This window comes from Amblyomma mixtum, chromosome 2, assembly GCF_055824585.1.
Source record: "Amblyomma mixtum isolate Tamu chromosome 2, ASM5582458v1, whole genome shotgun sequence".
In the NCBI taxonomy this organism is placed as follows: Eukaryota; Metazoa; Arthropoda; class Arachnida; order Ixodida; family Ixodidae; genus Amblyomma; species Amblyomma mixtum.
The window spans coordinates 224,541,960-224,614,048 of record NC_143013.1 but is presented as its reverse complement, the minus strand read 5'-3'; the positions used below and the strand labels follow the sequence as shown (position 1 = coordinate 224,614,048).

Below are 72,089 nucleotides of genomic sequence, written 5' to 3'. Positions count from 1 at the left end.
GGTCCCGTAGATTGGCCAGCCAGCACAAGGAATGGTGGTCTGTGACGACTTTGAAATGGCGGCCATAGAGGTAGGGTCGAAACTTTATCGTGGCCCACACAACTGCGAGGCACTTCTTTTCCGAGGTAGAGTAGTTAATTTCGGCGCAATACAGAACGCGACTCGCATATGCAATCACGCGTTCCACGCCATATCGGTGCTGGACTAAGACAGCACCCAGGCCGATGTTGCTGGCGCCTGTGCGGATCTCGGTGGCAGCCTCCTCATCAAAGTGAGCAAGAATAGGGCTGGTGTGCAGGCGTCGGCGTAGCTGTGTGAAATTGTTCGGTAGTCCACCCGAACGGGGTATCGTCACGTGTCAAACGGGTCACGGGTTCGGCAATTTGGGAGAAGGCGGCGATAAAGCGACGGTAGCAGGCCGCCGGCGCTGAACAGAGGCCGAAGGGCAACACCTCAAATTCATATAGACCATCGGGAGTAATGAAGGCCATTTTTTCTCAGTTTTATTCATCAACCTCAATCTGCCAGTACCCGTTCTTTAAATCAATAGAGGAAAAATATTTGGCCTGGTAAAGGCTGTCGAGCGAGTCGTCTATGCGGGGCAGTGGGTATACGTCCTTTTTAGTTATGATGTTCAACTCCCTGTAATCGACGCAAAAGCGCAGCGTTCCATCTTTCTTCTTAACCAAAACAACCGGCGACGACCACGGACTCTGAGATGGTTGAATAATACCGTCATTGAGCATCTCCTTCACTAGTGTTTGGATGGCCTCGCGTTGTTTAGGCGAAATACGGTACGGCTCTTAGCGTATGGGACGGGCATCTTCACTCGTGATGATGCGGTGTTTCGTAATGGCTGTCTGTTGAACTTTCGAAGAAGACGCAAAGCAGGCTGTGTATTGGTGTAGTAAGGTACGGAGGGCGCGGCGTTGAACGTGTGACAGCCCTGAGCTGATGTCAATGTGATCGAGAGACATGGTCGGAGATTCCACGGCTGTGCACGCAAAACACTCAGCGCCATCAGCTAATCTTTTGTCTGCTAAATATTGTAACCCCTCCTCTCACACAATGTTCCATGTGTGGAACCTGTGAGGTATTTGTATAAATAAATAAATAAATAATAGGTCGGCGAACGCGATCGCTGTGGCGCGGAAGAGGTGCTGAAGTTCGTGTGTGAAATTGGTAACCAGTAGTTGGGCAACCATTTCGTATGTGGACGAGGTTTCAGGCCATACAAATGCCGTGTGTCAGCAACATTGAAATATTGCCCTCGGCGACTGCTGTCCCGTCACGGAGCCCATCGCAGTCGACAGTGACGAAAGCGCCGGGATCAAAACACTCTTGGAGGAAACGCGAAGGGCGGAGCGACATGGGCAAGTGTGAGAAGTGTCATCGGCGTTGTCTATAGAAAAAATAACTGTGCGCTGGCGGAGATCGATGATGGCCCCATTCTCACGGATGAAGTCAACACCCATGATCAGGTCACGAGAACAATCACGGAGAACCAGGCAGCTGACAACGAACGTGGAGTTGCGGATCTGGACCATGATCTGGACCATGTGAGACAGGCCCATGAGACTTGCCATGCGGAGAAAGTAATTAAGAGGAATCTTGGGGTTCACTATAGGGATTGCGACGGCCTACCGTCCTTTGAAAACTACTCGCTATATTGCAACAGGGCGAGCGACGCCACACCAAGAAGAAAGCAACAAGACCATTTTTCTGTCTTCTTTCGTGCTCTTGCATTATGACAAATTATAACCAACTGGACCAGCTTTTTTCCCTGTTTTGAAAACTACTCGAAAAGGGGCAACCACCTTACCGGAAAGATAACAGAACGTATTAAAATTTATTCTTCCTAAAAGTACTGCATCGACATACTCTTTATCATCCTCACAAAAAAAGATGCCCAGGCTTAGCTAGGTTAAGCCAAGAATGCGTTGCATATTGCGCGGTCTTTTTGCGCGAGGTATTGCTTGGCGGCACTCGATTTTCTCGGCAGCTTTTCCTCCGTGACGTCACGCGCCGACGCAGCGCCCCTAGCGGGAGGAGCGGGAGTCAGGTGGTGGCTACGGCCGCGCGCGACCGCGCGAGTTGGGGCCCAGCTTTTCCTCCGGCTTTCGTCACGTCACGTCACGTGGTTTGGTGGCTGCCCGGCCGCGCCCAAGGGCTGAACTGAGTGACTGAAATATGCAACGCATAAAAGGAAATATTGTCTCTAAACGAAAACCTTGCCTGTCCTCAAACTCCCCTCTTTAAGCTTTTCCCAATTATGGTATTGGGATTCCTTTATTTCTTTTAATTGAGGTTTGAGCTTAACCTTAACCTAAGCTTATTATCGTAGCCAGACGTGCCGACGACTCAGCAAAACAAAACCGTGAGCAATCAGCGTTCGCACGTCTACGTGGTTTAATTACATTTAAACCTTACCATTTTCTTTGTTTTGGTGCGCCAACAAACTTGTATATACCATGTGAACACAACAACTAAAGCGAAGCTTGTGAATTTCGGTCAGTAAAGTGCTCAACCTGCAAACGTGTTTTGTACCACAAACACATCAAATTACAGCGCTGCCTGCTAAGGAAATACAGGCTCAATATTGTCTAGATGTCTTGCTAAACCCACGTTCACATTAAACTTTCCTCCTTCATTTTTTTAGTTTCTGTCAGTATCAGTACATGTGGAGCAGCACCTTGTACATTTTACATTGAATCTTCCATGCCATATCTAGCAGCAGATCACCTTTCTTGTGCGCAAAGTGTTTTCAGTGCGCTTTCTGCAATTGCCTTGAGAGGTAACACAGAAGTATTCGCATTCTTAAACAATCTGCAAGTGCTTGTTTCGCCGGCATAGATCCTGACGACAATTGTGTACAGCCTGTCAGAAAACGAGCACTGACAAGAAGTTGAACTCTTTCCATTTCTCTTTGTTGCAGAGTTCGAAGTTCAATTTTGAAATCTTCTTGAGATAACTTCCGGTTTCATCACTCTTACAATAATAACTCATAATCACTGTGGAGTGCAAGGATAACTTCTAGAGCAGACTGCACGGTGCTTGTCAGTGCATATCTGCCTAGGCCATGTCCAGTTTATTCCTTCTGGCTTGTGGCAAGCCTTGATGGTAGTACAAAGCGGCGATCCGCTGTTGTCCCTGGAGAAAACCGGCAGCCTACGGACACCATCGAAGCTAAAACAATGAAGTGTGACAGCTCAGACCAGTGGTTCCTTTTTGGTAAGCGGGAACTGGCGCGTTCAAAGTGCCCATGAAACATACGAACGCCCCCCCCCCCCCCCCCCCCCCCCCATTGCGTGGTGTGAGAATTTTCTCAAGTCTTAAAGGTGCCCCCTTTCATGAGGTTCATTTGACCACTTTCTTGCTCGGCACACACTAAAGAAGACCAGTGCCGCCTAAGGAAGAAAAAGAAATGGCTTTATGTTTTGCACAGTTGTTCAACGATTTCAGAAAAAAGTTAACAGCGCTAGCGACACCAGTTTAGAATCAGTTACTACGTCTCTTTCTTGGTTACCCTTTCTTCAACACTATTTACTTCTTAACACATCTTAATTGTTATCCAATATATTTTTTTTATTACACAAGCTAAATAACCACAAAGATGGTGGTATTGCTCAGCTGATCAATACTAATTCCACTAGATTTAAAAATCGTAATAACCTTCATTTTCCAAAAGTAAGTCAAGAGCGTAGTAAATCGGCAATCATATTTTCACGATTATCTTTTTATACCCCCCCTCCCTCGTCACACAACCAGGGTCTGTAGCAGTTCACTTGATGACCATCGAAGTTTTCGATGGCCATTCGGACACACTCTTCTCATGCGGCCCCAGTTTCAACGACCATTACATAGTGCGAATGCGATCCGACAGATGGTGTAGGGGTAGAACGCTGTTCAAAATTAAGAAATAAAATAGTTATGCAACACAGGGATTATTGAAGTACATACTTTTTCAGACAATGTTTGTTCGGAGAAATCTGTTCCAATGCTTCAGAATTCGACACAAAACGAGACACCCTTGGCGAGGCCACGTTGGGCAGCGATGCGCACTCCGTTTCAGAAGCTTTCCCGTTTAAGCCGGCAGGGCCGCTGCAGTGGCTCAGTGATAATGGCGCTTGGCTGCTGACCCGAAAGAAGCGGGTTGGATCCCAGCCGCGGCGGTCGAATTTCAATGAAGAGAGAATTCTAGAGGCCTGTGAACTGTCCGATGTGCACGTTAAAGAACGCCAGGTGGTCGAACTTTCTGGAGCTACACACATTAATTGTGTGTGTTAGTGCTGGTGCGGATTGCGATGTGAGCAACTGAGTCTTCAAAGCAGAAATGTGGCTCCCTGCGGGTGATGCAGAGGCCGTACACAGAACATGTTTGGTGCGTTCGGGTTCTGGCAGAATACGCGGTCGTATACATGGGGTGACTTCGAGCTCGGCATTTGACGAGCTTTCCAAATCTGGCTGCGTAACATTGACAGTGGCGAAGCCACCTTCTTCATGCCACCCTGCCAAATGACTCTCATCCGTCACCCACCGACCAGGCCAGCTGCTCGACGCTTGCTATCAGCCGCCACTTTCGGACTACCCACAGTTGCTGTTAGCACAACCAAACCGTCTATCATGGGCCCTGTGTGCACCAGCCGCTGTGCTCAGATTAGGATGTTCGCTCTCCCTCTGTAGACTAACCTTTAGGTCCCTTGTGCATTTTGTTGGGCGCTGAACCCTTATAAAAATGGTCTATAGACTTTCTATAGACTTTTTATAGACTCTATAGACATCCTATAGACTTTTACTTTTGTCTATAGACAGTCTATAGAAAGTCTATAGACTAAAGTCTATAGCTGTCTCAATTTCCTTTTGTCCATAGACTATCTATAGACTCTCTATAGACTAAAGTCTATAGCAGCCTCAATTTCCTTTAGTCTATAGACGGTCTATAGATTCTCTATAGACTTCAGTCTATAACTACCTCAATTTCCTTTTGTCTATAGACGGTCTATAGACTATCTATACACTAAGGTCTATAGCTGTCTCAATTTCCTTTCGTCTATAGACGGTCTATAGACTCCCTATAGACTAAGGTCTATAGCTGTCTCAATTTCCTTTCGTCTATAGACGGTCTATAGACTCCCTATAGACTTAGGTCTATAACTACCTCAATTTCCTTTCGTCTATAGACAGCCTATAGACTCGCTATAGCCTAAGGTCTATAGCTGCCTCAATTTCCTTTTGTCTATAGACTCTCTATAGACTAAAGTCTATAATTGCTTCAATTTCCTTTTGTCTATAGACGGTCTATAGACTCGATATAGGCTAAGGTCTATAGCTGTCACAATCTCCTTTTGTCTATAGACGGTCTATAGACTCTCTATAGACCAAGGTCTGTAGTTGCCTCAATTTCTTTTTGTCTATAGACGTTCTATAGACTAAAGTCTATAGCTGGCTCAATTTTCTTTCGTCTATAGATGGTCTACAGACTGTCTATTGACTAAGGTCTATAGCCTCAATTTGCTTTCGTCTGTAGACGGTCTATAGACTCTCTATAGACTACGGTCTATAGCTGCTTCAATTTCCTTTCGTCTATAGTCGGTCTATAGACTCTCTATAGACTACAGTCTACAAATACCTCAATTTCCTTTCGTCTATGCACTGTACACTAGAGATAGTCTGCTGTCTATAGACCAGTCTATAACAATCCTAATTTTATCTAACAATGTTCGATACACTGACTTTCGACTAAGTATAGAACAATGCCAATTTATTTTTGCACTGCATGCTGCGGGGACCTGCATCTGGTGACCGCAACTATGTCGGGAGTCCTCCACCTCCTTCGCTATTACGGAAATTAATAAAGTATTGCGTGAGGACATTACAACACCCACCTGTATATTTTCAGGAGCCTTGACAAGCTCCTTTTCGTTATATCGTGACGTATATTGTCAATACAGTTAAATATTTAATGCTAACAAGTAAGCCGCGGAAAGGCAGCCGTTCTTGAAGTAAAGGCGCCGCAAACTGTACTACATCGAATGAATACGCTGTCCCTTAAAGGAATCGCTCGACACAGTTCCATTCCATCTTTCGATCGTTACTGTCCAACGCGCTGAAATCAGACACATTTCATCAACGCTTCTACATTTCTCTTTAAAACGTCCTGAAAATAAAGGGGGAAAGACGGGTGCGAGAATTCAAGGAAGCGCCCATCGCTTAGAAACACCTCAGAATAGTCTCAAAGAGCCTGGTCCTCTGTGCGATTAACATCTCCCATTTAAACCTTTGCAGTTTGTATTCACGTGAATAAGTTCACCGACGCAACAATCAGAAAGCCAGTATTTTTTCGTTCCTACCCTTGCACCTGTTGCTTCGGAGCCGATGACACGCTGATGTCGAGCATATCAGTTTTCTAAACACGAACACACGCAAAAAAGACGTTATGCTATGCAACATTATAATTATTATTTGAGAATTGTACCACATACTATTCGGTGGGAGATGCGGCGCGTATACAGTCAAGCAGTTAGATTTCGGTTCTCTTTTCACGAAAACAATAAGGTTTTTAGAGGGTATGCGAAGAATTCACGCTTATAAACCAGTTCCCTTCTGTGGTCTTGGATATCAGATCAAGCTCCACACGGAAAGAGTGCGAGCGATAAAGATACGACCGTGAAATGGGTTTCTGTTTCACGTTTTACCGTTTTACCACGAGACGGCGGAAAATCATTCGGGCTGCAAACAACCCTGTGCGTGGCTGCATCGGTGGAGTCGGCGTTTTTTTCGCGGATTACGTTTTCTTCAAAATCCAGCTGCATCGTCCGCTTACGGTAAGTCTATACGTTTATATTTTATTCATTTGGTCTCCTAAACCACTCTAAGCAGAGCTGTGTGTGCAGAACAGATTATGTGCGCAGTGACAAACGTCCTATCTTCGTTTCTAAGCCGGAAGCCATCGGGTTCTCGACTAATGCCGCTTATCTCTGTGCCGCTGTCTTTACTAACGCGCGGAAAGGCAGTCTGTGCGATGCCCTTGATGATAAGCCGCTCCTCGCGACCTGTCTACTAGACTTTTCGTGTTTCAAGGTAGACGCGCGGCCAGAAATGTCGTTTAGCCTGTGAATGACGGCCGAAATGGAACTGTGCGGTAGTTAGCGCCGTGTGAGCTCAATTTACTTTCCACCTCCGAAAACGTACTTACATACACTCTCGTTCTGTGGTGGATTACATTTATTTTCTAATATTTGTGTTATCGCTTGTCTGGACCTTGGAGTGCTGTTCTTTTTGAGGTGTGCATTTCCTTCCTACGTATATGGACGCTCGCTCGGTGCGCGTCGTGGGCGCCGACGTTTCAGCAAAGGTGTCTTGTAACGCTACAGACTGGAGCGCGAGACGTTTGTCAAAGTTGTAGTTAAGCAGCGCTGAAGGAATTCTTTTAGTGTGATGGTATAAAATTCATTGCCCGCGCGATTGGCCGGCGTGCTCAAACACCGCGAAGAACCCACGAGCTCCATCCCGTCTCCCCGTCGTTGCACACGTACGGATTCCTCCATGTCTGTCATCAGAGCCGTTGGCCGCCCCCGCTCGCCTGCGGGCACTTCATTTTGAAAGCTGGGTAAAGGTCGGCTCGACAAGAGGTGGCTTACATTTCTTTCCGAGTGGTTCGTTCATGAATCCCGCTCACGCGTGCACAGATTTCTCTAATACCATTTGCGCGAGAGGCAGAGTATGTGTTTCTGATTTCAGACTGCTAACTTACGAAAGCGCCGATGTAATTCGCCGCTTATTTGCGCCTAAAATTAAATTAAGCTCTCGTGTTACTATAGCTGCACCTCTTGAAAGCGTTAATTGCTTCATTTAAATACTTCGTACTTTGAGCGCGTTCAATGCTTTCGTTGATTTTTCTAGCAGCGTTGGGTTAGGCTACCTCCATGCAAGAAACACACCTCTTTACGGCGCTGTTGGGGCTGCACTTGAAGGGAAGACTAATTGAATTTCAGACGGTATTTTATCGTGACAGTAATTTGTTGTCTTAAACTCGCGACTGCTTTTGAAACGGCGCAGCTGCAGCCTCTGTGTGCAGTATGGCTTTTCTGAATAATGAGCGCGGCATGGCAGCATTGCAACCCGCTTGTTTCTAAGAGCACGCGCAGATGTATGAGTATGCTGTTCCATCTTTGTGCTTCAAGTTATAGGCGCAAATCTGTGGTGAACTGGTCGCTTCTGCCTGCCGGTTTTGTATAGCTTGTGCCCGTTTCAGTACCGACTTACGTACACCCGGCCAAATCTTTAACTGGCTCTGGTGTTGCATCGATAAATGAACCTTGTAAAAAGGTACCTTTTGGCTACACTGCTGGCATATTCATGTTGTAATTTGACACGTGAGATGGCATTTCATAGCTTCTTTTTGTTAATATAACGTTTGAGTGGAGTACTTGCGTGTTTCGATCAAAGTTATCAGAAATATTCATCGTCTGCTGCTACGAACAGCCGAAGCGAGCGGAATACGCACCAATGGTTCTGGTGGCGCATTTGCACTTACTCTAGGTAAACGACTTGTCCGCCATGAAAGGAGTGGTAGTTTACCCAGAGGATGAGGCCATATGGACCAGATTCATTGCTGCGTCTGCCGCTTGTTTCAGCTGTTGTAGTGGCAGACGAATATTTCTGATAACGTTGATCTAAACACGCAAGTGCTGCACTCAAACAATATATGAACAAAAAGGAACCACGAAATGACATTTCACTCGTCAAATTACAGCATGAATATGCCAGCAGTGTAGATAAAAGGCACCTTTTTTACAAGGTGCATTTAGCGATGCAACACCAGAGCCAGTTAAAAATTTGGCCGGGTATACCAGGCTTCACGCAGGGTATTTTGGAGCGCTTCTTCTATAGCGGTTATAAGAATAAATGCTGCAATATTCTTCTTTTTGGATCCCTGTGTAAGGTGCGCTGAATCTGTATTTTATGGAGGTGGCATTCTTAACACCTCCTTGCGAGTCAATGCAGATATGTGGCACAATTGTTCAATGTCTTCTGTTACAAATAATGTAAAAAGATTGCCATACAGAAATCAGTATCAGTACTGGATTCAGAGTAGAGTGCTCCAGGGATTACGGGTCTTTGTTACAATGTTTTATGAAGACACTTATAATCTGTCGTGTATTTACTGAAATGATTGCGCCGGCGTGATAGCTCAGTGGCTATCATGTTCGTCTGGCGACCTGAAAGATGCAGGTTCGATTCCGGCCTATGCGGTCGCATTTTAATAGAGGCAAAATGCTAAAGGCTTGTGTACTCTGCAAAGTTGGCCGAAATTATTCCGCAGCCTTTCACTTCAGCGTCTTGTAGCCTGTGTCGCCTTGGGTCTTTGAACCCCATAAAACCAAACCAAAAGATCAAGATTGCCTTTCTAGAATGGCATAGCCAGGATATGCCTTTCATTGTAAAGCACATGTGTAGAGATGGTATGGGAATTTTTTTTTCAGTTCCTCTGTTATTTTTTTCCTTTGTGCTGTACAGGTGAACATGCCCGGATGATTGACTGCAGACAACAGGCCGCAAGAATGCTTCTGAGGAAACTAGCGGGACTGTTACTTTCAACATTTATGTTATTGTGCATTCTTACCGTCCATGTATTGCATATTCCCGGCCTGGATAGCTTGGAAATAAAACTAATTTTGTAAGTATATTGATTGTGTCATTTGTGAACTCTGGTGACTTTTTTCAGTGGTTGTAGACTGTCTATAGGCAGTTTATAGATAATGGTCTACTAATAGTTTAGTAGACAGAGGTCTATAGACTGTCTATAGACAAAGGTCTATAGCACTGCCAGGCCACACACCTATGGAATGTCTATAGACAGTCTATAGACATATGTCTACTGGACCAGTAGACTTTTGTCTGTAGACTGTCTATAGACAGTAATCTACAGGAAGTCCATGGCCGTAAGTCTATAGGTCGTCGATCCGTCTATAGACAAGTGTCTATAGACAGTCTATAGACAACTCTATAGGAAATGTATGACCATAAGTCTATAGATCGTCTATAGACTGTCTATAGACATGTGTCTATAGACTTCCTATAGACCTATAGACTTTCAGTAGACATTTGTCTATAGACTGTCTATAGACAAAAGTCTACTAAAAGTGTATGGCCATAAATCTATAGACTGTCTATAGACCAGTCTAAAGGATTTGTCTATAGACAGTCTATAGACTTCATAGACTAAAGTCTATAGACAGTCTATGGACTTTCTATAGAAATTTTTATAAGGGAATGCCGTTTTTCCGCCGTGTCAATATGCCTGTTGTGCCTCTTGTGTGCGTGTGGGAAGAGGGGGAGGGGGGGGGGTGCGTGCATGTGGCCGTGCGTGCGTGCGTTCGGGCGCGCGTAGATAGGCTGGGTTCGGTCCAGGGTCCCGGCTGGGCCTGACCCTTTCATGGCAGCTGAACTCCATATTAGCAGTTGTACCTGTAGGCCGCATCTCGCGTACGGTCGCGTTCGGTTTTCTTTTAATTACTTTAGCTAGATGTTACTGAACGCACCCTGTTTACATGGAGAGCGCGTCCCCCGCTAACGTACACTAAAGCGCGGAAGCACGCTTGGCGCGTCCAGAGGATAGTAGTTGGCAGGCGCGCCGCTCGATCCGGCCTGGCGTTCCCAAGCCAGCGGATCCACATACCTTTGTCACCGAAAGATGGGGACCTGCGAAGAGTTTTCCAGTGACCCTTTCATTTGAAGGCGTTCATGCCGGCCCCGAAACGTGGCGGGGCTCCTTTCCTGCCTTGTGCATCGCCTTCCGACACTTCCGCGATTATCCATGAAATTGCTCGCCTGGTCAGATAGTCAAAACCCACGTCATTCTGCGAACTTCGGGATGCATTGCAATCACGACAATTGATGCTAAGGTCATGCCATTTTACATTTTCAACATTGTCGGGGTGGTGCTGTCTGAAACTACCATTTTGGCACTGCTCACCTGGCCAATATAAAAATTCTTACATGAGAGTGAAATCGAATACAGAAGGTCTTTCGACACTTCATAAATTTCTATTCATGCTTCTCGTGCACTTTGGGGTTGTTTTCCCATGGTTGTTTACGCGCATACACAAGCTTGCTAGCTTTCCCGAAAAAGCAACATCCACTTCGACTCTATTCCAACTTTTTTCCAACAGGATCCGGGAGCTCCGCAACAGTGCTGAACATTCAGATTTTCGTAAAATTAGCATCCCTTGTCGTGACTGCAAGTGCATCCTGCAGTTCGAAAACTGCCGAGTTGCTCCAAGAAACAAAGATCAGCTGTGTCGAGCAAAAACAAAACTCGACCATGGTGGCCGCGTTTCGATGGAGGGGAAACCCAAAGGCGCCCCTGTGCTGTGCAATATCAGTGCACGTTAAATATCACCAGGTGGTCGAAATTATTCTGGAGGCCTCCACTACAACACCTCTTTCTTCCTTTCTTCTTCCCCTCCCTCCTTTATCCCTTCCAGCCACCGTGGTGGCGCAGTGATTGACACTCGGCTGCTAGTTGACCCAAAAGACGCGGGTTCAATCCTGGCTGCGGTGGTCGCATTTCGACGGAGGCGAAATCCTAGAGGCCTGTGTACTGCGCGATGTCAGTGCACGTTAAAGAATCCTAGCTGGTCGAAACTTCCGAAGCCCTTGACTACGGCGTCCCTCATAGCCTCAGTCGCTTTGGGACCTTAAATCCCCACAAACCTAAACCTTTATCCTTTCCCTTACGGCACAGTTTGTGTGTCCACCGAGATATGTTAGACTGTTACTGCATAATTTACTTTTCTCAAAAAGCAATTTTCAATTTTTACGAATTCTTCACATAAATCAGGAAGCTAAGTGATAGCTTTGTGAGTGTCCCATCGATATCTTACCGGGCTGCTGCTGTCTTGCGGGTTCCTAGTGCATGAGTGTGCTCAGTGCGGTGGTTGTCAATTGTCAACGATTTCTTGGTTGCCTTACGTGTATTTATATGCGCAGCATGCCAAATAAATGTCAGTTGCTTCGTGCGTTGTTGGGTGTCCGTAAAGTTAATGTTTTATCAACCCTTATTGTGAGTTGTAACATAAGTGCGAAAGCATTAGATGGCTCATGGGCGAAAAACCGGCGCCGCCCAAAAAGTCTCTGTCATGTTGTGCGTTTTTTTTCACTATCCGTCTTTTTAGTACATAAAATTTTCTTAAAGGATGTATCAATCCGCCAAAAACTTCTACTACGCCAAAAAGTGGCGGCGCTACACAACTGGCGACAGGTCGAAATGGCATCAGGTCATCAAGGGCGCGAAAATCCGAAATGATAACCACTAATAATCAGTACTAGTACTTACCACTTAACCAGCTACAAAGAAATAGAACAGCATGAAATAGAATCAGAAGGGAATTCAAACAGAATGCATTTGAATGGTGTGAGACGGGTCCAACTACGACCCAGGCCTCTGCCGTTCAGACAAAACCTACCACCACTTCCTACAAATCATCATCATCATCATAATCATCAGCCTTACTACGTCAATGAATGTGGCCCTAAAATAACTCACAAGGTTACCCCACTGTGATATGTTTTCGGGTCAAAAATCATGACTCCCCAAATTGTCGCACTAGTGCGGGGACGGTTCAGAATCAGAATCAGTCTTTATTTGTTGATAAATTTTGAGAGTACACCATATTATGCAGAAGGAGGTCCCGGTTCAGAAGGAGGTTCGGTTCGCATCTGCGTAAGACGTAGTCCTAACGGGACGCAGCCATCAAACGGTAGTCCGATCGTCCACCAACAAATGCAAGGGTGGCTAACAGAGCAGGTCGGCCCCGTATCGCAAGCTCCTTGGTCGACGCAAAGCGATGCTATCGCAATGTCACACGTAATCGGCGAATAAAGGTCTCACTAAATTTTTGCAGTATACAGCTTATTTAGAGTTCTCTTGGTGAACCAGCATTGCGAATGTCTTGTTTATATAAAATCTCATTGCAACCAAATTATGATAACCTCTGGGAAGTGTGATCGCACACATACTTCAAGCCGGAGTGGCTCTCTGTCGTATTGAGGTGTCTATCCTTACATGTATTCTAGCGATTGATTTCCTGCGCGTGCCGAGTTTTCAGTTGCATTTGCTAGTGTGTCCTAAATGCTTTGTACATGTTTCACATGCTGGTAGTTCTAGAATGCTGTTCCCAGGAGGTAGCTTGATTTGAGCTAGCGTTCATACTCTTCCCCAAAGGCTTTTTAAGTAGTTAAGGCAACGTTGCCCAAAAAAGTCTTCACGACGGGTGGATGGCGACTTCAGGGTACTGATGGGGCGCAAGTAAACGACTGCCTGATTTAAGACCTGTACATTACAGACTAGAAGCACAACCTTCACCTTCACAAATGTTTTCTTCAACCACCAGCAGATAACAAAACCATTCGTTTTGTTTCTCATCGCGCATCATAGAGAAATATGACCCCGGTAGTGCATTGAACATTGAGTGTAATAAAGACCGCTTTTTAAAAAAGAGTGGCAGTGTCAGCGTGGTACAAGGCTTCGATCGACAAAGCCACTCTGTTTGAGCAGCGCTAGTTCAAACCCCTCTTGGAGCTATGTTACCTGCCTTTAAGATAGAAAGTCTCGTAATGTTTCAAATGCGATCGACTTCATACCCTTCACGTCGGGACGTTCTTCACTTGAGTTTACATGAAATAGGTTGTAAATGTGTTTCAAGCCAAAAAGCAGGCAGCGCTCTGACCCCGCCTGCTTGCGTCGGTTGTGTAGGTAGTTAACCAGGAATGCGTGAACGCAACTTGATCGAGAAATTACTGAGGTGTGAATGCTGTTACGTACATGGCGAGTTACCGTATGTTGTGTGCAATCTCTACGGCTTCGAAACAAAGTTTGACTGTTATTTTCAAGCTTGACAAGATTTAACAGGAAGGAGATGCAACAGCCTCCCCTTTGCTCAGCCGTCAGGCAAGTGGTAAGGAGCGATACTTTTGAGGACACTTATTGCCCGCTCTGTGACAATAATGTCAACAAAGGTCGTCGCTGCATTAAATCAGAAGGACGAGTATTTGTTTGAAGCTATTGGTCTCCTGAGTTATGCTACCATTTGCAGAAGTTCGAAAACTGATGGCAGCCTAGTTTGAGATACTACTCGTTGATTACCTTGTCTGCTTGCGTTCAGCGCAACTGTCGGGCTGCGCATGTCTGCAAAACAGAAAATGGACTGCCGCCGCGGTGGCTCAGCGGTTATGGTGCTCGGCTGCTGACCCAAAAGACGCGGGTTCGATCCCGGCCGCGGCGGCTGGAATTTCTTTGGAGGAGAAATTCTAGAGGCCCGTGTACTGTGCGATGTCAGTGCACGTTAAAGAACCCCAGGTGGTCGAAATTTCCGGAGCCCTCCACTACGGCGTCTCTCATAGCCTTAGTCGCTTTGGGACGTTAAACCCCATAAACTAAACTAACTAAACTAGAAAATGGACTGTGTCAGCAACAAAAATGCTGTTCCCGCTAAGCAAAAATAGTTCTGTGCTTGCTGTAAAACACAGCTGATAGTTTCTATCCTGGTCCTGAGAATTGTTTCAAACTTGCCCTATTATGAAGTCTCCTCTTCATGAAACGTTGCTTGGAGAGCCTTCCATGTGGGCGTCTTTGCTGAGCAACGCTTAAACTTCTGAAGCCTTAACAACTGCAGCAAGGTGTTGTGAGCTTCATCGCTAATTGGAATATCGCTGTGTATTCTATTCGAATGAGAAGTGCAGTAACTCCTTCTTAATTTATTACTTGATGCAAGGGCCTTTGTTAATTGACTCTGCGAATGTAAATTACACGATTGGTACATGGGAACCTACTTTTATTTAGAGAAGATTCAAGTTGTGGACGGATGCAGATAGAGGGAATGTATACTTACCGTAGGTTTTACGTCAGAAATAGCTTCATGCTACATGAAACAAGAACTGCAAAAGATACTGAGCTATCCTGTTTCTCTCTTTTTGTTTATGCCAGGAAAGCAGCTTGATAAATTGAAAAAGAATCGACGCAGTGCTCATTAAAGTTTTCCCACCGTATGTTGCGAGAATTTTGAAAACTGCTCATACAAGGAAACAAATTGAGTAACGCAAAATATGTTTCAGAGCCAAAAACGCACTTTTTTTTTCATGTTCTACCTAAATGCCCCAAATAATGGCGCCGTGGCGTCCAGCAGCGACACCCTAACATTCGCAGTAGGTAGCATAAGTTCCTAAGTTAGTATGAATTCTACGCGTGTGGCTGCTACACGATACTGTTAGGAGGCGGCTATGTCAAGTGTTAAGAAAAGGAGTATACAAAAGAAATTGGTACACGAATACATAAAAAACGCATGCGCAGGCTACTGATTCATTAAACTCTTCCTTCATGACGATGGACACCAAAGGAGCATATAAGTGATTTACTCTTTTCTTAATTAACAGCACATGTTTTTCTTCTTTTACAGTCGGTGACCACAATGCAACACAGGATGGATGCCGCCACAAGATTCAGGGCAGCCAGCATCCAGTAGAACTGGTCGTAAGTGCCCAACGTGTCCCTGAAGAAACCTGAAAGTAAATTTTTGGCGAAAGCAGGCAAACGCGTTTGTATTGTGGGAACGCATAGTCGCGTTTTTACTTCGGTTTATTTTGATTTCGATAAAATACTCTTCCGTGTTATTTTCACCTACTGCTTTAAAATTTAAAGAGACACAAAAGAATCTAGTAGAGTTGACAAGGGACGAAAAAACGAAACTGGCCTCCTTTTCCAAGCTCAGAAAGTATGAGGCGGAGGCTAAAAATGCATGTCGGCACTAACAGCATAACACTTCTCAGTTTGAGAGTATTTACATTGTGCACTCGTTTTAAACATACTGGGCACTTGTAAAGTGGTGAATTTTTGTGCAGATGAGTTACCAGTTAGCGTCAGTGAGAACTGGTGGAAAACATAGTGGGGATCTGCGTCGTTCTGAAATTAAAACTGTCAATAACTAGTTAAAAGCAAACATTAATGTGTCTCATTTTCGCTCTCTTCAACTCATGGGTGTTGCTCCGCGAGGGCCAAATAAATACGCTCGATTTCAAAAGAGAGCACCAGTAGCCCAAACTTTTTGAGCCATTGTTCTGAGGCTATTCCTATTTTCAAAAGTCTAAACCCTTATGAAAATTTCTATAGACAGTCCATAGACTGTCTATAGACTTTAGTCTATGAAGTCTATAGACTGTCTATAGACAAATCCTTTAGACTGGTCTATAGACAGTCTATAGATTTATGGCCATACACTTTTAGTAGACTTTTGTCTATAGACAGTCTATAGACAAATGTCTACTGAAAGTCTATAGGTCTATAGGTAGTCTATAGACACAGGTCTATAGACAGTCTATAGACGATCTATAGACTTATGGTCATACATTTCCTATAGAGCTCTCTATAGACCGTCTATAGACACTTGTCTATAGACGGACTATAGACGACCTATAGACTTATGGCCATCGACTTCCTGTAGATTACTTTCTATAGACAGTCTACAGACAAAAGTCTACTGGTCCAGTAGACATATGTCTATAGACTGTCTATAGACATTCCATAGGTGTGTGGCCTGGCAGTGCTATAGACCTTTGTCTATAGACAGTCTATAGACCTCTGTCTACTAAACTATTAGTAGACCATTATCTATAGACTGCCTATAGACAGACAGTCTACAACCGTTGAAAAAGGTCACCAGACAAAGTTCACACATGAAACAATCAATATACTTACAAATTTACTTTATTTCCAAGCTATCCAGGCTAAGAATATGCAATACATGACCATAAGAATGCACCACAGTAACATAAAAGTTGAAAGTAACAGTCCGGCTAGTTTCCTCAGAAGCATTCTTGTGGCCTGTTGTCTGCAGTAAATCATCCGGGCATGTTCACCTGTACAGCACAAAGGAAAAAAAATAATATAAGAGGAACTGAAAAAAAAAATTCCCATTCCATCTCTACACATGTGCTTTATAAATGCAAGGCATATCCTGGCTATGCATTCTAGAAAGGCAATCTTGATCTTTTGGTTTGGTTTTATGGGGTTCAAAGACCCAAGGCGACACAGGCTACGAGACGCTAAAGTGAAAGGCTGGGGAATAATTTCGGTCACCTGTGCAGAGTACACAGGCCTTTAGCATGTTGCCTCTATTAAAATGCGACCGCCTAGGCCGGAATCGAACCTGCATCTTTCAGGTCACCATACGAACATGATAGCCACTGAGCTATCACGCCGGCTCAATCATTTCAATAAATACACGACAGATTATAAGTGTCAGAAAACATTGTAACAAAGACCCCTAATCCCTGGAGCACTCTACTCTGAATCCAGTACTGATATTGATTTCTGTATGGCAATAATGTTAGAGCCAATACTGATCTCTTTATGGCAATCCTTTTACACTATTTGTAACAGAAGACTTCGAACAATTGTGCCACATATCTGCATTGACTCGCAAGGAGCTGTTAAGAATGCCACCTCCATAAAATACAGATTCAGTGCATCTTACAGAGGGATCCAAAAAGGAGAATATTGCAGCATTTATTCTTATAACCGCTATAGAAGAAGCGCTTCAGAATACCCTGCGTGAATTAAGCCTGGTACACCCGGCCAAATTTTTAACTGGCTCGGGTGTTGCATCGCTAAATGCACCTTGTAAAAAAGGTGCCTTTCGGCTACACTGCTGGCATATTCATGCTGTAATTTAACGAGTGAAATGTCATTTCGTGGTTCCTTTTTGTTCATATAATGTTTGAGTGCAGTACTTGCGTGTTTAGATCAACGTTATCAGAAACATTCGTCTGCCACTACGAACAGCTGAAAGAAGCGGCCTACGCAGCAATGGATATTGTCCATATGGCCTCATCCTCTGGGTAAAGTACCACTCCTTTCATGGCGGACAAGCCGTTTACCCAGATTAGTGCAAATGCGCCACCATAACCATTGCTGCGTATTCCGCTTGTTTCGGCTCTTCGAAGCGGCAGACGATGAATATTTGATAACATTGATCTAAACATGCAAGTACTCCACTCAAACATTATATTAACAAAAAGAAACTATGAAATGCCATCTCACGCATCAAATTACAACATGAATATGCCAGCAGTGTAGCCAACAGGCACCGGTGAATTTAGCGATCCAACACCAAAGCCAGTTAAAGATTTGGCCGAGTGTATACGTAAGCCGATACTCAAACGAGCACAAGCATACAAAACCAGCAGGCAGAAGCAACCAGTTCACCACAGATTTGCGCCTATAACTTGAAGCACAGAGATGGAACAGCATACTCGTACATGTGCGCGCGCTCTTAGAAACAAGCGGGTTGCAGCGCTTCCATGCCGCGCTCATTATTCAGAAAACTAATACAGCACACAGAGGCTGCAGCTGCGCCGTTTCAAAAGCAGTCGCGAGGTTGAGACAGCAAATTACTGTCACGATAAAATACCGCTTGAAATTCACTTAGTTTTTCCTTCAAGTGCAGCTCCAACAGCGCAGTAAAGAGGTGTGTTTCTTGCATGGAGGCAGCCTAGCCCAACGCTGCTAGAAAAATCAGCGAAAGCATTGAACGTGCTCAAAGTAGGAAGTATTTCAATGAAACAATTAACGCCTTCAACAGGCGCAGCTATAATAACACGAGAGCTTAATTTAATTTTAGGCGCAAATAAGCGGCGAGTCACATCGGCGCTTTCGTAACGTAGCAGTCTGAAATCAGAAACACATACTTTGCCTCTCGCGCAAATGGTATTCTAGAAATCTGTGCACGCGTGAGCGGGATTCATGAACGAACCACTCGGAACGAAATGTAAGCCACCTCTTGTCGAGCCGACCTTTACCCAGCTTTCAAAATGAAGTGCCCGCAAGCCAGCGGCGGCGGCCAACGGCTCTGATGACAGACACGGACGAATCCATACGTGTGCAACGAAGGGGAGATGGGATGGCGCTCGTGGGTTCTTCGCGGTGTTTGAGCACGACGGCCATTCGCGCCGGCAACGAATTTTATTCACCCATCACACTATAAGCATTCCTCCAGCGCCGCTTGAATACAACTTTGACAAACGTCTCGCGCTCCAGTCTATAGCGTTACAAGACACCTTTGCTGAAACGTCGGCGTCCACGACGCGCACCGAGCGAGCGTCCATACGTAGCAAGCAATGCACACCTCAAAAAGAACAGCACTCCATGGTTCAGAGAGGCGATAACACAAAGATAAGAAAATAAATGTAATCCACCACTGAACGAGACTGTATGTAAGCACGTTTTCGGAGGTGCAAAGTGAATTGAGCTCACACGGCGCTAACTAACACACAGTTCCATTTCGGCCGTCATTCACAGGCTAAACGACATTTCTGGCCGCGCATCTACCTTGAAACACGAAAAATCTAGTAGACAGCTCGCGAGGAGCGGCTTATCATCAAGGGCATCGCACAGACTGCCTTTCCGCGCGTTAGTAAAGACAGCGGGACAGAGATAAGCGGCATTAGTCGAGAACACGATGGCTTCCGCCTTAGAAACGAAGATAGGACGTTTGTAACTGCGCACATAATCTGTTCTGCACACACAGCTCTGCTTAGAGTGGTTTAGGAGACCAAGTTAATAAAATATAAACGTGTAGACTTACCGTAAGCGGACGATGAAGCTGGATTTTGAAGAAAACGTAATCCGCGAAAAACACACCAACGTCATTGATGCAGCCACGCACAGGGTTGTTTGCAGCCCGAATGATTTTCCGCCGTCTCGCGGTAAAATGGGTAAAACGTGAAACAGAAACCCATTTCACGGTCGTATCTTTATCGCTCGCACTCTTGCCGTGTGCAGCTTGATCTGATATCCAAGACCACAGAAGGCAATTGGTTTATAAGCTTAAATTCTTCGCTTACCCTCTAAAAATCTTATTGTTTTCGTGAAAACAGAACCGAAATCTAACTTCTTGTCGGTATACGCGCCGCATCTCCCACCGAATAGTATGTTGTACAATTCTCAAATAATAATTATAAGGTTGCATAGCATAACGTCTTTTTTGCATGTGTTCGTCTTTAGAAAACTGATATGCGCCACATCAGCGTGTCATCGGCTCCGAAGCAACAGGTGCAAGGGTAGGAACGAAAAAATACTGGCTTTGTGATTGTTGCGTCGCAGCACTTATTCACGTGAATACAAACTGCAAAGGTAGAAATGGCAGATGTTAATCGCACAGAAGACCAGGCTCTTTGAGATTAATCTAAAGTGTTTCTAAGGCATGGGCGCTTCCTTGAATTCTCACACCCGTATTTCCCCCTTTATTTTCAGTACGTTTAAAAGAGAAATGTAGAACCTTTGATGAAATGGTTCTGATTTCAGCGCGTTGGACAGTAACGATCGAAAGATGGAATGGAATTGTGTAGAGCGATTCCTTTAAGGGACAGCGTATTCGTTCGATGTAGTACAGTTTGCGGGCTTACTTCAAGAACGGCTGCCTTTCCTCGGCTTACTTGTTAGCATTAATATCTAACTGTATTGACAATATATGTCACGGTATAACGAAAAGGAGCTTGTCAATGCTCCTGAAAGCAATATACAGGAGGGTGTTGTAATGGCCTCACGCAATACTTTTTAATTCCCGTAATAGCGAAGGTGGTGGGCGACTCCCGACATAGTTGCGGTCACTAGATGCAGGTCCCCTCAACATGCAGTGCAAAAATGAATTGATATTGTTCTGGACTTAGTCGAAAGTCAGTGTATCGAACATTGTTACATAAAATTACGATTGTTATAGACTGGTCTATAGGCAGTAGACTATCTATAGTGGACAGTCTATAGACGAAAGGAAATTGAGGTAGTTGTAGACTGTAGTCTATAAAGAGTCTATAGACCGTCTATAGACAAAGGAAATTGAAGCAGCTATAGACCTTGGTCTATAGAGAGTCTATAGACCGTCTATAGACGAAAGGATATTGTGGCAGCTATAGACCTTAGTCTATAGACCGTCTATAGACGAAAGAAAATTGAAGCAGTTATAGACTTTAGTCTATAGAGAGTCTATAGACAAAAGAAAATTGAGGCAGCTATAGACCTTAGTCTATAGCGAGTCTATAGACCGTCTATAGACGAAAGGAAACTGAAGCAGTTATAGACTTTAGTCTATAGACAGTCTATAGACAAAAGGAAATTGAGGCAGCTATAGACCTTAGTCTATAGACAGTCTATAGACAAAAGGAAATTGAGGCGGCTATAGACTTTAGGCTATAGCGAGTCTATAGACCGTCTATAGACGAAAGGAAATGGAGGTAGTTATAGACTTCAGTCTATAGCGAGTCTATAGACCGTCTATAGACAAAAGGAAATTGAGCCAGCTATAGACTTTAGTCTATAAAGTGTCTATAGACAGTCTATAGACAAAAGGAAATTTGAGCCAGCTATAGACTTTAGTCTATAAAGTGTCTATAGACAGTCTATAGACAAAGGGAAATTGAGGCAGCTATAGACCTTAGTCTATAGAGAGTCTATAGACAGTCTATAGACGAAAGGAAAATGAGGCAGCTATAGACCTTAGTCTATAGAGGGTCTATAGACAGTCTATAGACGAAAGGAAATTGAGGCGGCTATAGACCTTAGTCTATAGATAGTCTATAGACCGTCTATAGACAAAAGGAAATTGAAGCAGCTATAGACTTTAGTCCATAGATTTTCTATAGACTGTCTATAGACAAAAGGAAAAGTCTATAGGATGGCTATAGAGTCTATAAAAAGTCTATAGAAAGTCTATAGACCATTTTTATAAGGGAAGACTGATACGGCTATTAATAACTGCTAGCTACAGGTGTTTATTGCATCAGAAGCATAACATTGAAATGTAAGAAGATAACTATGAGAAAAATGCTAACGATGCTATAATATTTTACTTCCCTAACCCATTCTGGGAGGTAAACCCCGAAAAAGATAAACTCAGGGAAGCACTTTCTTCTACTAGTGGCAGGATTCGCTAGGATATTTAGGTAATTCATGTGTTTCAGGGAAGGCGGTCACTGCATTTTGAAAATAGGGCTTTTGATGTTAAGGGAAGCATTTTGCAGCAACATATTACCACTGCTGGCGGATATCAGAGAACTGGAGCATAATTTTAGCTAGTAAAGTGATCACTAAATTGTAATAATTTTTTAACTCGCAACGATAGACGCCTAACTACAAATTAGCTTAGTAGCGGGCCGTAAGTTAGAGCAATATTTGTTTTATTTTCTCGAAACAACGGTTACCTCGTCACAATAACTCAGGAGATCTGCAGTATTCGGGCGCCTCACTTACAAATTTTTTTTAGACAGTCTATAGACTTCTGTCTACAAAGTCTATAGACTCTCTATAGACAAATCCTGGAGAAGAGTCTATAGGTTATACAAATTCTATAGACGCTCTATAGACAATGTATAGATTTATGGCCATACATTTTAGTAGACTTTTCTCTATACTCTATAGACAATGAACAGACAAAAAGAAATATCTATAGGAAGGCAACATAGATTATAAAAAGTCTATACACTATGTATAGGCAATTTTTATAAGGGCTCTGGGGGATAGTTAGAAAGCGAGCCATAATAATTTGGTTAATCATTTTACTACTTAGCATGAATCACCTGTTTTCAGACGTCCGACAGCACTGCTATTACTAGGCCGCAAGAAGGCTCTGTTAATTAAAAAAAAGGTTTTCAGTAATTAGTGGCGGGCTTCCCTTAAAAACATAGTATAGTTTACGCCGTATACTGGGTGTCCGCTGTAAGACTAAGTAATTAAAAAAAGGCTTTGAGATAAAAATTCCTTCGGGATCGTAGTGAACGCATTGGCGGCCGTCATAAAACGTGTGAAATTGGGGGTGGCTTTTAAAAGAATTAGCTAAAATATGTTACTTAACTCCAATTTTTGCGTTACACGCCTTGCAATAAAAAATAGTCCGAGGCTATCAGAGAATCTAATATTAATTATCAGATGTCAAGAAATGTAAGGTTCCTTTAGAGTAATTGGGCGATAAATTTCGTCTTCCCAGACGCTTCGAAACTGCGTGCGGTGGCGAAGCAGCGATATTAACCACCCCCACGGGCTAACGTAGCTCAGAGGTGGCGCATCACACTCCTTTCGCTTTTTCACTTGGGCTCAAGTTGCGATGTGAACTAAAGAAAGAGACGGACGTGGTTACGCGCTTTCCGCGTCCGTCGCCCGCCTCGCCTATGCATCTGGAGAGCAAAACTCACTCGTCCAGTTGTCCTAGAGGCGATTATTTTTGTCCACATCTAGTAATTGATCATTTATGCAGTGACAACGTATTACTATTCTCTAAAGGCACCCACCTGCCTCTATGGTGTACTTTTAAAGCTAACTGGCTGATTTTAGTTAAGTAACTACATAATAAACTTTCCTCTCACGCACAATGTATGGATCGCGCAGGAATTAACATTCTATCAGAAAGAGCCTATTTTTGCAAACTACCTAAAACTTTGGCGCAAAGTTTAGGTACACAAGGGCCCCACTCAGAATACTAAGCCTCTACAACTGAAAGTCGAATAGCACAAACAATTCTAATGGCACTCTTGTTGCTTCTAAAAAATAAAGTGTAAAAAATACGTACTCAGCCTACAACTAGGAATGACACCTAAAATCTTTAATCCATTTCAGCTGTGCTCTATTTCATGTCGGAGGAAACGGACTTCGTGTATGCGGTGACTGTGAGCGCGCCAAAGAGTTTGAATAAGAATCTAAAGTCCTGCGCAAAGTTTCGAGACGATCAATGAGATTGATGCAAAGGAAATTCGTAGCATTCTACTTTCACTATCCAATTTATTTGACTTAGTACTGAGTTACAATTCTGTGTCCATTGTCTCTCATTCCATAATCTATTCCAATTCTGATTGTATTCGAATTCTGACTACGCAGCTATGCATTATGTCGCATTCATGCATCGTGGCAAGTCACCATAACACTACCGCCGCAGTGGAGCACCACTCTACTGACAGGTAGCTGTTTCAAACACAGCCACTGATTGGGCTTCTGAGATTAAGATTGCTCTTCGCTAACAATGCGAGACGAAATAGCTCCGACATGCTTCATTTTTACCCAGGCAGTTCTTCGGCAGGCTGTATCCTTTGCATGTATGCCTGCAGCTGTCTCAATTATTTTCTTCCCAGTCATTTTCGTTTTTGCTGACACATTCATTATGTAGCGTTTACCTCCTCTACCATACAAGATGAATGAGAGGGGGAGAGAGAGTGTTGACAGGCTGCAGGCTCACAGAGACAAATCCCTCTAAACGCCACCGAGCAGGTCAAGGCTTCACGCAGACGTAGACGCCGTTCGACAAGATGTTTCCGCCTCTATGGCCCTCCTAATGTTATCGCACTCAAAATTCGCAAGACGTGGACTAAATACGTTTTAAGGCGGAAGCCTTTAGTGCCTCAACGTTGTGAGCAGAAGTTCTCAACAGAAATTTCATGCTTTTCAATTGGTCGAAACGGTCGTGACGTCCCAGTGCGCGAATTTCAAACGGGGCCAATTGTACTTCGGCTAGTAACCATGCAACCAATTAAAAAGATCGTATAGTGATGCTCCAAATATGTGGGACTGTGTTTAGTTAATTGCTTAATTCGCTAATTAGTCTAATTAACCCTTCTAGTCAGGCCAGATAAATAAATAAAACCGAGTAGGAAATTGGTCGAGTTCGGGAATCGAGCCCCGGTCTCCGGAGTGCGAGACGAGCATGGTAACCACTCCGCCATGCCAGCTCGATGGTTTGGAATGAACAAAGGTGCGTCTAGTGAATACGGTGTCTTCGTTCACTCCCATCTTCCTCTCTTCCCGTTACGGCGAGGTTTAGGTGTCCACCTCGATACGCGAGACAGATACATTCCTTTTCCTCAAAAAACAATTTATCGACAAGCAAGGCGTACAAACGAAGCAGCGATGGCTTTCTATGGACTCCCTGGTAGCGTTGCAAGACGCTGGCGCGTTTCACTCTTAGAGGCGAAGCCTAGCGTCTTAACAACGCACCAGTGACACAAACAGCAACACCGCGCTTAAGGCTTTCACCTCACCGCAGTTTAGGCCAACAAAGTGCCCCCCCCCTGAATTTTTAGCTCGTGCCCGTTGCTGTGTCGAACATTATTTCCCAAACGTCCGCAAACTTGTTCAGGGCGCTAATACAGCGCGCTGGGGCCACTGACGTGTTGCCTAAACTGCGAAAAAAAATATTATTGAAGAGAGGAATAAGCCGGGCTAGTTGGTACATCATTTGAATAGAAACAGCGCATAAGATGGGACCAAGAAGAGAGAACACACAGACACAGGCGCTGCGCCTGTGTCTGTGTCTGTGTCTGTGTGCGCCTGTGTCGGTGTGTTCTCTCTTCTTGGTCCCGTCTAATGCGCTGTTTCTATTAAAAAAATATTATTGTGCATGAGAATTCACACGAATTGTGTTTAACTTCTTGTGTAACTAAAAGTAGATCGGGCTAGTCCGGCATCGACGATTGTCTCGAACGTACAGGCTAGAGCTACGCTGCGGTGCTCTAGACAGGTGTGTGGACATATGTACAATAGGCAGTAACAATCGAAATTTCAGATAACAGTGCGGTAGTTTGCTGCGCAAATGAAATTGCGAGAATACATAAAATTCGTTCTTACAGAAAGTTTTCGCATGTGACATTGTGATCCATTTTTACTAATCTCAGTACATTCTAAACAGAAACGAGCAAAAAAAAGCGTAACCTGTCCTTTAGAGCACTTGATCCCTTTTATAAAAGAGAGTGCACTAGACTAGAGATTACATTCTTTTTATTCCAAGATAGGTGTACTCCGAGGTAGCCTTTTTTTTAACACCTACAAATCCATTTGGACCACATATTTTACCATATTTCGTAGACTCTCAATATTAAAAGGAGGTTCATTGTAGAGGTGTGGGCGTATCACTCAAGAATGTAGCCGATAACATAAATCCCGTACTGAGCCGTTATCACAACCTCCGCATTGAACCGTTCAATTGCAGTTCAACTTACCTATCGCTGCAGGGGCGGTCATGAGCGCTGGCACCAAGCTCACACCCTGCACACCAGAGGCGAGGCTCAGGCTTTCCACGCCAAGGTAGTCGCTGTACAGGACAGCCTTCACGCAGAGCAAAAATCCTCGGCACACTCCCAGCACTGCTGTGAGTGCCGAAAGCGCTACGTAATCACTGGCAAATGATATGAGAACGAGGCTAGCCGCCGAAAGAGCTAGGCTTCCCGCGGCTAAGGGGCACCTGCTGAACGGTATTTTGTCGGAGACAAATGGCACCACCAGGCGCCCCACCAACTGGCCCACAGCGGCAAATGTTTGCAACTGATTGCACTGGCTCAACGTGCCAGTCTTTTTGTCCATTCCGTATGCCACGATGGTTCCCTCATGCATGGAGCTGGAATAGTCTATAGCCACGTAGCATGCAATAAGCGCATAGAGGTAGACTGAGCGAAAGATTGTGACGCAGTGCTTCAGCATGTCGGGTGCTTTAACCACCAGGTACTTAGTTCGGCGACAGTCGCCGCCGTGCTGCTTCGCATTTGTGTCCGCCAAAGGCAGGTTATTTTGCACGCAGTTGTCTGGTACGTCCAGCGCATGAACTTGCATTCTTTCTGTATGCGGGCTGTTGAAGTTGTCTATCTTCGAACTTTCTTCTTTAAGGGTACCTCCTGCATTGCTTTGTGACGTTCTTGTCTTCTGTACTGGCACTGAATCGTGCTTCCCATACTTGCCACCGGCAGCCCGCTCGCACAAAGGGCAGTCACAGGGACCAACTGCACTGCAGAAATTCCGAGTATTTAAAGACTTTGGCAGATCTCCTGTAGCAGAGAAGGATTTCTTCCTGCAGGGAAAACGAAGTTTCACCGGACGCGGATTCTTGAGCAACATCACGAGAGGTATTGCGTGCGCTGCAATTGCGCCGCTGAGAAGGATGGCAGGGAGGGAACCATATTGTTCTGAAGCGTAAGCTAATAAACTAGGGCCTACGACGCCCGACGCCGCCCATCCGACGTACTTGAAAGCAGTGGCTGTGGCGCGATATCTGTCAAAGTAGGTCAGAGTATAGAGGGATAGGGTGATTATTACAATCCCTGCTCCTGCACCTGAAAAAAAAATCAAGAAAATGTTTTGCAATACCATTCGCGACACGAAAAATAAACTATATAGACTTTAACTCCTCTATAGGAAAACATGGGGGGGGGGGGGGGGGGGTAGGTTGAAGGGGCATTTTCTAGAATCCTCTGGTGATGGACATTCTGGGTGTGTCCGGGAAGGCCGCCTGTATTTTCTGAATCTGGGCATTTAAATATGTAGGCATGGCTTTTGCCTCATAATAATATCCGTGGTACTAGCGATCAGAAAATGTGATTTCCTTAATACCTCATGCATGCCAAAATGGCTATGCGTACTTAGGACTACAGCGCCGTAAAAACAGGGAGAAAACTACAAAAGGACGCAAGCAAAAGCGCTGTATTTGCGTCGTTTTCTGGACTTATCGATAGAAAGTTTTAGGGGCATCCCCCAAAGGTGGAGTAGATTTGTAATAAGGGAGTAATTACTCATTGACATCCACCCAAGCGCCGCCATACGGCTACAAAGAAAAGCTATACAGCTTTCTCAGAAACTTCGCAGTTAAAGAAAAATTCTTACTTCCTGGTTCGGGGTTCGAACCCGGGGCCACGGCTTCACCGGAGCAGTCGCTCTACCAACTGAGCTAACCGGGACGGCAAGCTTATAGTAGGGCGAGAGCAAATTGATCAATAACTCGAAGTGGGAACAGTGCTTATGACTTATCCGTGTTGATACTGCGCTGTTGTCCTGAGTGATTCGCGGTGAAAACTTTTCTAAATAACCAATTTCTAATAGTTCACATTCTGCCGGTTCAAGTACAAGCCTCGCTCAAATATATATGTGTACGTTCATGCTATAAAATAAAAATAAGCGTATAGAATTTCGAACACGAGACTATAATAAGCCCTGGGGCATAACAAATTTTGGCCACCTACGCATGGATGGTTACAAAATAGCGCGGATGAAGAGCGCGTGCGTGACATTCGTAAGCGAACGTCACTCAGCGAAGTGCGTGTGATATGGCCGTTCGTTCTTTATCTCCCGGGCTGTTGGATCGTAGAAAGTAGCAGCGGCACTGGAAACGGCGGGGAATAAACTTTTTATATTGCGTTCCCCGCTAAGTTAAGTTTGTTGATGGGTAGGAGTACATGCGCTTCACAGCCGTCCAATTTTCGAATGACACGCGGGACGGTCAAAGCGCGAGGTCCGAACGTAATGACATTTTAAAAGATTTAAAAACTGATTTAGCTTTTTTAACAACTACCTATATATCTCTTATCATAATCAAATCTTAACTGAGTAAATTTAAATGTTAAACATGACAGATCCCTGAACCTGAATTCTTTTCTAACGGCTGCTGCCAACCGTATTACTATTCTGCAATGACAATCGTTGCGCTTAATTTAATAAAACGAAACAATTTTTTAAATACAGTACTGCTTGCCCTCACTCAAACAGCCGGGGACAACTAGTGAATGGTGTCTCCATGGCTAGAGGCAGAAACAGAGTATCAAAACATGAGCCATGTAATTTCCATACTAAGCTACACCTTTGCGCAAAAAATGATGTTTTAAGGCGGAAGCCTTTAATGCCTCATCGCTGTAAGCAGGAGTTGTCGACAGAAATGTCATGCTTTTCAATTGGTTGAAATGGTCGTGATGTGACAGTAAGCGAATTTCAAACGGGGTCAACTGTACTTTAGCTAGTAACCTTGCAACCAATTAAGTATAGTGATGATACAAGTAAATAAATAAATAAGACTGAGTAGGAAATTGGCCGAGTTGGGGAATCGAACCAGGGTGCTCGGAGTGCGAGACGAGCACGCTAACCACTCCGCCATGCCAGCTCAATGGTTTGGAATGAACAAAGGCGGGTCTAGTGAATACAGTGTCTCCGTTCACTCCCATCTTCCTCCCTTCCCGTTACGGCGAGGCTGAGATGTCCCCCGAGATGTGCGTGACAAATACATTTCCTTTCCTCAAAAACCAATTTACCGACATGCAAGGCGTAGAGCCGAACGGGCAATGGCGTTCTGTGGACTCCCTGGCAGCGCTGGAAGACGCTGTCGCGTTCCAGTCTTAGAGGCGAAGCTTAACATCTTAACCACACATACTTGGTAGGAAGACAGCGCAAAAATACGACAACCACGGGTGAGGACAAGACACAAAAGAACGCTACTATGAACTGATTTATTTGTCACCAAGTCACATTTATATAACCAGACAGTCATATCACACGTCACATTTTGCGGTGCCAGCTATTTTGGGCTAAGAGATATGAAAGGTGTTATCACCTCTTCAGCTGTAAAAGTAGCTATAGTCGGATACAGATTGCAAAAAAGGAAAAGAAAGAACGACACATGACAAAAGATCAGGCAAGTAAGAAAACTGCTACAAAGATTGTTACAAGAATTCTTCAAAAAAAACGCGCTCCGCTGTGTACAGGCTTATAGACGGATCGCTAACGCTAACCAAGAAGTCTGAAGAAGTTTTAGGGTTCCTCCGGGATCGTCACAACGTGGGATATGCCTTCTCTGTCGATGTTGAGGATTTATTTTATTCCATTCCCCAAACTGAACTTTTAGCTGCCGTGAAAGAATCAGTCGAGGTTTCGGGAGAGCTTTCTGTTTCGGTCTTCAACAGGTCTATCTCTCGACAACTTTTTAAAGCTCTTAGAATTTTATTTGGGCGTTACTTTTATCTTTTTTGACAAGCAGCCTTTTCTGCAGCGTAATGGTATATGTATAGGTTCATGTGTGGCGCCCATTTTATGCGATACATTTTTAGATCATGTTGATCGTCTTTTGGATCAATCTTTTATTGGAGGTCCGGTTTTAAAGGTTTTTAGGTACGTCGATGATTTTTTGATATTTTTAAATGATGGCAGTGAAGTTTATTTTGAAAATATTGTTCAACAGGTTTTATGCAAGTTTAATGAGCATGGTAAAAGCCTCACCTTCACTTACGAACTCCCACAGAATGGTGCGTTACGTTTTTTAGACTTCAGGCTGCGGGTCTCTAAGGGACACACTTGTTGGTCGTATTTCGCACGGGCAAAATAACTGTTGCCCTATGACTCGTCGCATTCTAAGACTTGAAAAAGAGCTGTTGCTTCACTCTGTTTGGAGTCGGCGCTCCTGAAGTCGTGTTCCAATGAAATGGGCTATAGCACTGCCTATCAGGTACACAGGCTTTTATCTGCTGGTTTCCCTTGCTCGGTCATAACGGCTGTGGCTGAAACACTCCTCAAGAAACATGGTACCCGTCAAAAGGCGGCTGCTTCTGAACGCGCGAAAGCCAAACCAGAGGTGATGCGATCCCGGCCGCGGCGGCTAGAATTTCTTTGCAGGAGAAATTTTAGAGGCCCGTGTACTGTGCGATGTCAGTGCACGTTAAAGAACCCCAGGTGGTCAAAATTTCCGGAGCCCTTTACTACGCCGTCTCTCATAGCCTTAGTCGCTTTGGGACGTTAAACGCCACAAAACCAAACCAAAACCAAACCTTATATTCATAAGGTGTCACATAACCTGAAGAAAGTGGCCAGCAGGCACAATGTTCCACTTGTTTTCTGTGCGCCAAACAAGTAGGCTAAGCTGTGACCCCGCATATGCGCTGAGGGCGAGCATGGTTGCAAAAAGCAACACGATGAAGCATTTGTTAGATGTGCCATAGGAAGGCTTCACTTGATCCCCTTGTCCTGCGGAAAATGCTATATCGGGCAGACAGGGCGTTGCCTTAGCAACCGCTTAAGGGAGCATTCTCTAAATATAATAAAACAAGATAAGCTCGCCAACTTAGTGAAGCATGTTTTGGCATGCAAATGCGTACCCGACTTCAAAGGGGGAAGGTTCGGGGCAGGAGTTTATCCACAAAAGCAAGAATTCTGCTTGAAGCTTCCTATATCGACAAGAAGGCGGACCACTGCGTTAGCGATCCGTCTATAAGCCTGCACACAGCAGAGCGCGGTTTTTTGGAAGACTTCTTGTAACGATCTTTGTCGCAGTTTTCTTACTTGCCTGGTCTTTTGCCATGTGTGGTTCGTTCATTTCCTTTCCTTTTTTGCAATCTGTATCCGACTATGGCTACTTTTACAGCTGAAGAGGTGATAACACCTTTCATATCTGTTAGTCCAAGATAGCTGGCACCGCAAAATGTGACATGCGATGTGACTGTCTGGTTATATAAATGTGACTTGGTGACAAATAAATCAGTTCATAGTAGCGTTCTTTTGTGTCTTGTCCTCCCCTGTGGTTGTTTTTTTGCGTTGTCTTCCTACCAAGTATGAATTACCAACTAGCCCAGCACCATGTTTTAATCACACATTAGTGACACAAGCAGCAACACCGCGCTTAAGGCTTTCGCCTCACCGCGCTTTACGTCAACAAAATGCTCCCCTGAATTTTTTTAAGAATCGAAGGTGAAATTGTCAAAAACGTCATAAAGACCCTTCGGTTACTCAACAAGCGACCTCAGGTGTTCACAGACATCGTCATTAGGAAGAAAGAGAACCCGAACTTCGCCCAGAAAAATTTTTATCAAAAAACCTTATCCCCGCCGGGTTAAGAATTCTTCAGCCACTGATAACGAACGAACAGGCTAATATAAATGTGCTCATTGATCAAGGGCTACAATGTCACTTACCGTACGTGCCACCGATGAGAACGCTCATCCACACAATGTTTGGAGAAAACGACGATGCTATCAGGCTGACACAAACCAGGAGGGTGCCGAGAAGGGTCATGTGGTACACTGGAATCTTTTGCTGGAGAACAGTGGTGAGCAGACCTGCACAGAGAAGCGTGGTTACTATGGTGCACAGCACAATCATTATCGACATCAAATCCCGCGATGAAGTGCCCGAATAGGTTTGGTTTGGTTTGGTTTGGTTTGGTTTGGTTTGGTTTATAGGGTTTAACTTCCCAAAGCGGCTAAGGCTATAAGAGACACCGTAGTGGAGGGCTCCGGAAATTTCGACCACCTGGGGTTCTTTAACGTGCACTGACATCGCAGAGTACAGGGGCCTCTAGAATTTCTCCACCAAAGAAATTCAACCGCCGCGGCCGGGATCGAACACGCGTCTTTCGGGTCAGCAGCCGAGCACCATAACCACTGAGCCACCGCGGCGGCGAAGTGCCCGAATAGGTTCGAACAGGTGGCGCTCTCGATAACAACTTTGATTTTCCCGCGTGCTAGGACTGTAGAGAGAGAGCGAGAAACAGTTCAGTAAAGAGAATTAAGCTTGGTCACTGGCTTAAAAACAAAAAAGCAGAACTGGACCATAGGAGCAGGAAACTCGGAGATAAAGTGTGTGAAGAAAAATTTGGTAAAATAATTCTGGTCAGTTCTCGAAGGCGTACAAGAATGAACTAATTAACTAAAATCTCTGCGGAACCAACTGCAATTGACAACGGCTGTTAACGTTAATCTATACCTATTTAATACTATTTCATATCTACACGGTTAATCTGGTTTCGCGCACTTATATACACCTACAGAAATGTATATTTAAATCAGCTGCATAGCAACCCCCTATACTCCGCGACAACTTTTTCTGGGAGCAGAGCGAGACATATCCAGCCAAAGTGCGCCCTTTCTTCCGTCCGCAATGGACTATGGTCCCTGTTTGCAGTTTTGTTTACTTTTAAATAACTGAATATTTATAATATTTCTTTTAGACCATATTTGTAAAACAGTTCATAACTCTGAAAGCTAAGTAAAAGAAAGAAATTAGTTTCTTGATAACAAATTTGCTGGACATGCTGAGTGAAAAGAACCTTCCATACATGGCGCCAGCTACCGTAGCAGCGTTGTGATGGTACCGCAGACAGAGCAACGCGCAAGTCGGCCAGGTGTGCTTGTGCGGCAAAACTTTTTGGAGAAATGGTACAGTTATAAATGCTAGGACCCTATAGCATTCCTTCTAAGGCCAAGAGAAGCTGTCGCAGGATACAGCAACAGGAAATCTGGCTTGCATGCATGATGGCAGGGGCTAGTTAGGAATACATCTTTTGATTACTCAATACCATGTCCAGAAGGCAAGTACGCCACAGAGAAACCGGCAACGCAACAATCTAGATTGTGTCTCTCGCGTGTCCTTGTCTTCATTGCGCCGTTTTGCAGCGGTAGTTGCTGCTGTGTGTTGGTGGGTAATTGGGCCGTCCGTGTCAGGCGTCCTAAAGATGGCTTATGCATACGGACAAAAGATAGTCTACACGGTACCACAGTCAAAGCTACAGTGAGGAGAGGCATAGTGAAAGTTAGCGAGAGAGGGGCAGGAGTGAGATGGAACAGAGTGAGAGTAATAGTCCGAGAGTGTAGCCGTAAGCCTCTTCTAAAGACACAATAGGAACGGAGAAGCGCAAGAGTCATAGAACAGCTGCAGTAGACGACACAAAGCTTTGCGTCCTCCACAGCTGCGCCCGTCTTTTCTGCAGTTATTCGTATCGACTATTAGTATGCGACGTGAAGTGGCACGCTTACCTATAAGTGCAGCACTCTCACTTAATGCGACCTATATGAGCACGACCTGAAGGACGCTCTAGTGGCGTGGCCCAGGTGGCCAGGGAAATTAAGCAGCACCAGAACAAAAAAGGAAGGCAGTGGCAGGCCATGCCGTTTCGTTCCTGTATGTCAACTCTGCTTTGTTTCATCGGAAGTCGTCCTTCGGCAAGACTCGTTCTGGCGATCGACGAAATGAGTGTCTTGTGCGTTTCTCTAGGTGAGCTGTTTTATGTTTCTTTTTTTCGACCACAGCTATGAGCAAGCAAGTGTAGCGATCAAGCGTTAGGCCTATTTCTGATCGAGTGATAGCAGCTATATTTTGTGAGTGAGCGCTATGAAAGCAATCTAAGGAAGAAGTCAATGTGCCACCACCATCATCACCTTGAATACGCCTAATGCAGGACTAAGGCCTCTTGTATGTTCTTACAATAAACCCAGTCCTCTGCCAGCTGCGGCTATCGTATCCCCGCACACTTCTTAATTTGATTCGCCCACCAAAATTCCTGCCGCCCCCTGCTCGTATTGCTTTATCTTTGAGTCCAATCCGTTACCCATAAGGACCATTCGTTACCTTGCCTTCACATTACATGCCCTGCCCAAACCCATTTCTTCCTCTTGATTTCGACTAGAATGTAATTAACACGTGTTTTTCCCTCACTCACTCTTCCCGCTGGTCTCTCAACGTTACCTTATCATTTTTCTTTCCATAGCTGGTGGCGTTGTCCTTAACTTTTGTTTTCGTTAGCCTCCACGTTTCTGCCACATACTTTAGAGGGAAACTAAAGCAGAACACCAAGTTAAGCTAAACTGCGCCTCTCCGATTATCCGCCTTTGGGTGCCGGCGGGCTGCCTGCGGGCTGCCAGAGCGCGGCGCCAGGCGCTCGATTTTCTCTGGATGCTCCGCGCTCTTTCGGTGGCTGCCCAGAACCCATTCATTTTTCTCCGGCTGGAGGTTTCTGGCCGCCAGAAACACATACTTCTGATATTGCCTCGTCCACATTAAGAACCAACGTATACAACACGAGGAGCGCTGACCCGCTGGGCAGTTCCTTGAACCTGAACTAATTATGGTTGGTTGGTTTATGGGGTTTAACGTCCCAAAGCGACTGAGGCTATGAGAGACGCCGTAGTGCACTCACATCACAAACGTGCACTGACATCACACAGTACACGGGGCTCTAGAATTTCGCCTCCACAGAAATTCAACCGCCGCGGCCGGGATCGAACCCGCGTCTTTCAGGTCAGCAGTCGAGCACCATAACCACTGAGCCCCCGCGGCGGCTTGACCTAACTATGGGCACCAAATATTAAAGTATTGTTGGCCAACCACTCTTAACTCGGAATGTACCTCCCTATTGTGCGAGCAGATTGCCCAAGTCATTTTTTTTTCTTTCTGTTCTCCCCAATTTTCCTATTGTTTAGTGTTCATTCCTTATATAGTGATCATCACTACTGTTTCTGCCAAGTGTTTGTTAGTAGGCTGTATGTTCGTCAAGCCTCCAGGAGGTTTTTCTTCTGCACCCGCAGCTTTGCAATCTGCGTTGTGATGCACAAATAAATTTGATTTGATTTGACATGCGCCTATGCAAAATACACGAACCAGTTGATGTTTCGGCCCCGCCCGTAAATGTGACGACTTCGCTTTCGCTGTCGACGCACTCCATAACGTCGTTGCTTACGTCATTTTCTGTAGCAGCTGGTGGCTCGACGAAGTACGATAAGACTCCAAGTGGTTCCACACTGCTTGATTAATCATTAATTTTCTAAATCGACTTGCCAAGCAACATAATCAAAGCGCTACGCGGCACCCCAGTTGGCGCCGGCCGGCGATGCCACGGATGACGTCACAACGGTCCCGGACAACCGCTAGCGGCGGCGTTCGCTCCGTGCCCTGCACGGCCGCGCCCTGCACACCCTGTTTGGACAGAATATTGCGACTCCGCTGCTATTTTCTCCGCAATTTATAGCTCTAAACGGCTACATTCGTTTTTCTTTGTGCATTCCCATCCGCACATAACGGTACTGGTGATAACCACTGCCAGTTTTTTCAGACAAATTAGCGAATCACTTTCTCTCAGCAAAACCGTGTACCTCGATGATTATCGTCATAGGAACTGCACCAGACGAAGCAGCTCTTCAGCATCGTGTCGGAATTTACAGTCTCATTTACTTGTTTGACGCCTTCAAAAACAAAGGCTCTTAATGCACTCTTTACTGTCTTTAGTACAGCAAAGCGTTTACTCGGCACGCAGATGAGGAGCTTTGACTTGCGGTCAACAGACGGCTCAACGGGTGAGAAATACTAACACCAACTAATAAACTAATAATTTATTTCAAGCGCATGGTTTGGAGATCCACTTGGTGCCTTCGTCAGGGGTTGCTGACAGGCGAGCAAGCAGCAGTAAAGATTGAGCTCCGCTTTCCTTCTGCTATCACGTGGCCACTGCCATTAACATACGAGCAGGGGAGCTTTTTCAGAGTCCAGTTTATGTTCACCTATATGAGCAATGTGTGCCAAGACTCAAAGTGACGCCTCTCAAAAGGATTACGTTCCCCGACCAGCCCGCTCACTTCTTCCATGGCGATTTTGTGGTCAGAGCGGTCGCAGTGCTCGGCGGGACGGTTGTTTTTTGAGTTCATTTACCGGACATCATTTTTGTGTTGGACCATCCACTGTCTGAGGCTTTTTGTGTCGCCTATCTGCTACGCAACACAGGCGCAGAGGGAGCCATGATGGACTGAATCTGTCGTGTCCAATCCGCGTGGCATCGCGTCGAAACATGCGCCAGTTGCATGCGCAAGGATTTTGTGGCCGCACAACTAAAACTTTATTAGCATGACTAAGGAGGCCTACAAATCAAAGCTAGCAAATTCGCTCTATTCTCAATTAACTAACAAATTTTATTCACACGTTTTTCACATGGGGCAGTAGAAGTGTCCTTGCAGGTTGCGCATAAACTAATGGCCTACACGGCCCGAACGTCCAGCACTAAGTGAACGGACGAACAGAGGGGTGTTGTTTATTGCAAGGCGTAAGCATTGAAACACGTTCGGACCAAGGTTATTTTCGCCGCCCCAGGCGCTACACGCCGCTTCTATATAAGCGGATAATATACGTAACCGCCTTCGAATCCGAGCAATGCATCGAAGAAAATGCTTTGAGAATACCGGATGATATACAGTACATGGCTTACGCCAGGCGATGAGGACTAGCAGAACCGGTGCGGTAATGCTGTTTTCCTTTTACTGCCTAGGCCTTGTATCGCACAGCTGGTCAATCCATGAACGGGGTTATGTCCTCGCTTAACGTACCAGTGCACGATTTCCGATTCGTTCCATTGCCTTCATAAACTCGGCCACATTCGCGCACAAACACCGCTGCGCTCACTCGGCCTGAACATGTGTGTGGCTCTAAGGAAGTGCTAGCCAAAACTTTCCAACAGGTGGCACTAAAACATAGACCGGGCGCTGATCCGTAGATGACGACAAGGACACTGCGGGAGCACGATCCTCTCCGGCGTATAAAGCACAGCGCGCCACGTGGTGCACCGCCTATTTTGATCACTGACATTGCTTCAAACATGCTCTGCCGCACAGATGTTTATTTCCCGTCTAACCTTCTTTCGCCGAAGCACGACGGCGCTGCTTGACTGAGTACACTCCATGCGTATCAGACTGGTTTCGATATTGCTTTTGACGATAGAAGGTTCTGATAAATTATTGGCGGAAATGACGCGGATGCCGCAGGTACTCTTACGGAGAAACCACTTGAAAGGCCGACCTTTACTCGACGGGCGATTCCCGAGAAGTGACGCACGTTAGTGTGCACGTGCGTTTCGCGTATTCATGATGTATTCTAAGCGAATTGTGTGTGTTCCAAGTATTCTAAGAGCAAGAGGAGCATCTGCTATGTAGTCAGTACTGCTTGTTGTATATTTTCATAAAGCTGACTTCGCATACCTCGCCTCGTCGAAACGAACGGATGGTTTCAGATGAGGACTTATATTAATATTAGTAGTAGTAGTATTAGCACTATTATTAATGTACTATTATATTATGTTATATTATATTAAATTATTATAAATATATATCATATTATATATTTTACATCTAATTATAGCTCCTTAAATATCAGCTGTACTAGCCTATAACACATACTGACTAGTGAAATTCACACACACAGGACAAGAGAAGGCGACAGAACACACGCTGTGTGATACCGACTACCAACCGGCACAACTTGAAACATTAGCAGCTACTAGCCTAAATGGTTCGGCGCGGTTTTGTTCGGAAAGAAGTCGAATATCTCTCACCTATTGCATGTGATGCAGGGACGTAAATGGACTGAGGCCAAGCTGCCTGTTCGTGGCTCACGTTGAACTCAGCCATAAAAAGCACATATAGAAGGCCGTAGCTTGATGAAGTGAGCATGACGAAAAATACGGAACTAGCAGCCACGAACGGGATTGTCCAGCAGCTGTCTTGAACGATAGCCGGAGACATTTTCGGCCTTTCTGTGGGTGCAGGCATCGTGGTCAAGGGCTCCCGTTGACAGGAAGGAGGACAAGTCATAACGAATGCCTGCCGTCAGGGAAATAAAGATAGCCAAATGAAGTAATAGCATCGAAAAACGGGGCTCAATAATGCAGAAAGAAACAATTGCAAAAATGCGACAGCCTAGCGCGTACTGTAAAACTACTCCGCACTGCTCTAACGCATTATGCAATGATAAGTTGAAGTTAAGGTTTAGAACAAAATCGGCAACAACAGAAGAGAAGCTGCCGTTCAACCAAGGACGTACCAGGAAAAGTAATCATATCACCGATCATGAATATCGCACAAAATATGCAATTTTTATCGCAGAAAATGTTACACGCTGGACTCGTTGTGCTATAATCCTCAATTTCGCTCGAGCAAGCAAAACTCTGAAGAACGCACACTCTTTTCACATGCTTATCTGCATTGTTGGGATAGCCGTAGTATGCTTGCTAGCAAGCTGTACATTTTTTAATGAAACAAACATATTCCCACTCAATGCGTTTCTGGTCTTTCGATACTGAATTAAAACGAGCTTGTGGAAAATGGAAAAAGAACAAAGAAACTGGTTCACAAACGCCGTCTTTGAGGGTATCACGCGGTAACGTTAATCAGTCCCGCCAGCGGCTCCTCTTGCCCACAGAGGCACGGCCACTGGTTCCATACTGTGTGAAGGACCACAGGATGTACATATAATGCCCCATATTAACAAAGGAGCACGAAAGTACAGTACCTGCGTAGTCAAGTCTGACTCGCAACCCAAGCCTCTCGCTTCAATTCAGGACTAATTACCCATGTTTTCTTTTCAGTAAAATTAGTTAACTTTATATGTTTACATGTCCTAATTATGTTTGACCCAGGTTGCGAAGTTTTAATCACCAGTTCGCTAACGTTTTTATCATTTTTCATTCCACAGCTCAACTTGTGACCTAACGGCCCTCCTGAGCAGACTTGCTATCTGCGCTTAACGGTTTCTCCGCTTGACGGGACCCTTAACGCTCTTGCGTTGAAACATGCAGCTCGCCATCTTCCAGACAGTCCGTTAGTGAGCTAGTTCGCGTTTGGAGTAGGCCGTACTTCGGAATAAGGTATGGCAAACTCGTGGTCAGCTTAGTTTTGGTAGGATCAATTTTATTCTGCACACACAGGAAAAAAATTAAAGAGCAAGTCCCGAATCGGGACACGTTGTTTCCGCCCGTTTTATACGACGCGCGATTACTTGATGGCGCCTTTGTGGCGCCCACCGCGAAGCAAGGCCCGTCGTGGGCAGCGATTCTGAAACGAACGATCTTATTCGTTGACAGCAAGAAAAGGCACACTGCTTTCGAATGGTAGTTTTTGTTTTTCGGGTTCTTAAAATGAGCAAGTAAAAAGGTACAGCTTCTGCGAAAAGTAAGCAGCTTGAAGTGCTTGCATCCAAAACTCGTTGTGGAGCCTCTAGAGCATCTCTGGATGTCCTAACTTCACGAAAGATGAAAAAGGGAGTCATTCTCACCCTCTTGATATCTATAGCGCTGACAATGCTTAATGAGTCATGAAACATGGCTCACAAACACGACACTAGCGCTCAGAAGTTCCGGCGAAGGCTCTACGTAATGCATACCTTGTTGCAAACATTCTAACCACGTGTTTTTCAACCTTATCTTCAACTTCACATTTGACATTTAATCCAAGTAGCCAAAAGTTCTAACCTTAGCTAAATAGGCAATACTCAAAATTATGTGCATCAAAACAAAAAATAATGCGGAGAGGATCAAGCGACTTACAGCAGCAATCAGCCGGTTTAGCTTACGTCGCACAATGAAAACCTCGTTTACTTCATATAGGGCGCCATTTCACAAAGCGAACCTACACGCATGTCTAGCTTTGCATTTTCATCCCATTTTCAACAGAGGTAGGTCGGTACGTTAAATGGAAACACTGAAAGCTCTTACCTGTTTTGCCGAACAATTTTTCCTCACCCGTCATAAATATTTGTTGCCGGCTCACAAGCTGCAACCACGACCTACTGCGGGCTTGATTTGAAGCTCCGTGCACGCAAATATTTCCGCTGAGTTGACGTCACCATTTCCACTTGAAACTGGTAGTGTTTGTTGGGGAAAAAAAGCACATTTATGCGTTCGACATGCACGAATGTGTGTGCACCACCCACCTTGAGGCAAAATCGAGGACTACTGCGCACCTGCAGAAGGCAGGCTCCACAGCTGGCGCGCATAGCTGTGTGGAGACGCACAAATGTTTATATGCTCATTTTTATTGGAAAGTGAACGGTGAAATACCTCTTTGCTTCCGTTGAAACACGCAATCAATGTAAAAGCGCCAGCGGCGTGCTTCACTCGCGGTTATTTCTGTACTGAAGGCGGTAGCCCATAGATGCTTTAATGCCGTTTCGGGTAGAAGAACGCAGCCCATACCTCTATGAGACATTATTGTTGGATTAGAATACGACAGCAACATGAAAAGCGCCCCACCATGCATTTCGGTTGCTGAAATCGCTCTATTGGCACTAGTGCGCAAGTTAAAAGATATGTTGACCTGAAAATTTTTAACTTTGCGTAACCACGTAAACGTGTTGCATTCAAGACAATATATTTGACGTGTGAAGTATGCATACTTTGGGACGAGTATATAAAGAGTTCAGTTTTTCTACAGCTCTCTAGGGGACTACAAACTTGAGAGAAAAGCCACAGGTTAACGCCACTGCCCCGTTCAAGAGGCAATGTCTGCGCTGCAGTCCAGGTAATTGTCGTGCCAGGAAGACAAGAACAGGTGACATAAAAACTGTCAGACCATTACCATGTGCAGGTAAAATCGAGAGTTTCGGACATTAGCAAGCACCCGCTCTCCCAAATGACCGATGGCACGTTCCGTGAACCTGTTGAAGCATCAGTGCTTCATTCGTGCTTGAACGTGATCTCCAGTGCCACAAAGAATTACACCGTCTCGCAACCTCATGCCCAGTTTTACCAATTCTGTTTCAGCAGACAAGGCTCAGCCTGTCTATATCGATAAAACGCCAACCTTCTTCGTTTCGTCAGTTTCCTTATATTTCGAAAGCAGACGCCTATTGCACTAACTGAAAAATCGGCCTTCGTCTGAGCGATACTCACAATGGCATACTGCTCTGGCAGCTTGTGAAACCAGCCGGGTTGTGTGCATGCCTTATGTATATAGGCAACACTGATCTGCCTGGCTCGTTGTTTTAAACGTGCCTTGTTAGAAGACGCATAATATAGTTTTGTATGAAGATGTTAAGAAATGGGCTTGCGCAGGGCATGTAATGTGAAGGTAAGATAACAGCTAGTCCTTAAGTGTAACGGGGCGGATTCCAAGAGAAGTGAAGCGGAGCATGGGGCTGCAGAGAGTTCAGTAGGCCGATGAGATTAAGAAGTTTGCGGAGATAAGTTGGCCGCAGCTGGCACAAGAGAGGATTAATTGGGGAGACATGGAAGAGGCCTTTGCCCTGCAGTGGGCGTAGTCAGGCTGATGATGATGGTGATGATAATGATGGTGACGAGGATGAAGGTAATGACATGCACAAGTGCACTGCGCTATGGCACGAAGTGTAAACTCAGCTCAATTACTCAGGTAAAAAAAAGGCTTGGCGGTGGTGAGACGAGAAAACGGCGTGGCACAAAATATGACAAATTTAAAAACAGAACTATACTGCTCGGTTCACCTGAAACTACGCCAATAATAGCGGTTCTCCTTTTCTCCTCTTGCACATTGCTCGAGCAGCTCTACAGAAAACTTTTACATCGACTACATGCGCATGCACATTCCTCAATAATCCGAGTTGCTGTTACCAATGGCGTCTAATTTCATTAGAATGTCCTCTAAACTCCCCAGAAGACGATACATCAAGTTTCAGTCTGCTAGACAGAAGGGCACTTTATAGTGAAATCGCGAAAAGGGCGGCAGTGCCTGAGTTGCTCTAAAATACTCATGTGAGTATGCACAAAGTGAGACACATTTAAAACCAGCATCATATGTTTCAGGCCTCCCAGTAGCCTCCCGGGGGTGGTGGCGCAGCGAATAAGCTGCAAAACATAATAAATATTGGTGCTAGAAAAGAGCTATAGGCGGTAGCCTTGCTGAATATTGACAGGTGATGTGGGAGAAATGTCTGAGCATAGCGATGTACAGCCCATACGCGATCTTTTCAATGGCTTGCACTGTGTCTCTGCGCGCTTAATCGTACTCCAAGATCCTTCGATGGCACACACGTCCACGCCACGCCATCATACTCAGTTGGTGTAGATCATTAGAATCCAAACAACAGAGCGCTACTCTTGGAAAGGTTCATCTGGGCACCCGAAAGCGTGGCAAGTCGGCTTGTCTGCGCCGTAAAACGCCAAATCATCTGCATAAACTAATACTTTGAGCTCACCATCTAGTATACGGAAACCTCAAATGGCAGTACTCTGAAGAATGCTGATGCGTAGCGGCTCTGAGTAGAGTGCGAACAGAAGTGACCATAATAGAACCCCCTGTCTGACAGACGAAAACATGGACCGCGGGTTGTGAAAACGAACCATACAAAATCAAGCGGATAGAGCAATTATTGTAGCAAATACGTCTTCTTTCGTAGACTATTGAACCAACATTAACGTGTTCTAAAAGTGAGATTAGAATTTTGCGCAAGGTCAATTTGAAGCATTGCCAGTTGTTCCGAAGAGTTTCTGCAAAACTGTAGAACTGTTCGGGTCATATAAGTTAGTTTCAACGGAACAGCCGCTCAAACGACACGTCTGATGAGGTCCAATGGCAGTCTACATAGCAAGCTGTAGCCGATTCACCAAGACTTTCGCAGAAACCTTGTAGTCCACAGTAGAGAGCCTTGAACATATTGAAGTTTTCTTCATCAGTGCTCTTTGGTATCAATGCAATGTGAGTTTTTGTAAATGTCTGCGGCAGAACTCTTATATTCAGACTAAACGTAAAAATCTTAATTAGAATGGGACTTAAAAGGGGCTTAAATGCCTTGTGAATTTCTCCACAAAGCCCATCGGGCCCATGTGTCTTTAAAAGCGAACACTGATCAAAGACATCTTGTGCTTTTGCGAAAGTTAGAGGGCCACTTATTGTCAAGCACTGATCCTCTGATCTCGACTTCACAAGGGAGAGGAAGCGCGAAATAGCCTCCGTTACTAGGCCTTGGCAGGAAGCGCACAACAGAGACACGTAGTATTTCTCGAATTCTGATATTATTAAATCCGTGCCAGCCACCAAAGCACTACCGAAGTAAAGTGCTCACATTCTCTTTGCAACCGCAGGACGGCGCTCATGAAGCAAAGCCTTATAAGTCGGTTCGTGATAAGGCAAGGCGCAATTGGTATGAGTGCGAATACGGGCAGCTCTGTGTCGTTCCGCGCGAAACTCTTGAAGCTGACAATTCACACCAGAGATTGACTCCGCGCACAAACCAGGGGCGCCACAATCAAGGTCCTAAAGGTATGAGTGCTTTCAGTGACTGCTTCTCTTCAGCTTTTTTAAAACAGGACAAAACCAAACCAATTTTAACGCTCCGTTTCGCACTTCTTATTAAAGATCTCCCAAGCCGCATGTGAGTGCATTCCCCTTGAGAAACAGGATGGGAATGCTAAACTTGCGGGTTCTCTGAAATCCTCATCGTCAATCAGCGTAGCAGTGAGCTTCCAAAGAGCCCAACGAAGATGGAATTTAGGACAGCTGCTTGCACCAATAGACACAATAACCAAGTTGTGATTAAGGAAAGTCAGTGGCTTTACACAACACGAGATGCGTCTACTAAGAAGAGCCGAAGACACACAGATCTAGTCAGGATGGGCATGAGAATTTCCTTCGATATGATATTGGAGCAGTACGCCGACCAGACAGCCCAGTGTCTAGTAGGTCCGCGTTTTCAGTGATGCTATTTTCTATCGCTACTTCTTTTCGATCCAGAGCGATCATTAGGGATGCATACGCAGTTAAAGTGCCCCATCGAAGCAGCGTAAAGCGCAGATTCAAGAAGAGAAAAAAATTTCTAAAAAGTTCTACTGTCTTCGTCTGATTACAGAAAGCGTCAACTTTGATCAGTCGCCACAAATCACGACAGAACTGCAAGTAGCAGCGTATGAACCACCCCTCCGTATCTACTGGGTACACAGCCTCAGAATAGGTCAGAATGTCACCGCTGTAGATTCTACAATCTCAACTGGAAATCTATTGCATTCGTTGATTCTACGGCTGAACAATGATTCTACGTTCGAAAACATGATTACAACACAGAAATTTTTTTTTCCAAATCATAAGAACGCGTTAGGCTTCTGGCAACATTCTGAATGAAGGAATCTCCTCATTCGAAGCCTGCCATGGAAGAATAGGTATGGATAACTTAAGCGATCACAAGGATGTATCAGTTGTACAGTATCCAGGACTGCCCATTTAGCTGTACGATTTGTGTTCAAGTCTAGCAGCTTTATTTTGGATACGTTCAATTATATTTATACTTATCTGAAAGTAGAAATGCCGTACAACAGACGGCAATTCCAGGACTCAACGAATGAATGATTTAAAGCTTGTATTAGCATTATTGTTAAATTTTGTACTTTTATTTGCAATATTTGTAAGTCCTTCATTAAGGCTAGCATTTTTTTATTGAATTTTATACTTTTTTGCAATACTGTAAGTAATTAACGAGCTGTTACAGGGTGGGAAAAAGTACAAAGGGAAAGCACCTTGTACAGAAGAAAGGCACATTACAACAAGTACAATTTCAATTTTTTCGCAAAATTCTCTGCTGAATTGGTGCCATAATAAACGTGTGCTGAATTGATGTCTTAACAAACTCTACACGTACACTGCATATTGGACAATGGGTTTTTAGTGCGGCGAGATTATCTGCCTCACGTTCGGATATCCCGAGTGGAGTCTACATTAAACTTATTTTCACGAAGCATGTAAAGAACCTTGCGACAGGCTTTTTTTATACGTGTGGCTTATTCGGGAAGTTCAACTTGGATGTGTGGAGCTATCGCTAGCTGTGTTCTGCGGTAAGCGCAAAATACAAATCTCAAACATGAGCTTAGCACTTTCTCAACTTTATTGATCTCGTATTGGCCGTATGGGTGCCATATAACGCTTGAAGAATTATACTCTGGTCCCACTACAACCTTTTATGCTTGAAGCTTAGCATCTGGTGTTGCATGCTTTAGTTTGCTTTATAGGAATCCGTTTTTTCGCTGAGCTAAAGCGCAAAAAGAAAGAAACGCATATTGATCTAGAAATTTAATGGTAAAAATATGCGCAAGAGATTTTCTGGAAATATTTCGGCGACCTCCTCCCCTGAAGTGAAACTTTTTGACCTCTATTTAGATAAGCGTAAACAAAATTTGTATTTTGCTAGCATTATCCTCACATTATTTTCTAGTAGTGTCCCTTCATTGCGAAGGTCCGGCAGCGTTCAACTCTATAATATTTTCAAATTATTGGTAACACTCTTACTAATGCCTATTTAATGCTGCTCCGTTAAAAATTGTAAACATCGCATCTGTTTCTTTTTAAGCCACAGTTATTCCCAACATTACGAATCTTTTATGCCTTCACTGAAATTACGTTTGACAGGAAACATTAATCACTATACGGCTACCCTGATTGTTGATCGTGTAATTAAAGAAACCTGTTGCAACCAACTGCTGAGCCAACAGGCAATCGTTAGTCCAATGTATTTTTACCTACATGAGCCTTTGAACAGAGACAGAATTTTTTTTGCCTTCACTCCAGAGAGACAGTGTTGCACAGCAGCAAAACAGACAGGGAACTCTGACGGTTTGCAGCAAAGTGCTGTCGCCCTCTATTACTTAACTATAAAAAACTTCGGTAGTTCTGATAATATGTCAAAGCAAATTTTTTAAGAGATATAACCTTACGTAGCTGGAAAATTTATTGAGCTAGACCACTATCGGCGACTGTCGTCCACGTAACGCCATCGCTGATCCCCACAGGAAAGTTAAAGCACGGCGGCGCTCTACTTGGCCAACACCTGCGGTGCGCTCGGTTCTCAGAGCACCGGCGCGGGTGAGGAAAAGCATTGTGGAAGAGGCGAGCGGAGGGACGATTCTGGCCACCTGCGGCGCGAGCGCACGGTTCGAGCAGCATGCGATACTAGGAATTCAGGGAAGTGGCCTAGTTCGCTTGTTTTAGTATACCACGTGCCAAAAGGTATGAAAGTATACCGACTTTTTTTGTTTTGAAAAAAGAAATATCTGCGAAAGCGATGCTTTGACCTGGAAACCTTTTTTAACTGCGCTGTGCAGCGGTAGACCACTCAGCTACGGCGGGGCTTTAAGTACGTGTGTACGAATTGGCTGAACGCCCTGCAGAGTGCGGAGGAGTCACTCCACTGCGGAGATGCCGAATGCCGACACGTAACATTTCCGATTACCACAAACGCGGCAGAGAATTTAGAAAGCCCATTCTCTACAGTGTTTAAAGTGGCTTGAAGAAAGCGACTGGGGCTATAGACAGTCAAAAACTCCTTTTTTTCTACCTAAAGCGTGTCTAAATCCGCAATGCTTTTGTAGGCGCCAATCTCTTCAAATTTCATTCTTTTTAAATACATTTTAAGCGATGACGTGTGCGGAACGCCACCCAGGGACCATACACTGTGAAAAAACACAGTGAGTCATCTGTACGAGTATAGTTAAACCAGAAAACGTGTCATATCCACTTTGAGCAGCATAGGCTGGCAGAATTAGCGGTCCTGGCTAGAAGCTGTCCAAAATTCCTGACTGTAATCATTAGTAAAAGAAAGCACGCTGGAATCCTGCACGAAGGGTGGCACCACCACTCCTAACAAGAAAACACATGGTGTACGTCCGATACAGCTCTCGCTGAATATTGCGATTTACTCGAAATGATTTAACCGCTATCAATGTGCGCCAGATGCGCCCTCAGATATTATACAAGTACTATGTAGGAAGCGGGAAGAACGTCTTTTGCAGACAGAAATAACAGGCGAGCTGAAGTGTTTTTATCCCTTTTATTCCATTTTTATGTCTCATTTCACTCTCCTATACAGTATTTCAATTCCGCCATCTTAGTTGCATCCATTCTGCCGGAGAAGACCTTTCTGCTGAATAGGTATGCTCTAAACAAAATGGTGCATAAAACTGACTGTGTTTCCTTCAATAAACGTATTTTAAAGACATTTATTTCATAGACTATTTAAGTTTTTTGAAATAGGCTACGACTGAATATCCAAGGTGTATTACGTACACCTACCGTTTATCCTTGCGATGAGGCAAAATATATATGACCATTGAATTGCTTTGAATTAAATCATATTACTTGAATAAATATTAGAGTAAACTCAAGCTATTTTTTTTTCAAGTGTAAGAGAAATTAGGCGAGCGGGTATTTTAGTGCGCGAGCACTGGGGCTTCCTCTCTGCTGAAAAGCTGCTGTCTGCCTGCCTGAAGCCTGCTTCTGGCAGGTGGTCCACCTGCCACGTAAGGCAGGTGTCAACCTTCCCACCATCGTTCCCTTGTTTGTTTCTCTCTTTGGTCCCTCCGCAGCCTAGAAGAACTGAATGCCAACAACTTGGGTGGCGGGAGGGCCTCCTAAGTCACGTTACTTTGTGACATCATCACAACCTGTCCACTAGATTGTGATCAAACTGCTCACATGCAACTGCTCATGGCAGCTGGCAGTTCAGTTATTGATTAATCCCCAAAGGTTCCTCGAGAAAGGCAACCTGGGTGTAACAAATCTCCCAGATGGCAGCACCTGCAATCTCAGGGCAGTGACGCGTCTCTTAACGGCTGCGTTACTGTGCCTGGAGTGGTATGAGGACTCCCGGGGATTTTAGGAAAGTAGAGAAAAACCAATTATACTACAGTACAAGTATAAAACAATGCAATATCACGCAGAATTACATCATACGATATATCAATTAAGGTAAGCCACATAAAATAAAGCAAAACCATTAAAAGTCATGGCACACTATCTAAAACCAGGGCGACATGTTCTAGCGCACGATTATTCGTAATTAGCACCAAGCTAAACCGCCCAGATTATTTTTTAGTATTATATATTTATACTGTTTTTCAATGAAAAAAGCATTAGTTTTCAAAAGCCATGTTCAATCTGGTTTGGTTTATGGGGTTTAACGTCCCAAAGCGACTAAGGCTATGAGAGATGCCGTAGTGGAGGGCTCCGGAAATTTCGACCACCTGGGGTTCTATAACGTGCACTGACATCGCACAGTACACGGGCCTCTAGAATTTCTCCTCCAAAGAAATTCCAGCCGCCGCGGCCGGGATCGAACCCGCGTCTTTCGGGTCAGCAGCCGAGCACCATAACTGCTGAGCCACCGCGGCAGCCCATGTTCAATCTAGTTGAATGAATACGCAGGCAGACAAAAAGGGGGGCCTACCTTAGTCTACAACCGTCCATATGGGAAACATTAAATTCTTCATTAAATGCAATGAGCACGCAATTTACGGGGCCACAGTTAAATATCACCGTGACTGAAAGCCATTTGGGAAACCATAAATTCTCCAGTGTATTGACAAGTTGCCTCTTGTACGGAGGCAATAGAAGGCTCGTAAAAACACGGCCACCCAATGCAAATATAAGCAGGAGCTAGCCTGCGGATATTTTATTTCTTTTTTTTCGCTTCAGACTAAACAATTGCTTAAATAATGTTGCTGAAGCTCTCCCTGGTTAATGTTGGACATGAATACAGAAAATATTCAAAATCAACATGAGACATCCTGTAAAGAATTTCGCCCGCGTTGCTGTGGTGACTCGGTCCACAATGAACACAAGTTGCTTCCTACTATTTACACTAACGCTCCTCTACCTAGGCACGAAGGAGGAGGAAATGGCACGAACGACATATCCAGATATGGCGCGCGCAAGGCAGTGGCAGCGTAGGACATGTAATATGCCATTAGAAGGGGCTTGCTGAGGGCTAGTTTGTTTCGCTCTACTGCATAGAACGACGAAGGCGCACCGAACAAGTAAGGTTCATTGGAAGGTGCACTCACACACTATGCTGTGAGCACCTTCAAATGAACTGAATAAAAAAAATACGCATATTCTGTGAGCTCCGCTGATTAAACTAGAGAGCTTAGTTAGCGCCTGTGTTGTTCAACTTTGTCGTTCTGTGTCCACGCTGTTCCTTTCTGACATGCTATCACAACAGTGTATGGCGCCGCTTCATCCAAGCACCCTAATCAGAAAAAACGCACAGTGATGATGCGCCAGACGTTGATGCTTACTGGTATAATCAACATTGGGTGTCCATGTCACCTTACTCTATTATAAAAGGAAACAGCCTTTTTGAACCAGTCAAAACATAAACAGCGGGAGTAATGACTGGCGCATTTTACAAATTTTCAGTATGAGGGCGTTGAGGCAGCGAATCTTGATGAGTTATCTAGCCCTTTCAGTACCGACCGAATAATCGGCTCTCGCTTCAGCAGTTATGAAGATGCAGTTTTCTTTCCTGCTGGTCTTGGCCTACTTGGTACTTGAGCTACAGCTTCAAATGCAGAGGATACAGAACACCTTTCTCTCCTAGCTTCAAGTGCCGCACCAGGCAAAAACAGTGAAATGATTCAATGCAGCGTAACATTGCAGAAGTCAAAACTACATGTCCTAGATTAATGAATAGCATTGCTAAAACCTGCCACGCGGCCCAGTATATGTGCACCCACGGATTATATCTGCTTTGCCAGTGCACACTCGTTCTCGCGGTGCCCCGAAGCGGCTGGAGTACCTGTAACATTGTGAATAGCTCCTTGTAACCTTGTGAATAGCTTCCGTGCAGTAGCTCCAACACATCTGACGAACCAGCATCGAAAACGCAACTCCATCCCTCCGCCATTGGCTCTGCCGACTCTTCTAACCTTCGTGCCAATGACGACGCTTGCCAGGCTGTCCAGGGTAGCGGCGATTCGTACGCATTGAAAAATCCTCAACATCAAAAACAAGAGAAAGCGCAACGGCATTTAAAATGGACAGGCTTGATCTCGGAAGGGAGGCAAATGGAGCACTAAGAAAACGGTACCTGGATTTTTTATTTCAGTCACTTGGTACGTTCGCCATTTTCATAATTTTCATAATACGCTTCACTTGCGCTAGGCAAAGGCGCCAGGGCAGTTATTCAATACTCAGAGTTATTCAATATGCAGAGGGAGTCTATTCGGGAGGCTTTAATTTTTACAGGGCTTGTTTCATGTATGAGCAATATACTGTCACTAAAAAGCCATATTATGAAAGGTAAAAACGCAGCGCAAAGAGACAAGGACACAGAAAGACAGACAACAGACGGCGCTAACTTCCAACACAGTGTTGGAGTGTTGGAAGTTAGCGCCGTCTGTTGTCTGCTTGTCTGTGTCCTTGTCTCGTTGCGCTACGTTTTTGCCTTTTAAATATGAACCAACAAGCCCAAACATACCACCCTTCTGAACCCATATTAAGTCTTTATCCTTCTTGTAATGAGTCCACATACATCTTTCCGCGTCCTGTTTTGTCCGGTCAAAGTTTGTGCCGTATCAATCCGTGTAGCCACCTGCGCTTACGAACTCTAGGTAAGCCTAAACTGGTCCGTTAGCGCAAAAGATAAATTGTAGCGAGATTCCCGGGGAAACAGCTAAAGAACAGCTAGCCAAAATGGCAGTCCGAGCTCCGGGCATCAACCCAACGATCTCGCGCCGTGCGCTGGCGGCGCGGCTGCCGCCGCTGCCCATCTTCCTCTTTACAATCACCCTCGGCTGAAGGCGAAGCCATCCTGGCGAGTTAGGGAGACAACAATACATACGGGTCATACTACGGCTTCAAGCGTGACACATGAATAGCCTCGGGGCTACGTCGGCGTTGATCTGTGGCGGGTGTCACGGGGTCGACAATGTAGTTACCGGGGAAATGCGCTCCACGACGCGGTGAGGTCCGTGGTACCTGGGGAGAAGTTTGGAGGAGAGGCCCGGTGTGGTAGACGAGAGAGCCGGGTAGAAAACCGTCAGCAGAGTGGGTGGTGCCGAAGCGGAATTTTTGACACCCCTGCTCCCCGGACGTTAACGACCGAGAGAGCTGACGGCATTCCTCGGCATGCTTGGAAGCCTCTGAAATGGTGGTGCACTCAGACTCGTCAGGCCGGTAAGGAAGTACAGTGTCGAGCGGTAAGGAAGGTTCTCGTCCGTAGAGAAAAAAAAACGGCGAGAAGCCGGTGGTGGTCTGCGTGGTGGTGCTGTAGGCGTAGGTGATGAACGGCAGAATCTTTTCCCAGTCGGAATGGTCGGAAGACACGTACATCGACAGCATATCGCCCAAGGTGCGGTTATACCTTTCAGTCAAATCGCCAATCGGAGGATGGTAAGCCGTGGCGGTATAGCGAATGATCCGACATTGTTGATTCCATGACCACTGACAGAAAGACGCGTTCACGGTCGCTCAGCAGTTCCCGGGGCGCTTCATGGCGAAGAATGAAGTGTGCAAGATGAAAGAGGCAACGTTGGGTGCCGTAGCAGCAGGAAGAGCCGCGGTTTCGGCGTAACGCGTGAGGTGGTCGATGGCTACAATAACTCAGCGGTTGACAGCAGCAGTGTACAGAAGGGGGCCGTAGAGGTCAATCCCAACTCGGTCAAAAGGACGGGAAGGGCAAGGGAGAGGCTGCATCAGGCCGACTGAGTGGTGAGAAGCGCGCCTGTGAAGTTGACAGTCAGGGCACGAGCGGACGTACTTGCGGACGTACGTAAACCTACCGCGCCAATAATAGCGGAGACGGAGTCGCGTGCATGTTTTAAAGGCACCGGCATGAGCAGACTGCGGGTCATTGTGAAACAAGGAGCAGAATGTCGACCTAAGATGGGCAGGGACAACAAGCAACCACTTCCTGCCGGTAGAGACGTAGTTTCGGCGGTACAGGAGACCATCACGAATGGCGAAGTGAGCAGCCTGGCAGCGTAGGGCCCGAGGCACGTGTGCCGCCAAGGAATTTGAGAGAAAACGTACAAGCGATGATATCCAGGGGTCCTTTTGTTGCTCGCTGCCCATGGTATCTGTTGGAAACGACAGCGAAGCGCAACCGACTGGCGAGTGGCAGACAACATCTGGCGGCAGTGGAGAGTGGGACAAAGCGTCGGCGTGGTTATGTTTTCGGCCAGAGCGATAGATGACACGGATATCGTACTCTTGTAGGCGTAGGGCCCAGTGAGCGCGGCGGCCAGTAGGCTCTTTCAAGGAGGCCAGCCAACAAAGGGATTGATGGTCAGTGACGATGTCGAAAGGGCGGCCGTAAACGTAAGGGCGAAACTTTCCGAGCGCCCAAACAACAGCCAAGCATTCTTTCTCGGTGACTAAGTAGTTGTATTCGGGCTTTGTCAGTGCACGGCTCGCGTAAGCAACGATATACTCGGGAAATCCGGGTTTACTTTGAGTAAGGACCGCACAGAGGCCAACGCCACTGGCATCGGTGTGAATTTCGGTGGGAGCCGTGGGGTCGAAGTGTAGTAAAATGGGAGGCGCTGTGAGCAGCCGGCGTAAGGTGATGAAGGCGTCGTCGCAGTCAGGTGACCAACCGGACAGGTCGTTGGAGGCCGCGAAGAAGGTTCGTAAGTGGCGCGATGATAGAGGCAGAATGTCGAACGAAACGTCGGAAGTAAGAACACAGGCCGGGAAAGCTGCGAAGTTCCTTCAGAGTCGACGGCTTGGGGAACTCAGCGACGACACGAAGTTTGGCTGGGTCAGCAAGCACGCCGTCCTTAGAGACGACGTGACCTAAACTTGTCAGTTGGCGGGCGCCAAAACGTCACTTTTTGAGATTCTGTTGGAGCCCTGTGGAAGTTAAACATGTGAACACGTGCTCCAAGCGGTGAAGGTTCGTCTCAAAATCAGGCGCGAAAACGACAATGTCGTCTAAGTAGCACAAGCATGTTGTCCACTTCCGGTCGCGTAAAATGGAGGCCATCATGCGCTCGAAAGTCGCTGGGGCATAACAGAGGCCGAAAGGCATAACGATAAATTCGTAGAAGCCATCTGGTGTAACAAAAGCCGTCTTGGCACAGTCAGCCTCCGCCACAGGGACCTGCAAATAGCCCGATCGCAGGTCTAAAGATGAAAAGAATTCTGCGCTTTGTAGGCAGTCAAGGGCGTCATCGATTTGCGGCAGCGGGTAAACGTCTTTGCGGGTGATCGTATTAAGGCGCCAATAATCGACGCAAAGCCGTATTTGTTTATTTTTTTTTCTTCACCAGAATGACAAGAGAGGCCCACAGACTACTGGATGGTTGAATTAAGCCTCGCTGAAGCATGTCGTCCACCTGAGTGTTGATAATATGGCGTTCGGCTGCCGAAACATGGTACGGGCGTTGACGAAGCGGCAAGTGGACTCCGGTGTCGATCTCGTGGGTCACAGTAGACGTGCGACCGAGTCGGTTTTTAGCGACGTCGAAAGAAGAACGAAATTGTTTCAGTAGGTGAAGAAGTCGGGCGCGTTGCGGTGTGGCAAGGCTGGCGTCGATGGAATCAGCAAAGGCGTCCGCTGGGGCAAAAGCGGGAGATTCGGGCAAAATAAGATAATTATTAATAAGAGAACAAAATTCGGCGCAACGTTCGGGTTCAAGAAAAGAGTCCACGGGCTGAATATGACCACGGCATTCGCCACGGAGAAATAAGCAGGGGCTCAGAAATGGGTTCGAGATCGGGATGAGGCTGCAGCCGTCTTGAACAGTGAGCAGAGCGAACGGCAGAGGCAGACCGTGTCGAGAGATGAAGACGTCGGATGGTGTAAAGACGAAGGCGCCATCAGATGAAGTGAGGCAGAAGACAGGGACAGGAACAGATGCGCATGGAGGAATCTCGATGTCGTCAGCCACAGACAGTTTGCCCCACGAAGATGATTTATCAGGCGAGGCAGCACTGCATGGAAGAAGTTCGAGCTCGGCACGAGCGCACTCGATGAGGGTCTCATGTTGGGAGAGAAAGTCCCAACCTAAAATAATGTCACACGAGCATGATGAGAGAACGACGAATTCAACGGTATATAAAGAGTCGTGAATAATTACCCTGGCTGTGCAGGCGGCCAAAGGCGAGATTCGCTGCGCATTAGCTGTAGCGAAAATCCAGATAACGGCATCATTACTTTGCGATGTTTGCGGCTCAGTGCCTCATTCATCACAGAAATAGCAGCGCCAGTGTCGACAAGCCCAAAGGCGATGTGGCCCTCCACAGAAACATAGAGCACATTCGCTGGAGACAAACGAGGCTTTAAAGTTGCCGCCGAATACACAGTTCTTGCCTCGGGAACTGCGGCAACTACTTTTCCTGGCGCATAGGGGATTGAGGACGCAGTGGCGAAACAGAACGGCGACGGGACGATGGCGAACGGCGACGAGAATACGGCCGGCGATCGGAGACATCAAGCTGTTCGGCGGACGACGGACGTGGCGGGGGCTGTGGTGCCGCGCAGACGTAAGTTCTGGGGTCATCCACGGGGGTAGCACACGAATGGGGTCATCCACGGGTGCAGAGACGCGCAACGTGACTAGGGACACCACATGCATAACAAATGGGGAGGTTGTCACGGGTGCGCCAAGGGTTACTTATGAAAAACCCAGCCAAAAAGACGGGGACAAAGGGCAGCCGTTGTGTGTGCCTCGTCTCCCCTTTGGCCCCGTCTTTTTGGCTGTTTTTTTTTTATAAGTATGTACCAACTAACCCACATTTCAACTCTCCTGCAGCGCCAAGGGTTAGCACGAGAAGGAGGTGGCCGGGCTGGAAAATTAGGCGGCGGCGTCAGAGGATAGAACGGGAGAGACGCCTCGGCCCTTGGTCTTCGGACAGCGTCAACGTATGTGAGCGGCGCCGCAGCTGGAGCCGGCGGACGCGCAGGTGGTAACGCTTCAGACACTTGCTCGCGAATCACAGTTTGGAGGGTCGGAGCCAGGTTGGAGGGAGGTCCCTGAACGCCGTGAAGAAGTGACAGCTGTCGAGCCACCTCCTCACGCACGAAGTCTTTAATTTGGTTCAGCCATAGAGTTTCTTACTACTACCTAGAGGGAAAGCTGGCGGCGCTGCACTTCAGCCAACATGGACGCTCAAAGCATCATGGGGCGGTGAGCTACTTGTTGCAACACAGTCGTAGTTTTTCGGGAACATTGAGTGGCAGTACTAAGGCGTTTCATTCCGAAAACGTAGTTCGTGTGTGCGCAGACGACTTTCGCGCGAACGCAGTGTGCAAAAGCCATAGTAGCGAAGACGCGACGACACACGACGCCAATAAAAGGTTTTACTCTTCCGAAATGCCATTAAAAAACCTCTTAAAGTATCTAAACAACATTTTTTTTTAAAACATATTTACTTTTAAAAGTGCGCCTGCTAATTACGAAATATTAGTTTTTTTAGTGTTCATCACTTGGCCAATAGGAAAGCTAGTCATGTCTTATTTTAGGCAAACTTTGCACTTAAATGCTTTTCTGCTCGTTTGTTGCAATCATTAGACAAGATATTGAATGTTAGGACGTTTGTAGCTATCAAACAGCTTTATTTTTTTATTATTTTTTGGCCAAAAGTTACAGTTCCGCAACAAGTAGCTCACCGCCCCATGATGCTTTGAGCGCCCATGGTGGCTGAAGTGGTCACGTGGGGTCTCCATGCAAACTCCCATAGACGGCTTGCCAGCTTTCCCTCTAGGTAATAGTAAGAAACTCTATGGGTTCAGCAGCCAGATGTGAGAGGTCGTTACAGCGAGGCTGGAAAGCGAGTCAGGCTGCACGGAAGGTGATGGCACCCAAATCCGCTGCTTGCGGAGCTCATCGTAGCTGTGATACAGGATGAATACGTCGGCAACGGTGGTAGGATTCCGGGCGATAAGCATCTGAAATGCGTCAGCTTCGATCCCTTTCAGGACATGCTCGATCCGGTCCACCTTGGGCATAGACGAGTCAGCCCTTGTACAGAGATTGATGACATCCTCGATATAACTGGTGAACGATTCTCCCTGAAGCTGGGCTCTCACTCGCAGGCGCTGTAAGGCGCGCAGCTTGCGTACTGCAGTGCGCCAAAAGGTGTCAGAAAAGGCTCGTTTGAAGGCCGACCAGGTGGTAAAGTCTGCTTTGTGATTTCTGTGTCTTAGGTTGGCCACGTCCAACAGATAAAACTGTACATGTTGTTCAGCTTGATGGCGTCGTCCCACCGGTTGTGGCCGCGTACCCGCTCGTAGGAGGCAAGCCAATCCTCCACGCCGTGGTTATCGGACCCGCTAAAGATGGCTGGGTCCCATTGTCGGAGAGCGCCAGGGCAAACGACGGGCGTAGGCGAAGAGGAAGATCACTGGCTTGCGTCAGTTGACATAGTTGACGCGATGGTTCAGCTGCGAAGCTCCTGGACGTAGGCCAAAGGTTGTACCCTGCACCTCCACTAAATTGTAGCGAGATTTCCGGGGAAACAGCCTAAGAACAGCTAGCCAAAATGGCGGTCCGAGCTCCGGGCATCAACCCAACCACCTCGCGCCGTGCGCTGGCGGGGCGGCTGCCGCCGCTGTCCATCTTCCTTTTTACAAAAGTATTAGTTAATGCACGTCGCATCTTTCTGACACAAAAACATATTGACATGGCATGACTTCCTGCCACATTCCTTATCACTTAGAAGTTAAAACATCAAATGTTTATATTAAAAGTTATGCAACTAACGTGGCGTGTGGAAATTAATAGTTTTCGTTGACCACTCAGTTTATATCTCAAAAATACCAATACCATTCAGGTCTTTTATATAGATGGGAACATTCTAACGCAGAGCGACTGGAAAGGGCACTCTGTCCAAGTCACGGTCATTTACTCTATGTCCTCGAAGATGCCGCTCCAGAAGCTTGGACGACCTAGCAGTGGAAGGGCGTTGACTGCTGGCTGATATTTCAAAGGGGGGGGGGGGGGGGGGGGGGAGGGGGGGCACCTGCTTTTAGGACTGTAGTGCGCTAATGGGAGCAGATCCGCTCGTTGGTCGTTTGGTTTTGGATGAAGGAACGCTTTTCGAAATCTGTAACGTGCGCTTTGGATCCACATTCATACAGGTTGAGGACAACGCAGGCAGCGCAGCAGGTAGTTTGGGCAGCCTCACGTCAGGCGGCCGACAGAGAATCCAGTGCTCGGGCATACGATAGCTCCGGGGGTGATGTGTGAAGAGCACATTCTAACTGCGGGGAAATGTCTCCTGGAACCGCGATCATGAACCGCTCTTCGGGACAGGTCTCTGCAGTCAACACGAAGTAGTCCTCAGAATGTCCTAAGTGTGCCTCAGTCAAATGTTTGGAACATCCTTTGTTAGTCCTCAACTGGTCCTTATTCAGGACAAATGGGATTCTTTTCTCAGTCCGAACTAGATACTCATAATATTCGGAATAACAAGTTTCAGGATCTCTTCTGTACCACCCCAGTGTTTAACTGGCAGGTCTCCTTTCCTGTTGGGCTCGAATTTCAAGCAAGATTTTGATCCACGCTTGGCACAGGTGGCAGTATGACAAAAGGTGAATGTTTGGCGGTAATTCTTTGGTTCTAGCCTTCTGCACACGCGCGCTCTTGTGGTTTGCAATTTTACTCAAAGCTTTAGCAACGAACCCAAGGATATACATTGCGCATTGTAAAATTTCTCGCCCGTGTAAATGGTTCCACAGACCTATAATTTGTTTGAATGTACAACAGAATACTCAAGGCAATGTCAGTGTCGTCCGCATGCACATAGATGACTCAGATGTACGTTAACACAAATGCGCATCACAGCTTCAGTAAAGCAAAAAGAAAGCTCAGAATTGTATACAAAAAATGAATCTTAGTATGCTTCGTATTAACTGCCTTAAGAGCTTTCTCACCTTAATGTCAGTGCATGCCGGAGTTTTCTTTCAGCTTTTGGAAGCAGAAGCATGTCATTTAGAGAGATCTCCCTGCATCTCATGCAGGGTGATCACGAAAGTCGGCTAAGCAGGATGTTCAGATGGGCGAGCCGGTACAGATGCATTCTTGTCCGTCGTAGCTCGCGGTACTTTAAAAGAAAGAGACCATTAAAAGGTTACTTAATTCATATTAAACTATTAAGCCGGTGTGGAGCACAATCATTCTGCTTTACTCCTTGAAGCACAGAATATGCACACCGAGTACGATAACTCCACGATAACTGGCGGAGTGATACTTTGCTGAGAACTCCTCACGGCCTAATGAAAGCCATTATTTTGACATTAAATTTGATCCATCCCCTATGGTGCACTTGCTGGCACAGCCCCACCATTATGTTTTCATTTTCACGTGGCGATTCATGTTTCTGTGCAAATGAAGAATCTACGCGTAATATAATTCAGCAATGTTAAGTCTTATGCTGTTTACTTCGTATTTGTGCATGCTTTCTCGCACCAACTCAAATGCTCCATTGCCCTACCCCAGAGGGCCGTTAAAAATATAAAATCGTGAGGACTTACCTGTAATTGTCTCAAGCTGTTTTTCTTCAGAATAACATTTTCTCTTCCCATGCCCTGCTCTCATTTTGTCCCTATCAGTCAAACTGGCGAACCCTGATTTTCTTTTCACGATGTGCTTATTGCGAGATTCAAGGCAGCACTCTACGGTAAAATAAGCCCCCATCAATACAAAACACTGCAAATCCTGAGGATGTTACTGAACATGCATTATACAAAAAATATAACCAATTGCAATGCTACATTCTTACACTGCTATATAACTTATCCAGAGCCTCTGCAAAATAATGTTAGCTTTACGGTATGCAATAATTAATACACCCTGCATCACGTCCGTTTTATTATATTAGTCGTAACGGACAAATTTCTCAAGCATCTGTTGAACGTACACATAGAGAATACGGGTATTTCGCCTCCTGCAAATCAAATAAAATGTGCCAAATGAACTATACTTTTTGCTTTCCGTTTTACACAGTTTCCTGTTTTGCACATCTACTTCTCTAGCGAGCTAATCTCTGAGAATACAGAGGCAGACGCTTGGGCTTGTTGGTTCATATTGCAAGGGTAAAAGCGTAGTGAAAAAAAAAGACGAGGACTCAGAAAGACTGACACACACACAGCGCTATGCGTGTGTCTGTCTTTCTGAATCCTCGTCTTTTCTTCACTAGGCTTTTACCATTCCGAGAATACATCGACTAAATGCACTCTCCTTGCCCCAGACACAACGATTGAACTTGAGCAGCTTAATGGTACAGAAGAAAAATATTGATTACAGTTCATGCAGCTGATGTAAATTCAAAGCGAGGGTTACAAAACAGCCTGAGCAAAAGACAAAAGTAGTGAAACATTTGTTAAAAATATAAAAAAAAAACTAAACACAATACATCTCTTATACGGGAGTCAATCTGGAGCGTATGCATACAGACAGACCGGATTTGACTTCACGAATTCCTATGTAGCGCAGATAAGTTCCCGCTTGACGCCACAACACGCGGCTTTAAACCGGTTTAAACTGACCTGATGATGACAGCTCCATGAAGAGCTCACGTCTGGAACGTATTTTTCCTACATGGCATCTTGCTAGCTGGATAACTCGTATTTTAAGAACTCTCATAAGAACGACGCCAAGAGGTCTCTATTTCGACGGTTGAAGCAGCTGGAAGGCAGCCAATTTACCTGGAATAGTTATTTTAGGCTAACCTCACCTTACCGTTTATCAACAGCAATGACGGTGAGCATGTAGCATATTAGATCATACCAACATCATCGTATTGATTGTATGGGATTAATACGCATATAATAAGTGCGTTTTGCTTTGAAACTTCAAAATCAAGATAGTTATTTCGGATCGTTTAGAACACAAGGCTCGTAAAAAAGTACTCTTGACAATGGTACGAGCTCCAGAACTAACTTTTCTGCTGCAGGAGCGCAGGTGGCGTGAAAGGAAATTGCTTCGCTCATTGCTTGGAACATGTGTGGTTAAAAAATATTGCGGGTGATTACTCTGCTTCCTAATGCAATATTTGAGCGCAGCTCATGAGCTGTTCCAGCTTTTCGATAGATTGAGGGAAGAATTCGAGCAAGACATGTATGTACAATTACAGACAACTTGTCATTTTTCACACGTATTCCTACTTCAAGGAAAACTTCTCTAACAGTTCTTGATCTTCCTGAAGGAAGCTCTTTGTGGTCGGAGAAATAGATACATATATGTTCGACTTGCTACACCAATGCCTGGTTCTCAAAGACGAGGTCTGCGCCAGTATTTCGCGAGGTTGTCACAGCTGTGGGAGCTGTTACGAGCGAAAGGAACGGGATGTTCTGCAGCATAAGTGGTAAGAAATTCCCGCTTGTCTACAAATCTACACTAAAATCCCCACCCACCCTGTCACCCTGGCAGGTGGTAGTGTTTGTGGCACAACGTTGCCTATGTCATAACATGCAGCGCACATCTGTCACTGCCGCCACGCAGCTTAAAGCACGATTGGTTTGGTTAGGTTTATGGGGTTTAACGTCCTAAAGCGACTAAGGCTATGAGAGACGCCGTAGAGGAGGGCTCCGGAAATTTCGACCACCTGGGGTTCTTTAACGTGCACTGACATCGCACAGTACACGAGATTCTAGAATTGCTCCCCCAAAGAAATTCAACCGCCGCGGCCGGGATCGAACCCGTGTCTTCCGGGTCAGCAGCCGAGCACCATAACCACTGAGCCACGGCGGCGGCCTTAAAGCACGATTGAGGTCCACCGTTCCAATAGGCCAGTTATGAGCCTTCCCTCTGGTTCAGGTGTCCACAGAGAAGTGTGAGACACATAATGCGCATTTCCTTTCCTCAAAAACCAATTTACAAATTTGACCCTTTGGTTTCCAAGCCCCGCCTCTATTGGTTTCACAGCTGTGGCAGACAGATAATGTGCATTTTCTTGCCTCAAAAAAATACCGAAGACACTTTGGAAATTCTAAAGTGTGCTTGGCGAAAGCCTAGTGGTCAACCCACAGCCGCTTCCCAGTACCGCTTGGCGCGGTATCACTGGGCCGCATCGTAGCCATACGTCTCACTCAACTGCAACGAGACTTCTGGCGAAGGAACGATGGTGTAGCTGCCACCACCGAGCGCGCGCGCTCGTTCTACCGCTACTGTGTGATGTCACGGTTGCTATGCACAGCTGCGCCCCCACCGGCGCGCCGGTTGCTAAGGAGGGGAGGAGGTTGCACTTCTACTTTCTTCTTTCGAAGCTCCCGTTCCATTGCTTACACAGCTTAAAGGGCGTCCACAGCTGGTTACAACGAACAACGGCGACAGCGACGGCATTGGCAATGGCGACGGCGACGACGACGGTGACGCCGCGAAACGCAGAAGCGCGCGCTTAAGAGCTGCGCTCTAAAACACAGCTAGAGATAGGCAGCATCAGACGGCCCTGAATGCGGGCTACGTGTATCGATCGCAATAGATTGAACGCTCCGCGGCGCCCGGGTGGCTCAGTGGTTACGGCGCTCACCTGCTGACCCGATAAGACGAGGGTTGCATCCCGGCCACAGCGCTCGAATTTCGATTGAGGCGAAATTTTAGAGGTCAGTATAATGTGTGATGTCAGGGCACGTTAAAGAACCACTGGTGGCGGAAATTTCCAGAGCCCTTCACTGCGACGTCCCTCATAGCCTGAGTCGCTTTAGGACGTTAAACCCCTGGAAAAAACGATTCAACGCTCACTCAGAGGGATGTCATATGCGAAGCTCAAGATTGCATCACTTCAGTTCCTGCCAAAATTGCTCATTCCTCACCGGAGCAGAGATTAGTGGTGTACTCTAGGCAAATTTCTGGGATCGTCAATGATATGTGGATGTCACAGGGTGTGGAAAAACACGAAGTGGTATTATCTGAGGCGCACAAGTGGCTGCAGATTAGGAGCTTCTTTCGTAGCTGACTTTCTTAAAACGTCAAAGCGATGACGTATAAAATCAAGCAGCTTCATTTTCACTAATTTCATGCATGCCCGAAATGTTAGAAGTTTCCTTACGACATCTCATTAAAATGCATTCGAGGGGCGAGAAGACTACAGATATTGTGGACCCGTGTTATACACAGATTAACGCTTTTCCAAAATGTCGACCATCAGAACACTTATTCAGTGCAGCCTAATTTATATCCGACGTATTTTCTGGCATAACGAACGCATTTTTTCGTAAATATTGCCTGAAAATTTTAGATTTTTGTTATTACGCGGGGCAAAAAATTCCGGAAAATCTGAGAGAGTTTAAATTGCACAAAAATTACGAAGTTGAGATAAATAGTTTATCCCGTAGGCATTACCTTCTAAACAAAAAAAGTCGGACATTTGAGCCGGGTTTTCGCAATTGCAAGTACAATCACCAACTTTAATCTTAAACCCGCTCGTGTAACTCGAGGGAAATGACTGAACAGACAGGATAGGAGAGAAGAAGAGACACGTGCGCTAACTATGAACCAAATAATTTATTCCGGCAGGGAAGAAAGCAATATAAAAGAAACACGGGTTTTTTCACTGCACTCCCGGATAGCCTTCTGTCTTTTCAGTCGGCACACTCAGGGATATAGTCAAGCACGGAATTGTGAAAACGCCATGAAAGCCGCATTCTATAGGCATTGTGTGCGTCAAACACAAACAAGCTTTGATAGAGAACTGAAAAGAATAACTGCAGCAGGACACCCACATCGATTAAACCCGAATCTTTATCACCGATTATGGTTTATAGTGTTTGACATCCTAAAACGACTCCGGCCATTAGGAACGCCGCAGTGCAGAGCTCGGAATTATTTCGACCATCCTTGGTTGTTTACGTACCCTGACCTAGCACAGCATGATGTGCGTGATGTCGTACACCCTCTGTATACATTGCTTGTCTTTCTGCGTGTGTCCGCATAAAGTCGCTTAGAGCGTCGTGAGCAACGCGCATGGAATTCTATATTAACACTGCAGAAAACATGCTGAATTAGTATAATAACTCGGCAGAAAGTTTCTAATGGGAAGGTGGAAAGGGAAGGGAGGGGGCTCCCCTTAACGTATTAAGGTAGTTAATACAGACTACTGACATGCGTTGATAACTCATCAGAAAAAGCCGTAACTGTGACGCTCGCATAAAACAGCGTTTTTAGGCCAATCAGCTGCGAAAGGGCTACTACGTTGTTAAACCTCCATGAATCAGTTTCGATAATTTTCCCGCATGTTGACCAAATGACCAATCTCATGCAATTTAGAAACTATAATAAGAGCTGGTGTCAATCACTGCACGAAGAGCAGGAAGGACAGTAAATGGCAGCTTGGAGGAAACCTTTTAGGGGACCTTAACCTCCGCCTTTTAGGGTATGACGAGATAGCATTAACGGGTCTCATCAGCGGCTCCCCTTGCCCACGCACACACAGACACTGTTTCCATGTACAGTGAAAAGCCACATGACTTACATAAGAAGCCTAAATACAAATTTTCTCGACGCAGCCCCAACTAACTAAGCCTGGATTTACGCTGAATAGGGCCCTTAACGAAGTCGGATTAAATACCACACATGTCTACTGAGCGCATGCCCATAAAGCAGAAATTTGGCACAGCTGTCTGGTTTCCCATAGCCCTCATGTGCAGCGCAGTTTACAACATCGCACTTTTTCACATACCTTGCCCTGAGGTCAGTGAGCCGCAGCAGGATGTGATCCATCCTGCACGTGGGATTCACTACAGCGTTTGCACATAAATTGACTTAAACATGACCGCCTTTCCTCATGACTTTAGCATAGTAAAGGTAGATTCTGACTCTACTGTGTGGCGAGAAGGCTCCAACTGACGAAGCATACTGAAAGGGTAAGCTGGTCTCAATTTACGAAAGATTTCCAGATTACTTAGTAAATTTTACTTACGAATGAACATTTGCAAAATCACTTTTGCAAGAATGTGCGCAACTTCATGTAACATTATTCGATGGAATCTGTTGTCTAGAGTGCATGCTTTTTCAAGCTTGCACTTAAGAGTGAGAAGAGACAGAGAGAATAAGCTTTATTGAGAAACTGATGTTGAGATTTGCTGGATGATAACATGGGCGGAGTCCTTATTTCAGAACTCCATCTAGTTGCTCGAGCTGCTTCACGAACATCATCGATGAGCTTTAGCGGATCTTCTAAGAGACGCTAGTCAGTTGAGCCTTCGACTGCTCGTGAGACGTATGTATGCGTTTAAAACTCCAGACTTCTCCGCACACCACCGCAAAATGAGGAAATGTGTGTGGCTTGCGTCACACCAGGGCCGGGTGTCACGGTATTGAGAACGGTCCTGGCCTTGGGCAGGGCATGTAATGCGAAGGCAAGATAACGGCTTTTCCTTAAGGGTAACTGAGTGGATTCCAAGAGACAGCAAATGTAGCAGGGGATGGCAGAAGGTTAGGTGGGCGGATGAGATTAAGAAGTTTGCGGGATACAAAGGCGGCAACTGACAAAGGACAGGGTTAATTGGAGAGACATGGGAGAGGTCTTTGCCCTGCAGTGGGTGTAGTCAGGCTGATGATGATGATGACGACGTTTTGCTGTATTTATGTAGGTTTCAAAATCACTTTGTCTGTATTGGGCGTAAAGCTACGTAATCTGCTGTGCTTAGATTTTTGTTCAGTGGGAGATATTTCCTGCGCTTAGGGCGTAGCGTTTCTAGTCGTCTTATATATTTAAACGGAAGGAAGGCAATGGAAGGATGGGAAGAACACGCTCGGTTAATTAGCGCTTGAATTAGATTAGAAGCCGCCTTGTTGCCCTCCACCCAGCATGACTCGGTGTCCAAGTAATACTGTGGTCTTCTTGTAAAGGTTTGGTTTGGTTTATGGGGTTTAACGTCCCAAAGCGACTAAGGCTATGAGAGACGCCGTAGTGGAGGGCTCCGGAAATTTCGACCACCTGGGGTTCTTTAACGTGCACTGACATCGCACAGTACACGGGCCTCTAGAATTTCTCCTCCAAAGAAATTCTAGCCGCCGCGGCCGGGATCGAACCCGCGTCTTTTGGGTCAGCAGCCGAGCACCATAGCCACTGAGCCACCGCGGCGGCGTTCTTGTAAAGGGTTCACAGCAAAGACTTGTACTGTTCTTTAAAGTGTCTACAGGGAGTATAATCACGGTATGCTTGCTGTGAGCCTGTGATCGTTTTACCGAGTCTCTTCGTGTTTAACAGCAAAGGCCACAGCTATGTCTGCTGGTGTGGCAGGGGCCTTAATGGAGACAGTTACTAATAGCTTGTATACTTGGTCTACCACACTTATAGCGAATACGAATACTCCGCCATTCAGATATCGCGCAAAATCCGCGTCATTATCATTATCATCAGCCTGACTACGCACACTGCAGAGCAAAGGTCTCTCCCATGTCTCTCCAATTAACCTTTCCTTTTGCCAGCTACGGCCATATCCCCGCAAACTTCTTAAACTCGCCCGACCACCTAACTTTCCTGCACCCCTGCTAAGCTTGCCTTCTCTTGGAATCCACTCTGTTACCCTTAAGGACAAGCGGTTATCATGCATTTGCATCCCATGCACTCCCCAAGCCCACTTCTTGATCTCGACTAGGATGTCACGAATCCGCGTTTGTTCCCTCACACCACACTCTGCCCAATTCCGGTATCTCAAAGTTACACCTGTCATTTTTCTTTCCGTAGCTCGCTGAGTTGTCCTCAACTTAAGCTGAACCCTTTTCGGTAGCCTCCACGTTTCTACCCCACAGGTGAGTAGCGGTAAGATGCAGATGTTATGTACTTTTTTATACGGATATTGATAAACTGTCATTCATGATCTCAGATAGCCTGCCACATGCCACATGTCTATTATTCTTCTAGTTATTTCCCTCCAGCCGTCACTACCTGCCCTAAGTAGACGTTTTCCCTTACCACTTGTAGCACCTCGCTAACAGCACTGAACTGCTGTTCTCTTGCGAGACTGTTGAACGCCACTTTCGTCTTCTATATGTTATTTTAAGAACTACCGTTCTGCTCGTCCTGTCTGACTCATTGATCATGCTTTGCAGCTCATCTCCTGAGTGACTTAGCGAGGCAACGTCATCAGAGAATCGCAAATTATATTGGTATCCTCAATTAATTCTTATCCTGAACTGTTCCCAATCTAGGCCTCGGACCACCTCCTGTAAAGAGGCGGTGAATAGCATGTGCGAGATCGTGTCTCCCTGCCTGACACTCTTCCTTATTAGAATTTTACTGCTGACTTTATGAACTACTATAGTACCTGTAAGTTGTTATAGATATCTTCCAGTATTTACACTTGAGACTCTTCTACAGCGTGATTCGGCAATTCCTGCAAGAATGCTCAGGCTTCAGCTGAGTCATATGCTTTGCCGCAATCAGTCAGCACTATATATATATATATATATGGGTTGGTTATATTATGCGCTTTTCTCTATCACCTGACTAATAGTGTGAGTATGGTCGATTGTCGAGTATCCTTTACGAAGACATGCCTCATCATTTGGGTGATTGAAGGTTAAGGTTTGTCTTATTCTATTTGCGATTACCTCAATAAATACCTTGAAAGCAACGCACAGTGAGCTGATCGGTCTGTAATTTTGCAAGTCCTTGATGTCTCCTTTCTTAAGCATTTGTTTGGTTTATGGGGTTGAACGTCTCAAAGCGACTAAGGCTATGAGAGACGCCGTAGTGAAGAGCTCCGGAAATTTCGACCACGTGTTGTTCATTAACGCCCACTGACATCGCACAGTGCACGGGCTTCTAGAACTTCGCCTCCATCAAAATTCTAAGATAATGTTAGCGTTCTTACAAGCTTCTGGTACGCTTGAGGTTATAAGGCATTGCGTATACAGGGTGGCTAGTTTTTCTAGCACAATCTCCCCTCAAGTAATCTGCTGTTACCTAATCCACACCAACTGCTTTCTCACTTCGCATTGTTTTTTTTTTCAACATCCGCGTATTTCGCATAAATGTCGTTCTGGAGTTTCTTCCGAAAATGGTCCTCTCGAGCCTTCCCCTTCGCGCGTGCAGCCCATGGTGCACATGTTTGGGTATTGGCACAACCATTAAATCATCCCTAACGTAGTGCGGTAGTGTTTGTCTGGCTTCCGAAACTTTCCAATCCTCCCGAGTGCTAGTCCCTTGAAGAATGGTTCTGCCTGATGCCATGGATTAAAGGTTTGTGTTCCGAGTGACGAGGATCCCATCTGTGAATTCTTTATAGGTGTTGTGAACATGGAGGGCTCCTAACCGCCCGTTTGATGTGGTGATGTGGAGACCTAGCGCCTTTCTTTTCGCGCCTCTCATGGTGGTGTGCATTTGGTTTTCTTCCCTTCGGTGAGAGCGTGGAACGGGAGACCATACGTGGCCCTGATAATAATTGATGCTTGGACCAGTCTAAGAGAGTCCTCTTCCCTCATGCCTTGGTTGTGTCTAGTAGTGCGCCTGAACATGGGAGCGATCTGAGCAGTAGCTGATGTTAGGGACTGAATGGTATGCAAAGTCCGCATCTTGCTCTCTATTTAGAGCCCTAGCACCAGAACTTTGTCCGATTCCGTGATCTTCTGACCCTCAATTCCGCGCTTTGAGCATGTTCGGCAAGTATATATTTTTGTACTGCATTATTTTTCTTGCGATGGAAGTATGAATTTGCCAGTCCGTGAAAGCGGCAACGCGCTACTATTGACGTAAAAGCCAACTAAGATTAGTTTCCTGTAAACACCTGCGGAACTTAGCTGCATCTCATGTTGCCACCAGTAACGAGGAACATATAATTACTATATTTTAGCGCTCAGCTTTACGGGACAATGTCAGACGCTCGCCACGAGCGCCGCCAGACTGGCAGAAATTTTCACTGCAATTCTTATGCCGATTCTAATAAACTGCTTACCCGAGGTTTACTTTAGGTTTCCTTATGTTTACTTAGGCGCATAATAGACGCGAATATTGTGCCTTTCTGCTGTCTAAGACAATGTGGCTTTCGTATGCAGCTTTCTGTTAAAAACAACGCTTCTCAGAGTATTAACCACGATTTAAACTGGTCATATCAGGTCCCGCTAAGTATACACCGAATGTTACCGAATGTGTAATGCTCATACATTTCGAACAGGCGTGCAAGTCCTGCCCCCGAACACTTCGGTACAAATGCTGAGCTGAGTGTAAGGAGCCAGCACCTCAAACCGAATATCTGAAGGAAACTGGGGCCCTGTTCTATAAGATGTTCATTTTAAAATGGCCATTTCGCGAATCCTTGGTCCTCTGTCATTGGTCACTCGGTGGCTCAGTGGTTACGGCGCTCGGCTGCGGACCTGATAAGACGAGGGTTGCATCGCAGCCACAGTGGTCGAATTTCGATGGAGGCGAAATTTTAGAGGTCCGTGTACTGTGTCATGTCAGGGCACGTTAAAGAACCACAGGTGGCGGAAATTTCCGGAGCCCTCCACTACGGCGTCCCTCATAGCCTGAGTCGCTTTGGGACGTTAAACCCCTAAAAAAAGGTTCAACGCTCATTAAGAGGGACGTCATATGCAAAGCTCAAGATTGCATCACTTCAGTTCCAGCCATAATTGCTCATTCCTCACCGGAGCAGATATGCGTGGTGTACTCTACGCAAATTTCTGGGATCGTCACTGATATGTGGATGTCCCATGGTATGGAAAAATACAGAGTGATATTATCGTACGTCGGCTAGCCTTAACGTTACCTGTATGCTTCCGGCATAGATATGTTCTTAACGCCATCTCCATACACAAGGAGTTTTACTCGCACTTCTCCTAAACTCGTGACAACTCTAGAACCTTTAATTCTTGGACATCGGTATGAGTAGGGAATGACCGCTGTAGACACACCGGACGTATTACCGTTCTTGCCAAACCTTCCGTAAATTATATGTTTACCGCAACACTTGCGGTTTTGTATGTACTTGAAAACTTCGAACAGTTCTTACAGTGTTCCCCTGGTATTTCCTGCGATAAAATAATAAACTTTTCATTTTTTCCCTGTACGTTAAATCAGTTGGCATGCGTTTTGCATCTATTCTCACCTCCGGCCTCACAAAGAGCTTCTGATTTAACGTGTCTTCCCGATCAGAAGTGGAGGTTTTATTCTTTATGTCATCTTTGAATTTGAGCCACCCATTCATCCTGATATTCTCAATACAGTAGAAAGATGCTGCCTAAAGGTTCATTTTAGGGCACGCTTTTTCAAACCTCAACTAAGTAAATCCCTTTCGTTTGCAGGCCCTCCACTGCCGGAAACTCGCAGCCATGCCAGGTCGTAGGCCGTACCGCCTCATCGTTGATGGCGTGCCTAGATGCCCTTGGTCTAATCCAGACATGATTAGAAAAAGCCTCACCTTCAGGGCTTCCAGCGGTGACGTCCTGCAGAGCTCGTACCCAAGAAGCGGCACCCACTGGCTCCAGTTCGTCACACAGCTCATTGTGAACAAAGGCAATCCCATCAACACATACAACGAGTTCACGCGCAACTATCGCGCTCTGGAGTACACGGACTGGTCCGACTGGAAGCCAGATTTCCCGCTGAGGCTGTTTTTTACGCATCACCAACTTGAACTCGAGACCATGAACCCGGAAGCCAAGTATATATACATGGCTCGCAACCCTTGGGACGTGTGCGTCTCGCAATTCCAGATAGTGACTGACGTAAGCGTCGCCCAATTCCTAGAAGGCACGTTCGAGGAGTTCTTTTATGCTTTCATCGAAGGTGACGTGGGATACGGGGATTATTTTGATCACGTGGCATCGGGGTACGCATTGAAAAACGAGCCAAACGTCTTTTTTCTCACGTATGAGGAACTCACGAAAGACTCGCGAAGCACTGTACTCAGACTGGCTCACTTTCTTGGAGAAAGCTACGGACGTGCACTAGAAGAGGACGAGCAGGCGCTGCAGAAAGTTCTGGAATTGAGCAAGCCGGAAAATATGAGGAAAGTCGTTGTGTTCGATTTTCAAGGGGTCGACAGTGAGGAGTGGAATGTAGTGCTGTCCAAAAAAACGCCGACCAGCAAGAGTGGCTACAAAGGAGACAAAACCAAGTACGCCGTTGTCCAAGGTGCCAAGGTAGGAAGCTGGAAGGAATATTTCACGCCTGAACTACTGACTCGTCTAGAGCAGAAAATATTACAGAAAGGGGATAAGGCGTCCTTTATGCACCTGTGGAATGACATTCGTGAAGAAGCGACTGCTCTGTCCTTGCGCCCAAGGACGACTGCTGGACATCTGCCCGCTTAAGGGAAGACTGCGTCTTATGTATCAAGACTCTCGTCTGATTTTGTAAACTTATACTTCCATTCAAAGACCGCTACTTGCGTCCTCACATGTTGGAAAACTCGGAAATGCAACTTAGGGTCTGAAGCAGCCAGAAAATCCTAAATATCAATAATGAATGAAATCCCGTTTGAGACTGTTGATTCGTTGGCGCTGTCGGTTTGCCATCACCTTTTATACGCATCCGCAGCAGTCATAGAACTAGCTATTTTGAACGTACCTTGAGCAGATTTTTGAACGAAATGGCTTAACCTCCTGCGGCAGGTTATTTACCTTTTAACATTGATGAGAATGGCAGACATTACCCAGAAGTGAGTGTAATAAAAATAAATTTGCCTTCACTCAGTAATAAAATGTTCGGCTCAATTGCCAAAGCAGGTATTCTTGTGTTATCATTCTTAGGAAATCTCAGGCGAACGCTCCCATCTGGCGCCTCCGTGCAACCGGTCGGACGAATGTTTATTGCTCCGTCGAGTACAAAGTGTATTTTCCACCATTGCGCATATAAAACAATACAGAAGCTATTGCGTAGTAGAGTTCGCGCCCATAAAATAGGTTTGACAGTATAACTATTGTAATCGCTCGTAGCTTATTTCTGGCGTCAAAATATTGTTACGCGGCCCGAAATCTAGGCAGGCAAAAGGACTACCGGGGCATATTGCGCAGATCACAGCGAACACCGAGCGGATCGCGTGCACACTCCGGACACCTCTTCCACGTCATCTTTACAGAGAATATCCGTTGCACGGCCCCCCGGTCGGAAAGGCAACGTCGCGGTGTACATTAGGGCAGTGAAGGGGACCGCGATACGTAAGGTTTGAGTCGAGATGCGTGCACAACATCAGTCTAATGCTGAGAGGACGTGGTACCGGGGAAGGCTGGAGCGGACTCGTAGGTGACCACGGTGACTTGGCGCAGGACACGTTACGGGCCGATAGTGGGACAGACGTTTTTCAGAGAGCCCCACGAGTCGAGATGACGACCAAAGCAGGACGAGGGAGCTAGAGGAAAAAGAGACCATACAATGACGGCGGTTGTAGAATTCCTGCTGAGAGGTCTGGGAGGTGGGTAGTCGGGAGCGTGCGAGTTGGCGGGCGTGGTAAGCACGAGTAAAGGCGACGTGGGCGTATGCAGAAGATGGAGCAGTAGAAGTGGGAAGGAGCGTGTCCAGAGGCAGCAGGGGCCCGTGGCCGCACAGAAGATAAAATGGGGATTAACCGGCAGAGTCATGGCGAACATCACTAGGGGAGAGCGATATCCCATTTGCGATGGTCCGGAGAAACATACATAGGCAGCATATCGGTGAGAGTGCGGTTGAGGCGTTCTGTGAGGCCATTTGTCTGCGAGTGGTAGGCGGTGGGGAGCTTATGTTTTGTAGAGCACGACCAAGAATGTCAGCGACAACTCTGGACAGAAAGCATCGGCCTCGGTCGGTAAGAAGTTGACAGTGTGCACCATGATGTAGAATGATGTCGGTCAAAAGAAAGTTGGCAAGATCAGTAGCAGTACTGGTGAGGAGTGCCCGCGTGACCGCGTAACGAGCAGCGCAGTCGATGGCAACAGCAACAGCGAGGTGGATTCCGAAAATCGTCCCCAAAGGCCTAAGCCGACGCGATGGAAAGGTTCGGTTGGGACGTCAATGAGCTGAAGAAGACCAGCTGACAGAATGGTGGTGCGTTTCCAGCGCTTTCATTCGTCGCAGGCAGCAAAATAGCGGTGTATACTGTGGTAGGGGCGGGGCCAAAAGAGTCGACGACGCAC

General features: G+C 45.8%; 2 protein-coding genes and 1 long non-coding RNA gene across 3 annotated transcripts; 2 read left to right on the top strand and 1 right to left on the bottom strand.

Moving 5' to 3' along the window:
- Positions 1-6,287: 6,287 nt before the first annotated feature.
- LOC149362765 (uncharacterized) lies at positions 6,288-9,686 on the top strand. The gene is made up of 2 exons (XR_016288526.1): positions 6,288-6,824; positions 9,520-9,686. It is a non-coding gene; the product is annotated as an uncharacterized LOC149362765 (long non-coding RNA).
- Positions 9,687-15,049: 5,363 nt separating this feature from the next.
- Positions 15,050-40,264, bottom strand: LOC149362764 (monocarboxylate transporter 9-like). The gene is made up of 5 exons (XM_089573206.1): positions 40,071-40,264; positions 37,914-38,181; positions 31,741-31,884; positions 26,029-27,132; positions 15,050-15,561 (listed from the first exon to the last, which is right to left on the bottom strand). Exons 2-5 carry the CDS (start codon positions 38,170-38,172, stop codon positions 15,425-15,427), a joined length of 1,644 nt encoding a protein of 547 aa, XP_089429332.1. The 5' UTR covers positions 38,173-38,181; positions 40,071-40,264; the 3' UTR covers positions 15,050-15,424.
- LOC149362763 (3-alpha-hydroxysteroid sulfotransferase-like) lies at positions 15,464-70,292 on the top strand. The gene is made up of 2 exons (XM_089568376.1): positions 15,464-15,532; positions 69,282-70,292. Exon 2 carries the CDS (start codon positions 69,309-69,311, stop codon positions 70,290-70,292), a length of 984 nt encoding a protein of 327 aa, XP_089424502.1. The 5' UTR covers positions 15,464-15,532; positions 69,282-69,308.
- The last annotated feature ends 1,797 nt before the right edge of the window (positions 70,293-72,089 follow it).

Excerpts from the sequence above, each read along its gene's own strand:
- LOC149362764 (XM_089573206.1), bottom strand. The coding sequence starts at position 38,172 with ATGACTTGTCCTCCTTCCTGTCAACGGGAGCCCTTGACCACGATGCCT. Across the intron at positions 27,133-31,740 it reads TCTCATCGGTGGCACGTACG|GTGCAGGAGCAGGGATTGTA; the intron begins GTAAGTGACATT and ends TTTTTTTTTCAG. Across the intron at positions 15,562-26,028 it reads GACCGCCCCTGCAGCGATAG|GTTTCTTCAGGGACACGTTG; the intron begins GTAAGTTGAACT and ends ATTTACTTTCAG.
- LOC149362763 (XM_089568376.1), top strand. The coding sequence starts at position 69,309 with ATGCCAGGTCGTAGGCCGTACCGCCTCATCGTTGATGGCGTGCCTAGA.